Source organism: Dendropsophus ebraccatus, chromosome 10 (genome assembly GCF_027789765.1).
Source record: "Dendropsophus ebraccatus isolate aDenEbr1 chromosome 10, aDenEbr1.pat, whole genome shotgun sequence".
In the NCBI taxonomy this organism is placed as follows: domain Eukaryota; kingdom Metazoa; phylum Chordata; class Amphibia; order Anura; family Hylidae; genus Dendropsophus; species Dendropsophus ebraccatus.
The window spans coordinates 93,337,332-93,409,420 of NC_091463.1; the positions used below are offsets into that span (position 1 = coordinate 93,337,332).

At 45.3% G+C, this 72,089-nt stretch overlaps 1 protein-coding gene across 3 annotated transcripts; it reads left to right on the forward strand.

Annotated features, from left to right (window-relative positions):
- The first annotated feature begins 24,307 nt into the window (after positions 1-24,307).
- BRD2 (bromodomain containing 2) lies at positions 24,308-34,692 on the forward strand. 3 transcript variants are annotated; one of them, XM_069944303.1, is made up of 13 exons: positions 24,308-24,619; positions 24,719-25,487; positions 27,268-27,568; positions 28,881-29,018; positions 29,563-29,707; positions 29,804-30,012; positions 30,103-30,468; positions 30,571-30,699; positions 30,809-31,015; positions 31,813-32,048; positions 32,176-32,480; positions 32,845-32,994; positions 33,449-34,692. In XM_069944303.1, the coding sequence occupies exons 2-13, from the start codon at positions 25,456-25,458 to the stop codon at positions 33,580-33,582; spliced, it is 2,352 nt and encodes a 783-aa protein (XP_069800404.1). In that variant the 5' UTR covers positions 24,308-24,619; positions 24,719-25,455; the 3' UTR covers positions 33,583-34,692. The 3 variants fall into 3 exon arrangements, with proteins under 3 accessions (XP_069800404.1, XP_069800403.1, XP_069800406.1); XM_069944302.1 differs by having other exon boundaries at positions 24,310-24,619; positions 30,100-30,468; XM_069944305.1 differs by lacking the exons at positions 24,308-24,619; positions 24,719-25,487 and adding an exon at positions 28,203-28,301 and having other exon boundaries at positions 27,481-27,568; positions 30,100-30,468.
- The last annotated feature ends 37,397 nt before the right edge of the window (positions 34,693-72,089 follow it).

Consider the following 72,089-nt stretch of genomic DNA (forward strand, 5'->3'; position numbering starts at 1 on the left):
TACGACATAGGATGGACGGGTTACCCCATAGTGTGTATTATAAATAAATAACAAGCAAACAGAACAAAATTGCTCATCTCTTACCCGTGTTCTTGTGTTGTGTCTGGTTGGACAGCTCTTACCTCTTTACGTTACATTCTCTTGGCCTTGGACGTACTGCCCTCTCCTGGCAATCACAAATTACACTGCATCCCATGTTCACTGCTTAATCTCGACGTTACGCTGCAGTAATACAATACTAGTGTAGAGAGTAAATGTATACTGTAAATGAAGATGCTGTTAAACACACACAATAAATTCACTTAAAGGGGTATTCCCATCTCAACTAACATAGTTAAAGGGAATGTGTCGTCTATTTTTTTACTATATTTTTTCTTATTTCACTTTTTGTACATTGTTACGGGGGCGGCCATTTTTCCTGGCCTGTTCTTAACAGCATTTAGTGACATGCTTTACAGCAAGCCTCGTGGACATAGACGACAATATAGATTGTCTGTCCCCTTGAGAAAATTGTGAAACTTTACTGAGCGTGCTCTGTGACCTGTGGAGGTCATCCTACAGGGAGCTGCTATTGTCTCCTCTATCTACTGGTGTCACATGACGCTGCAATGCTGTACAGATCCCTTTACAGTAGCCGTCTCTCATTACCACAGGCATAACAGGAAGTCTCAGCTTAGTTTTGGCTCCAGTGGTGAGAATGAGAACTGCAAGATATCAGGATTATTTTAGAATATAAATTTTAAAAAAAGTGAAAAATTTAAAGTGTCACTGTCGTGAATTTTTTTTTTGCAGAAATCAATAGTCCAGGCGATTTTAAGAAACTTTGTAATTGGGTTTATTATCCGAAAAATGCATTTTTATCATGAAAAAGCAGTTTGAAGCTCTCCCCCCTGTCTTCATTGTTCTCCTATGGAGAGAGCTAAAGAAAAGACCAAAACAGGACAACAAAGAGTTAATCTACAAATCCCTCACCCGTTATCTGTTCTGACCATCACCAGTGACCTGTCAGAGCTCGGATTACAGCTGTCACCCAGCTCCGTGCCTGTAATCCTCTGTTATCTGCTTTCTGCTGCCGGCTAACTCCCTCCTTCCTCCTCCCCCCTCCCCTCTCTCTAGAACAGACAGGGTACGTCTCCTGCAACAAGTCACAATTTTCAGATTTTTCAGAGTGGATGAAAAAGAGGAAGGAGGGGGGGACCTGGGAAAAGGCTTTTTACATGCAGATAATGGCAGATTTGGCTAATAAACCCAATTACAAAGTTTCTTAAAATCGCCTGGACTATTGATTTCTGCAAAAAAAAAAAATACGACAGTGACTCTTTAAGTCATCAAAAAATCTTGAAAAAAATCATAAAAAAAATAACTTTTAGTTTAGTTTTTGTGGGACAAATAGACCTTTTTAATGACATCCTTCATTTTATCATAAAACATACAAAAGAGGAAAAAAAAAACATTTTTGAGCCAAAGTTATAAAAAAAATATCTGCAATTCTGCACCTCTTAAGGGATTTGGGGCCTACATTGTTAACTAACTTTAAACTAACTAAAAAATTTAAACTTTTTAGATAAAAAAAAAAGATTGTTAACCGCCATTTCTGACTATTCTGACTTCTATGACCTCATCATTTTTTTTGTCTATGGAGACATATGAGGGGTTATATTTTGCACTATGGTCTGTAGGTTCTAATGGCCCCGCACTTGGGTGGATGGGACATTTTATTTGATTTGTATTCTAGTTTATCTGACAGATGATATCACCAAAAATATGCAATTCTGGCATTTGGTATAATTTTTTTGTTTACGTCAATCACCCTGCAGGATCAATAATGCTTTATTATAATAATTCAGACAATTCCGCACACGGCGATATATAACGTTTTGAGGGGGGGGGTATTTGGAAAAGGGGGGTGATTTAAACTTGTAACTGGGAAGGGTTTTTGTATTTTTAAAAACTTTTTTTTGTACACTTTTTGAGTCCCCCTAGAGGGCTATAATATGTAGTCATTAGATTGCCCATACTGATCAATGGTATGCTTCTTGATAGCATTGATCAGTTACATTGGCGTTCTGCAGTCTGCCTGAAGCAAACTCAATCAGCAGAGAGACCGAGACGGCCATGGAAGGTAAGTATAACCCTCTGGTAGTCACAGCAACCAATCTGCACACCCTTTTTTTTATTGCTGTGAGGGGTGCCTTTCAGGGCCCTGACAGGTCCAGCACCTGTCAAGTCAAGTTACATTGTGCATATTGTGAACAATATTGATTGCGGCATGCACAGGTTTAAATTCCCGGGATCGGACTGAAGTCTGTTCCTGGTAGCGATTAGCAAACAATTAACGATAATTTAGATCTAAATGAACGATCAATGACAAACGATTTTTCAATCGTAGCCTGCAATTACATGAAAACATTTAAATTCGAACAATATGATTTTCCGCGTGATAATCATCCCGTGTAATAGGGCCCCAACAATCTGTTTGAGATTATAAGGCGCAAAGTGTAAATTACGCATTTGCATATGTTCGCAAGTTTGAATATGTTTGAAAATGATCATTATAACCATTCCGATCATCCAACAAATTGTTTGTGATCGGCGAACACGAACAATTAGCGTCATGTTTGTACAAACATTTGAACATTTTCAAATATGTTCGCTCATCACTAGTAGTAATGCTAATAAAAGGATTTTAGAAGTATCTGAACTCTTTCCAGTTTAGTGTATTTCCTTCCGATAATTCATAAGCCATGTAATGACTAGCCAAATAATTAAAAAGTTATTACAAGGTTACAACTTATTATCTATTCCCCAGGATAGATGATAAGTGTCTGATAAGTGGAAGTCCAACCTCTGGTATCCTGACCAATCACATGCACGGGAGGTCCCTTGTGTGAATAGAGCAGCAGTTGATCATGAGCGCATGCTTATGCTCCATTCACATACTGTAGGACTGCATTAGCTGCAGCTCCATTTAGGGCCCTATTCCATGGGAAGATTATCGTTCGGATAATCGTTAACGATCTTAAACTACTGCTATTGCGAACAACCTGAAAACGTTTACCCAATTACATGGAACGATGATCGTTACTTATGATCGTTCTCGCGGTCGTCTTGTCGGTATTGCGTTCGTCTCTACTGCGAACGACGTCTTATTCCATGCGAACAATGTGTGAATGAGAAACGATAAAAATAGGTCCAGGTCTCATTAAGCGATCAACGATTTCTCCTTTGTCGTTTAATCATTAAAGCGTAACTATAAAATATTTTGACCTTTCAGTTTTAGTTAGCTTAGGTCATGATAAGAATTTTTGCAATATACATTGATAACCTAAAATGAACAGTTTTTTAGATGCATGAAGCCAAAAGTCCCCTTATAGCCCTCTCTGGCTGTGGCTTATTTCTGCATTCCTGCTGGACACGCCCCCTCCCTGGAGATCCGTCCTGAGTGTACGGACTGTGACAGGAGGATCAGATAACAGCCCTGACACAGAGAGAAACATAAACAAATCCTCCTCCCCTCCTAGCAGCACGTCCTCCCCCCTCCCCTCACAGAGGTCACTAAGCAGAGCTGAGGGGGTTGTGTGTGAGGAGCAGTGCAGGGGAAGAGCTGGATGGAGGGACAAGTGTTTCCAGTGCTTCACCCAGGAGGGACATGCCACCATGACTCCAATGTACTGCATGAGGGAGCAGGGCCGTCTTAACAGTATTTTGGGCCCCTGGGCAGAGGTGCGAATTGGCCCCCCCCCAACCGCCACCATCAAATCCCCCACATCTTTGCATATAGTGCCCCCCATAGTAGCCAATCCCCCCATAGTAGCCAATCCCCCCCATATAGTGCCCCCCATAGTAGCCAATCCCCCCATATAGTGCCCCCCATAGTAGCCAGTGCCCACATAGTAGCCAGTGCCCCCCATAGTAGTCAGTGCCCCTCATAGTAGCCAGTGCCCCCCATAGTAGCCAGTGCCCCCCATAGTAGCCAGTGCCCCCCATAGTAGCCAGTGTCCACATAGTAGCCAGTGCCCCCCATAGTAGCCAGTGTCCACATAGTAGCCAGTGCCCCCCACAGTAGCCAGTGGCCCCCATAGTAGCCAGTGGCCCCCATAGTAGCCAGTGGCCCCCATAGTAGCCAGTGGCCCCCATAGTAGCCAGTGGCCCCCACAGTAGCCAGTGGCCCCCACAGTAGCCAGTGGCCCCCATAGTAGCCAGTGCCCCCATAGTAGCCAGTGCTCCCCATAGTAGCCAGTGCTCCCCATAGTAGCCAGTGCCCCCCATAGTAGCCAGTCCCCCCCATAGTAGCCAGTGCCCCCCAAAACAACAAACCAGTTACTCACCCGTCCGGCGGCCCCAGCAGCTGATGTCTCCCGTCATCCTCCGGCACAGGCAGCGGGGTACAGAGAGACTGCCTGTGCCGGAAGTGACCTGCTGCACGACACATCCAGGACACAGGCAGCGTCTCTGTACCCCGCTGCCTGTGCCGGAGGATGACGGGAGTGCGCTGCCGGGAAAGGAGCTGCTGGGGCCACCGGACGGGTGAGTTCCTGGACTGCCTGCCCCTTCTATCGCCGCTTAGCTGAGCCGATCAGAAGCCCAGGAAAGTGCTGCTCATTGCACTTTCCTGGGCTTCTGATCGGCTGTCAGCTGAGAAGCGATAGAAGGGGTGGGCGGAGGGGGTGGCTCAGGGCCGCTCACTATGCATATGCATAGTGAGCGGCAATAGAGGGGGCGGGCGGGACGGCTTCCTCGCGGTGCTCAGCCCTGCTTGGGAGCCGTCTTTGCTTTATAGGACGCACTTAGTTTTATAAGTGCGTCTTATAAAGCTAAAAATACAGGTGACAGAGGGCAGGGGCCCCCTAGGACGCATGGGCCCCCGGGCAGCGGCCTACCCTGCCCAATGGATAAGACGGCCCTGTGAGGGAGAGTGGGTGAGTCACTGAGGGGAGGACTACAAGTCCCAGCACAACACAGCTGTAGTCCTTCCATAGTACATATAACATTCACTATCAGATGTCTGCAGCAGGTGCCACCACCACCATGGCTGACATTATCCTACAGTGTTATGAGAGCAGATGACTGTATCTAATCCCACTGTGTGTGATACCATCTGCTGGGGCTCTGTATCTAATCTTACATTGTGATACTGTATGTTGGGGCTGTATCTAATCCTGCTATGTGTGATACATCTGCTAAGGTGCTGGTCAGTGTATGGAGGGACCCAGCCAGAGAGATGAGGTATAGGCCACGCCCACTTTCTCTCAGCCAGAAGAAAAATTCATTTATTCCTCTGAGCCAAACAGCTGGTGATATCTCAGCGAGCGCACACACTATCAATGCAGTTTAGGGCTCTTTTTAAAGGGTAACTGTTAGGATCCGGACAGCAGGACAAGACAAGACAGTGAGCCCTAAGCTCAGCCCCGCCCACTGTCTTCTACCTACTTGCCACAATCCGCCCTAAGATGGCGGCGAGCAACTGGGCGGCAGTCCCTGCACTGGCTAGGTGGGACACAAAGACAAGACAGACAGACAAAACACAATAAAGAATAGTCGACAGTCCGGGTCACAACAATCAGGCAGCACAGTACAAAATCACAATCCTATAATCAGAGTCAACAAACAAGCGATATGGTCAGGAGCAGGCAGCTAGCAAGGATAGTCAGAACACAAAGCAGTAGTCAGGAGATGCAAAGAAACAGAATCCACAAGCAGGCAGAGACTAAGTCAATAACCAGCAATGATATCCAAGACTGAGGTAGTTATATAGGAGACCAGGGCTCTGATCCAGAACATAATTGGACCATCCCCCTGATCTCCAAGCACAGACAGCTGAGAACAAAACAGATCCACTGGCAGGAAGACCTGTCAGTCACAGCAGAACCAAAACACAGATTAACCATGACATGGCCAGACAGAACTCAGCAGGTGAAGTCGGGTGTGTCTCCCAACCCAGGTGAGCAATAAACCAGAGTTCACACACAGCAAAACAAAAAACAGAAACAGGATATAAGAAAATTAGTGCCATCTCGGCCGAACAGCACGAGCAGAGGGACGCATAATGCTCTGCAGAGATACCATCCTGACAGTAACACATGGGCTTTTTATATGAGGAATTTCATTTTTTGGCTACTGAAATTATATTTACGCTTTAACTGCTATTCAACCGAACGAATATCCCTTCGTTCCGAACGATTTAACGACTATACAAACGATAATAGTCCCGTGGAATAGGGCCCTTAGTAGGTCCTCCACAGATCCGACACTTAGGGTACTTTTACACGTCCCCATATGGGCCCACGCAAGAGTACAGATCAACAATATTGGCACTCATTTGCAGAAGGCATGATCAGTCATGCTGCCAGGCCACATGAACAAACCCTGCATCATTCGTGCGGCCATTCTAATATGTGTTCTAATAAGCAGCACAAAAGATGTGATCGGCAGAGGTTTGGGTATTTTCTTCATCTGTGGCAGATTGCTGACACTTATATACAGTCTGATTATCAGCCGAAGGAGCGTTTTTTAGCAACCCTCCTATCTGATAATCGCCAGTGTAAAAGACACATAGCTGATAGGTTGCAGTCTTGGAATAACTCATTCAGTATGTAGCTAGTCTTCGTGTAGCATATAAATTATAAAGATAAACTGTTCTACTCTAAGTTCCTATACTCTGCTACACTAATTTTAATACTGAAGTCAAAATCCACAGACAAATCTTTACAAAGACTTCCTATGCTATGCCAGGAAACTTGTACAACACATACACATACACCACAGCTAAGATAAAGTTACCACTCAGAGCCTTCAGACTTTACACAACCCCCCTCCAGTGTAAAATGTCATTTACATGTCTAATCTCATTTAGCTATGCTAATAGTCACACCAGAATACCTCTCCCCCCCCCCCCCGTAAACAATAGCAAATTCCACTAAGTGGCCACTGGTAACAGACAAAATCCCCAACAAACCAGCATTAACCTTCAAAAACGCCCTGACCTTCAGCAGTTCCCCAATTCCTATACTGTGACTCTGTCCTTGAGGAGAATCTAACCTCTGCAACTTTAACCCCTTCATGACAAAGCCTGCTAAGGGCAGGGTGTATCAACAGCTTAGGGCCCTATTCCACATTAACGATAATCGGCCGGATCGGGCCCATTTGGCCGATTATCGTTCTGTGAAATAGAGAGAACGATCAGCCGATGATCGTGTCATCGGCTGATCGTTCATTTAGGGCCAGACCTAAAATCGATCTAGCAGATCGCCGCTCGTTTACATCGTTGATCGTGCCCTCCTCGGCCCATGGAATAGGACCCTTAGTCATGGCAGCCATAAATCCCTAGTAAAGGCCTAGGACTGTAATGACAAGAGATTATCTCAGGGAAAAATTCTCTCACGATCAAGTAAAAACAAGTAAGCTGGCACTATCTTCCCATCTATGTCATGCAAAAGTTCACTTAAAGTTAAAGTTAGCTTAAAGTGTCACTGTCCTTTACATTTTTTTTTTTTTTTTTTGCAGAAATCAATAGTACAGACGATTTTAAGAAACTTTGTAACTGGGTTTATTAGCGAAAAATGCTATCATGAAAAAGCAGTTTGAAGCTCTCCCCCCTGTCTTCATGGTTCTCTTATGGAGAGGGGAGGGGTGGAGGGAGGTGAGGCACCAAAACAGGACAACAAAGAGTTAATTTACAGCTACATCACTGGGCTATCTCCTCTGAGTCAGCACTGACCTCTCTATAGAGGCTTTCACACAGGTCCTGCTGTGTAATCCTTTGTTCTCTGCTCTCTGCTGGTGACTAATCTCCCTCCTCCCCCCTTCCCCTCTCCATAGCTTACACAGGGCTCGACTGATGTGAGAGAGTCGAGATTTCCTGATAACGAGCAGTGAATGAGAGGAGGGGGGGGGGGGGGTGAGCTGGGGAAAGTCTTTTTGAATGCAGATAATGGCATATTTGCCTAATAAACCCAATTATAAAGTTTCTTAAAAACGCTTGGATTATTGATTTCTGCAAAAAAAAATTAAAAATAAATAAAACGACAGTGACACTTTAATGTCCGCAACATAGAGCTGCTGGTGTGGTGTCTGATTTGGCAATGTAAGCTGGTGGTGTTCAGCAATGTGTATAAAGACGTTCAAAAAGCGCACAAGCCAGTGAGAAAAAGAGGGAAAAAAAAGGTCCAAGCAGCACTCACCAAAAATATTTTTTTCTTGCAATCTTTATTGTAGCATATCAGGAATTTTTCATTGGGGCAGGAAGAGACAGATAGGACGCTGTGCACACAGGCTACAGTCTGTTTTGCGAGAACAAATAATCTGCCTACTGCTATATATCATCAAACTTAGATGTCTGTTTTTTGTACTGTTGACATAACCCTCCTAGACGACCTCATCTTAAAATCTAATTCTTTTAGGTCAGACTGGGCTTCCATCGTTTAACCATGTGCAGTACATCTATATCTATCTAGAACATGAATCAATTGGTACTCATTACTCATTAAAGGGGTACTCCGGCGCTGATAAAAAAAACAAGCAGACAAACAATCAATCATAAACATAGTTTTTACACTTACCATCCCTCCTGAGTCTGTCTCAGTTTGAATTTCCGCTGTTTGCAAGTCCCTGAAGCTCCAGTTGGTGGCTTCATTTTTTCTTTACTTCCTGGTTTGGGCTTTCCCATGATGCACTTTGTTTCCTGTCATGTCTAACTGACTCAGTAAAACTTTTAGATGGCTAACAGCTTGCTCAGCCAATCAGAGCTGAGCAACCTGAGTCATCTAACAAGGGGAGGCTGGCTCGACAAGGCTTAGACCCACCTCCCTCTTGATTACATCATTGTCACAAAATGGCTTTCTTGGGTCAACAGTCATAAGGTAAGAATGGTTCGGTATCAGCTGATACCTCTGTTCATTTGAAGTGCTGGTGTGCTACGGAGCAGCCCCGAATGTCCTGTGTGTTTTTATCAAACACTAAATAAAGAAGATCACTACTTATGGTTAGTGCCCTCTCCTACTTTCTTCGTTTTGCTGGATTACTCTGCACTAGAGATGAGCGAACCGGGTTCGGGTTCGAGTCCATCTGAACCCGAACGTTCGGCATTTGATTAGCGGGGGCTGCTGAACTTGGATAAAGCCCTAAGGTTGTCTGGAAAACATGGATACAGCCAATGACTATATCCATGTTTTCCACATAACCTTAGGGCTTTATCCAACTTCAGCAGCCACCGCTAATCAAATGCCGAAAGTTCAGGTTTGGATGGACTCGAGCATGCACCAGGTTCGCTCATCTCTAATTTGCACTCATTGCTCTCAGGAAAGTAAGCACCACCTAGTGACGCAATACACTGTGCATCCTATATTCAGTGTTTTGTGTACAACCCTGTGCCATATATGAAGTAGTGCTGGTGCCTGTTTCTCTTTGCGGATTGAATAACTTTGTAATGTGTTTCAATTACTGTGAGAAAGCTTTTCGCTGGAGTACCCCTTTAATATATGCCAATGTTGAACTTTATATCCTAAAATTTGTATGAATCAATAATAGTTACACATTAAAGTGGTTGAATCATCGTCACAAGTCTCTGAAAATGCAGACATTCCGCAAGGTCCAAGGCTCTTATCTTCCTTACCTCAAACAGCTTCTGTAACCACACGCTTAGAATCATTCTCCCTGACAACCACAACCACAACGTAGACATATTACTCCCTTCTGATAGTACATTTGTATTAATAAATGTTTTAAAAAATGACATAAGCCTCGTTATACAGAGTACATAAGGAGATCCCAAAACAAAACGTACTCAGGCACAACATACATTTGTAATTTGGTACATAAATAGTAACCAAAGTCTCACTTAGAGAGCCCTATCATAGCATCACTAGTACCCACACAGAAGTATGTGTAGTATTCAGTATGGCTATATCACAAAAGATAGTGGTGAGCCAGTATACTACCGAGACTCAACCCATCACAGATAGAGTCTACAATGTAAGCAGACTCTTGCAAATAGTTTCACTAGGCAGGTATTCATCCCCAACATGTCTTTTGCATGTTATTTGCAAAATGATCATTCATATTGTAAGGGCCCGTTCACACTAGGGAATCGGTGTAGAAAATTCCGCTCGGAACCCCCGCCTACGGACTCCCGTCTGCTATCTCTTCCAATTGGAGGCCTCGCACGCCTCTGCTCAAAGATTTGACATAGCAATTCTTTGTGTAAAAAGGCGTGAAGAGCGGAGGCGGAAGGCCCCCCATTGAAAGAGATAGCAGGCGAGATTCGGTGCAGAGTCTGTGGGCGTGGGTTCCGAGCGGAATTTCAGCACAGATTCCGTAGTGTGAACAGGCCCTTAGACTGAAAACTAGAGATAAGTGAAAACGTAAGTTTGGGTTCACTAAACATTTGACTTCCAGTGGCTGAAGAAGATGGATTGTGTTTTTCAGGAAGCCCTAGGCATGCATCCATCTTCTGATGATTGGGTGATGGTTACCATTCAGCAGGTTTAAAAATCATTATCCGCCAACCGCGCATCTCTCCGTGTAATAGGAGGTGCGCAGTTGGCAGATAGAAAATAATAAAGTAATACTTACCTGTCCACACTCCCCGTGTCCACCTAGCTTTTCCCTACTGACCCGAGCCACTGCTGAAACATCTGAGGCGGTCTCTAAAATGACAGGCCGCCCAGCCAATCACTGGCCACGGCACTGTCCCATCTGGTCCTGTGATTGGCTGAGCAGAGATGGTTCAGCGGCAGCTGTGCTGAGCTGGGAGAAGCCAGGAGGACACCGGGGAACATAAGCAGGTAAGTATTACTTTATTATTTTCTGCATATGCAGCAGGGGAAGGAATGGACATCACTCACGTGTTAATAGCCGTGTAATAGGCTCTGTGAGCGGTCACCAATCTAGCAGATCGGCACTCGCTTACAGCTACTGTCGGGCCATGTAATACGGCCCTTACCGAAAGATCTGATTGTCTATCTCTCTTCCCAAAACATGATGGAAATGCTAATTGACGAAAGGTTTAGCCTTAGCCATTGAATTGCATATTAGTTACAAGTTTACCTTTAAAAAGAATTGCTAAAAAGTATCAAGTAGTCAATTAGAGGTTTCTTTGTACTTAACCATGTGGGGGATTTGTTTCTATATCAAGTCTGATTGTAAAAAAAGACTAAAATGCTGACCACTTCCCCAGATCCTAAGAGCAACAATGTAATTTACATTATTTACACCAATGGGATCAAGTGACTCCCAAATGTAAACAAGGCCGTTTTTGCATGGCATTATTTTGGTACATCAGTATTTGTAGGCCAAAACCAGAAAACTATCATTTGAAGAGCTCTGAGTTTTGGACCCGTAAGGGATAGGCTCACACATAGTTTTCTTCACTGAGTTTTCAAAATACGAAATAAAAAAAAAGAGGGTGAATTCACACACAGTTTTGTTATATAAATTTATGCTACTGCTTTATTGGTTTGATTGACATGTATTTTTATATTACAAATGTTATATGTTATATGCCAATCAGCATTCTGTAATCAAAAACCACACTATATCAAACCATGCTATACTACAACCAGTAGTATTTTTACTTTCCAATTACACTGAAAACCCAATTAACAAAGTAGGAATTTTTCCAATGACTTTTACCACTACAATTCCCATCATGCCTGGGCAGCCGAAGCTTTAGCTTCGGCTGCCCAGTCATGATGGGAATTGTAGTTTTGCAACAGCTGGAGGGACGAAGGTTCCACATCCCTGAACTAGACAATGAATCCCCCACCCTAGACAGAAACTAAATATTCCTATACCCAATATCGTCAACAACTGTTGGCTGAACCTTCTTCAATAGAGTCAGGAGGCCTCCATACACCTTATACCGTAGGCTGAATCCAAAGGCAGTGGCAGATTGGGGCAACTTTACTATTAGGTCTATGAACAGCTTCTGTTTTGTATGGTTTTTCAGCTTGTGCTGTGCACACTGTGGGGCCAGATCAGCATTCATCTCATTAACATCAGAGGCCGAATAACAATGAAAGGCATGTCTCTGTTACAAAGCTGAATGAGCAAACACAGGATTACACCAATGACAGTGGGAGACGGAAAAAGCTGAGAAACACCCCCTAACACACACACACACACACACATTGACCACTGCTCAATACAGTTCACAATACTTCCATATACAGTGGCTTGCAAAAGTATTCACTTTCAGTGGCATTTTTTGCGTTTTGTCACCTCACCACCTGAAATTAAAATAATAGGACAAAATCACAGAAAAATTTAGTGTGCCGAACTATTCACCCCCTGAAGTCAGTACTATGTAGAGCCACCTATTGCTGCAATTTGCTTTGGACCAGGATCTTGAAGCTTGCCATATCTTGTTAATGGATTTTTGGCCCAATTCTCAAGGCAAAAGTGCTCCAGCCCCTTCAAGATAGATGGTTTCCACTAGCGAACAGCAATCTTCAAGACTGACCACAGATTCTCAAATGGATTAAAGTCTGGGTTGTGACTAGGCCATCCTAATACATTTACACGTTTCCTCTTACACCATCTGAGTGTTGCTTTAGCTTTGGGCCATTGTCCCGATGGAAGGTGAACATCCATCCCAAACTAAATCATTGACAGACCCAAACAGGTTTTGCTCAAAAATATATCCCTGGATTTAGCACCATCCATCTTCCCCTCGACTTGAACCAGTTTCCCAGTCCCTTCTGCTAAAAAACATCAGCTGCCACCACCACCAGGTTTCACTACGGGGATGGTGTTCTTGAGGTGGTGAGCATTTCCCTAGGTGTCCAAAAAGTTACATTTTGGTCTCATCTGACCAGACCACCTTCTTATTTTAAGTTTGCCAAAGGCTTTTTCTTTGGCCACTCATTTGGTCATATGGACAGATACTCCAGTCTCTGCTTGGGAACGCTGCAGCGGTCCTTGCCCGGTCTGAGAGTTTTGATGGTTGCCCTCTCTTGGTAGGTTTGTAGTGGTACCATGCTCTTTTCAATTGATGATAATGGATTTGATGGTGCTTCGGATGATCAGAGATTTGCATATTTTTTTGTAACCCAACCCTGACTTGTACCTTTCAACAGCTTTGTCCCTGGCTTGTTTTGGTCTCCTTGTCTTCATAGTGTTGATTTGGCCAGTGGTGCCTCTTGCTTAATGGTGTTGCAGCCTCTAGGCGCTTTCAGAAAAGGTATATACAGTAGTATATACTGACCATGTGACACTTTGATTGCACATGGGTGGACCTCGTTCACTAAACACGTGACTTCTGAAGGAAGTTGGATGCACCAGAAGGCAGGTAAGTAGGCACAGAGATGTGCGAGTTAAAGTTGATTATTATTTTCATGCACCCCCTGCCTGCCGTTTTTAAAGCGTAACTAGAAAATATTTTGACCATTCAGTTTAAGTTAGCTTAGGTCCACCATCACTCCAATGTACTGCATGAGGGAGAGTGGGTGAGTCACTGAGGGGAGGACTACAAGTCCCAGCACAACACAGCTGTAGTGCTTCCATAGTACATATAACATTCCCTATCAGATGTCTGCAGCAGGTGCCGCCACCTCCGAGCAGATGACTGTATCTAATCCCACTGTGTGTGATACCATCTGCTGGGGCTCTGTATCTAATCTTACATTGTGATACCATCTGCTGGGGCTCTATCTGATCCCACTGTGTGTGATACATCTGCTAAGGTGCTGGTCAGAGAATGGAGGGACCCAGCCAGGGAGATGAGTGATAGGCCACGCCCACTTTCATGCAGCGAGAAGAAAAATTCATTTACTCCTCTAAGCCAAACAACTGGTGATATCTCAGCGAGCGCACACACTATCAACGCAGCTTAGGGCTCTTTTTAAAGGGTAACACATGGGCTTTTTATTTGAGAAATTTCCTTTTTTGGCTACTGAAATTATAGTTACGCTTTAAATTTGGTAAGACTTCTCCTTTAAAAGAGGTTTTCCAGTAGTATTTACAAAAATTATATATAGAGGGTACTCACCTCTGAATTTACTGCGGCTCCAATAACATAACCTTACATTGTGCATGTGACCCTGCAGCGTTACAGTCACATGTAAGGCATGCAGTAAAGACTGTTGGAGCCAGTTACTCTGCATGTTGCAGCCAATTTATGCAGCGTCATTGCAGCACTTCTGACACAGAGGCAATTTTTTACCCAGCCTGTATACAATATTTAGGCTATGTTCACACACACTGTCTTTTTTTGGCATTATTACGAGGCAACTATCTTGCCTGAGCTATTTTTACAGCATCTGTAAATATGCTTTATAACAAACCCCATGGACCATAGGACAGAATGTGAAGGACCTGTCCTATTCAGAGGAAAAGGGCTTCTAGGTGTGCTCTGGGTGACCTTCATAGAGGTCATTATACAGTGAGGGGAATACTGTGTTGTGAGCAGCAGCTATTGTGTGTAACTGTTACCTATATACGGGTGTTACTTTTTACTGTACTCCTGTCTGTATCGATAAGAAGGACGCTGCTAGGAAACTATCTGTACAAAACTGAATGTCCCAGTTTAGTTTTTGTAAGTATAGCATAGACGTTTTTATCCCTAGCGTTTTTGTGGAAAAAATGCCAATATGCATATATACATGACCAGTGCTGTCACTAGGCATTAAGATTCGGGGCCAGTGCCCCTGATAGGAAGGTCACTGCCCTGAAACTTTTGCCTACCAAAATGCATAGAAGCAGGGAGGGATAGTTAGGAGAGCACACACAGCCCACTCCTAACTCTTGTCCCGCTGGGGGGAAGGGGGGGCCTGTGTCAGCACACTCCGGGACCAGCTCTGATGGCACCCCCTGCTGCTCTTGGGTGCTGTGCTCTGCCTCATTTCCCTGCTTTCCGCTGCCCCCAGACACCTAAGGGCTGCGGCCTTTAAGGTCACTCTGGCCCTTTAAAATCACCATCATTGAAACAGATGCGCCACATGCGGGCACGTCATCTACAACAGATCTCCAATGGCTAATGTCATTTCCTAGGCACCCCAAAAATGATCCAGGAGGGAAATGAGATGAGTTAGCAAGGTCAGGCTTTGGGGAAAAAAAACCCGCTGATGGGGAGCGACATAAGTATAAGTATGTCTTTTCTTTTTTTACTCCTCACCACTCCGCACCGGGAGTGAGTATTCTGTTTGAGAGTGGCGCACAGGGAGGCGAGTGAGGGGGGTGGGGGTGCACTGCACATTGGGGGTTATTCTGTATAGGAACATGGCACTGAAAGGGGGGGGGTATTCTATATGGGAATGCTGCACAGCAGGAGGTATTCTATATAGGAATCCTGCACGGCAGAGGGGGGTTATTCTATATGTGCTCTGCTGCACAAGGGGGATATACTAAATGGGGTGTGGTTCAAGGGGGGGTATTTACTATACAGGGTCATAGAAGGGGCCTATACTATACGGAGGCCCAGTCGAGGCCTATACTCTATGCCAGTGCTTCCCAACCTTTTCCACCTCGGGGCACACCTTGGAAAAAAAAATTTCCTCGCGGCACCCCTACTAAATAATGTTTTACAAAGTAAGAAAACCGTCATGCAGTGACTCACAGGTGACGTCTTCTTTGATCTGAGGAGTCACTTTCCCTTTTCCTCTCCATCCGCCATGATGATTTCTTTCAGCTACTTTTCATCTCTTCAGAACCTGCGAGACAAACAATTTAGGCTCCGCACATTTCTAGCAACTTCCTTCCCTTTCTCCCTCCTGTCGGCTCCCAAAGGAACTGCGCTGTTTGGTGTTATGTGCAGTAAAGCGAGTAGGAATGTGGGATGCCCCCTGTATGTAGGATACCCTGCTGTGCCCCCATGAGCTAATAATGCTCCCAGAGGTGCCCCCATATACTAATAATGCCCCCAGAGTTGCCCCCATGAACTAATAATGCCCCCAGAGGTGCCCCCATGAACTAATAATGCCCCCAGAGGTGCCCCCATATACTAATAATGTCCCAGGGGTGGGCTCCATATACTAATAATGCCCCCAGAGGTGCCCCCATATACTAATAATGTCCCAGGGGTGGGCTCCATATACTAATAATGCCCCCAGAGGTGCCCCCATATACTAATAATGCCCCCAGAGGTGCCCCCATATACTAATAATGCCCCCAGAGGTGCCCCCATATACTAATAATGCCCCCAGAGGTGCCCCCATATACTAATAATGTCCCAGGGGTGGGCTCCATATACTAATAATGCCCCCAGAGGTGCCCCCATATACTAATAATGCCCCCAGAGGTGCCCCCATGAGCTAATAATGCCCCTAGAGGTGCCCCCATATACTAATAGTGCCCCCATATACTAATAATGCCCCCAGAGGTGCCCCCATATACTAATAATGCCCCCAGAGGTGCCCCCCATGAACTAATAATGCCCCCTGCTCTGCCCCTTAAAAAAAAACAAACATCCTACTCACCTAATCCGTGCTGTGGCTGCAGACAGCAGCTCTCCTCCTCCTCTTCGGGCTCCATCTTGCGAGCCGCGGGGTCGGGACGTCTGGCAGGCGTGATGACGTCACATCATCACGCCTGCCGGAGAGGTCACGTCCCGGCCTCCCATAGGCTGCTGGCATGAAGTGACGGTGGCCTATGGGAGTGAATATAGGAGCAAGATGGCGACACTTCCTGCTCCTATATTCTGCTTACTTTAATGTTCATGAACATGAAAGTGATCCGTGCATCCCGATAAGCTGCGCGGCCGCAGCTTCTCGGGATGTTAAAGAGACAGCGCTTATTTCCCACCGGGATCCCGCGGCACCCCTGGCGGGTTCTCCCGGCACATCAGTGTGCCACGGCCCCCACGGTTGGGAAACGCTGCTCTATGCAAGCAAAGCCTGGGTGGGGGGGCTACACTATATGTGAGCACAGGTAGGGCATATGGAGAGGGGACCTGACTACTGGAGCAAAGAGCCTTAAATTTTTCTCTGGCAGATTCTGAAGAGAAGAGTCATGGCTTGGGCTGAATGGAAAAGAGAAAAAAAGCGAGCACTCTGATCAGAGAAGACGTCACCTGTGAGTCACTGGATATAAGTCACTGTTTCAAATACCTGTATGACCATCTGTTAAAAATACAAACAAAAAACTAAAAATATAAACACATGCATGCGTGTGTAACTTTTATCAACTCAGGGGCCCCATGTCCCAGATGTTTTAGGACCCTAGCAAGGCCCCTGGACATGGCATTTTTTTTCTGGTGTTTTTACCTCCCTATGGAAATGTTCACACACCATTTTTAGTAAAATAACAACCAACATTTTAATTTAAAGGGTACCTATCATTTCGAGTGGGCGTTAGGATTACGCCGCAAAAACTTTTTTTTCACCGTCCTTTCACCGTAATTTACACATTCCATATTAAATGGAACTTTATAATAGCCACACCCAAAAGGGTGTTAAAAAGCGGCCATGCCGAACCTAACCTAGAATAATAAAGCACCACACCACCCTGTTAAATAACCCCATAAGTCCCACTCCGTTGCGAGTATTTGACACAAAAGGGGCCACCCTGTTGTTTCCCTATTTATGTTCCAAGTCTAACTCAAGGTGCAAGTATTGCAACATGACAAGGGCTTGCCAAGGCAGGAAGGCATCCATCCACCCACAGACAGCCGTTTTAGGGTATTTGCCCCTCATCAGTGTGGAGCAGGATTCTGGCTAGTTGGGGCAATGACAAATCAACCAACAAAACACAGCAATCACTGAGCTCAAGGAGATCAGTGAAAAAATTCCAATGAAGTACTCAATCAAGAGTCTCCACTGATGCACCCCAAAATTTAAATATGCAAAAAAGGAGTCTGTGGAGCCTCCCTGATAGATAACTTCTTAAGTCCCACTCGTTTGGGAGTGTTGGAACATAAATAGGGAAACAACAGGGTGGCCCCTTTTGTGTCAAAGTCTAACTCAAGGTGCGAGTATTGCGATCATGACAAGGGCTTGCCAGGGTGGTGTGGTGCTCTCCCCATTTGGAGGCACCCCATGGCAAAGGAATATCTAGGAATATGTGGCTATTCCTGTGTTTTGAGACTCGCAACCAAGGACTCCTTTTTTGAATATTTACATTTTTGGGGGCATTAGTGGAGACTCTTGATTGAGTACTTCATTGGTATTTTTTCACTGATCTCCTTCAGTGATTGCTGTGTTTTGTTGGTTGATTTGTCATTGCCCCAACTAGCCAGAATCCTGCTCCACACTGACGAGGGGCAAATCCCCCAAAACGGCTGTCTGTGGGTGGATGGATGCCTGCCTTGGCAAGCCCTTGTCATTTCGCAATACTCGCACCTTGAGTTAGACTGACTCAAAAGGGGCCACCTTGTTGTTTCCCTATTTATGTTCCAATACTCACAACTGAGTGGGACTTAAGGGGTTATCTATCAGGGTGGTGTGGTGCTCTCCTCATCTGGAGGCACCCTGTTGCAACAGGCTAGGAATATCTGGATATTCCGTGTTTTGAGACTCGCAACCGAGGCTCCACGGACTCCTTTTTTGCATATATCTTGTGACTGTTTTATTAAAATGTAGCATTGCCATAATGAATTTATCTAAGTAAAAAGTTGCAGAAAAAGCAGCAGAAATGCCAAAATTGCGCAAGCATATTCACCTGGTAGTGACCAGACATAAGCCTGCACTTGTTTGTGCGACTTTTTAAAAAGTCGCAAATGATAAATTGGGCACTAATCCCAAATTATGGACACTTTTGGGTGAATACTCAAAACAGACAGATTAAAAAAAAAAGTTGCATCCAAAAGATATTCACCCATCAAATGCTGGTTCATAAATAGAACTTAGATCAAAAATGGGTGAAAAATCCAACTATTCATCTAAAATAAGGCGCAAAGCCCTTGACATGTTCCCCCCTAGTCCTGGGTCCACCAACAGTTAAATATAAGTTAAATACCACCTCAATTTGGAGTTAAAATAATGACTGTATTTTGCAAAAGCAGTTGGTAAATATTATGCTGCCTTTACACAGAACGATTATCGTGCGAATTCGCACTATAAAGATCGAATTCGAACGATAATCGCACATGTAAACCAGGGCCGGACTGGCACTGAAAAGCAGCCCTGGCACACAAACCCCACCAGCCCACATATAAATCTTCCCGCACCCATTGCACCAACTGTGCAATGGAAAAATATAACATTTTTCAGATACCAGGTGTACGCAGGTGCTGAAGAGTAATATCACCCAGCAGACTATAGAGAGTACAGCAGCCATCAGATGCAGAATATAGAACAATAACTTAGAATCTGTCTGCTCTCCTGTCATCTGCCATTCATAATAGTAAAGGTATTTTTGCCCTGAAAACTATTCAGCCCATTCTTCAGGAAAAACAGCACCTTAACATCTTATAGTACTGAAATAATTCAGGGGCATCTTTCCTTCCTGCCTCCGTATTGTGCTGTTCCCCTGTTATTCCTCCTGGAAATCTATATACTCCCATTATTTATAGTGTGCACCTCCTCACCAAACTGTAGGGACAGAGAAGGTGATGCACCATAAAGGATGGCGGGAGTATACAATGAACAAGTATAATCCCACACATGGTACCATCATACTGACCACATCCAGTACACACAGACCAACTGTATATGAGGGTTAAATGATAACACCACACCATTACCAGATATTACCACCACATAATATGTTACCATTATAGTCTTACTAAATAAAACAAAAGGTAATATTACCAATAACACTATACAGGGAGCAAATAATGCTGCCATGCCATGACCACACATCACCACCACATAATGACTTATACCATCATACTGTGTATAAAACCCTTTCTGTAGACCATTTATACCTCCATACATTGAGCACAGTACAGCACAGTTACAGTACATTCAGTGACTCACAAGTGACTGGCGTGTTCCTCTTTTGCTGTCTTCCCCACTTGGACCAGGCCATCATGATGATTTCTTCTGGTCACGATTAATCTCCCCAGAATCTGTCAGACACACATTTTAGGCTCTGACATTTTATAACACTACCTACCCACCTCTATACAAGCTACCCATCTGAAGTGCCCCAAATGCTAATAATGCCCACCTCTCTAGCCCATGCAGTATTAGTTCCCTTAACAGTACCCCTTATTACTAACCCCATATAGAAGTTACCCCATAATAGTGCCCCTGCACAGTAGTTATCAAATAGTGTTCCTGCACAGTAGTTACCCCATTATTTCCCCCATGCTGCGGGTAATCCTATAAGTGTCCAAAATAGTAGTAATTCCCCAATGGTGCACCATATAGATTTTCAATCCCCTCCTAAGCGCCCAATATAGTAGCTAACTCCTCCCAGTAATGCCTCATATACTAGTCCCCCCCCCCAATAGTAGCCATCCCCCCAGTAGTGTCCCATATAGTATCTATTACCCCATAGTGCCCCGTTTAGTATCCAATCCCTCACATAGGGGCCCGTATTATATCCAATCGCTCGATAGTGTCCCATATAGTATCCAATTTCCCCAATAGTGACCTATGTTGTAGACAATCCCCCAATAATGTCCCGTATAGTATCCAATTCCCCCAATAGTTCCCTCATAGTAGCCAATCCCCCAAAAGTGCCCCACATAGTAGCCAATCCCCCAATAGTAATATTGCCTGATATAGTGGCCAATCCACCCCCACCCCCCCATATTCAGGGCTGTGGAGCCGGAGTCGTGGAGTCAGATTCGGAGCTAGTTTTGGCTGGAGTCGGAGTTGCATTCGGAGCTAGTTTTGGCTGGAGTCGGAGTCGGAAAAAAAATGTACCGACTCCGACTCCGGCTTTAAAAAAAATCTTTACAAAAATTAGAATTGAGTTTTGATATAAATTTTATAAGTTTTGCTCATCAATATATTTTATGAGCAACATTCTAATAGGTCACTGAGCTATTGTTTCTGAGCTGGAAGAGTCCATTGTGTGGGGGGAGATCTGTGTTGGTCTCTCCCTGAATGCTGGATGACTGTATATGAGCAGCTGTGTAATATGAAGATATCCTGTGTAATATAGAGGAGGAGAAGACATAAGTAGTGTAGCAGTAACCTATGTCCTCAGTGTGGTGTTTTCTCTCTGGGAGAAGATTGTGTGTTTTCCTTCAGTGTTCTATGGCTGCAGCAAGCTGTGTGTGTGTGTGTTTGTGTATGCTATGGCTGCAGCAGGCTGTTTGTATGAGTGTGTGTGTGTGTTATGGCTGCAGCAGGTTGTGTGTGTGAGTGTGTGTGCTATGGCTGCAGCAGGCTGTGTGTATGAGTGTGTGTGTGTGTGTGTGTGTGTGTGTGTGTGTGTGTGTGTGTGCGCGCAATATGGCTGCAGAAGGCTCTGTGTGTGTGCTATTGCGTGCCCCCACAGTGCTCCTCAACATCACTATGTGTGACCCCTCTATATCACTATGGCTGACCCCTCTGTATCACAGGGATCTGGCATTGTTAGCACTGTATCTTTGTGTATGGTGAATATTAGTTAGAAACATAGAAGACTGTCAGCAGGAAAAGGCCACCTGCTCCATCTAGTCTAGTTGTGAGTTGTTCAGGACATGGAGGCTGGAGACTGGCTGCATCCACTGCACACACAGGAGAAGCTGCTTTATATCTTTCCTTATTCCCTCAGAAGTCACCCCAGGATCCTGTAGGACATTAGGGAGAAGCTGCTGAGCCAGTGTGAGTCCCCTGGTATCTGACTGGCCATTTATGAAGGAGCAGGAGTCGGGAGTCGATCCTGATAAGATTCAGGAGTCGGAGTTGGTAGTCGGAGCTGCGGCTTACCGACTCCACAGCCCTGCACATAGTCCCCCACATAGTAGCCAATCCCCCAATAGTAATATTGCCCCATATAGTGGCCAATCCACCCCCTTAATAGTCCCCCATATAGTAGCCAATCCCCCAATAGTATTATTGCCCCATATAGTGGCCAATCCACCTTCCCAAATAGTCCCCCATATAGTAGTCACCCAATAGTATTATTGCCCCATATAGTGGCCAATCCAACCCCCCATAGTCCCCCACATAGTAGCCAATCCCCCAATAGTATTATTGGCCCATATAGTGGCCAATCCATCCCCTTAATAGTCCCCCACTTAGTAGCCAATCCTCCAATAGTATTATTGCCCCATATAGTGGCCAATCCAACCCCCCATAGTCCCCCACATAGTAGCCAATCCCCCAATAGTATTATTGCTCCATATAGTGGCCAATCCACCCCTTAATAGTCCCCCACATAGTAGCCAATCCTCCAATAGTATTATTGCCCCATATAGTGGCCAATCCAACCCCCCATAGTCCCCCACATAGTAGCCAATCCCCCAATAGTATTATTGCTCCATATAGTGGCCAATCCACCCCTTAATAGTCCCCCATATAGTAGCCAATCCCCCAATAGTATTATTGCCCCATATAGTTGCCAATCCACCTTCCCAAATAGTCCCCCATATAGTAGTCACCCAATAGTATTATTGCCCCATATAGTGGCCAATCCAACCCCCCATAGTAGCCAATCCCCCAATAGTATTATTGCCCCATATAGTGGCCAATCCACCCCCTTAATAGTCCCCCATATAGTAGCCAATCACCCAATAGTATTATTGCCCCATATAGTGGCCAATCCACCTTCCCAAATAGTCCTCCATATAGTAGTCACCCAATAGTATTATTGCCCCATATAGTGGCCAATCCAACCCCCCCATAGTCCCCCACATAGTAGCCAATCCCCCAATAGTATTATTGCCCCATATAGTGGCCACTCCACCCCCTTAATAGTCCCCCACATAGTAGCCAATCCCCCAATAGTATTATTGCCCCATATAGCGCAGAGGAGAAGGTGGCCCTCTCAGTTTGGCGGCAGCCCTCAGCCGCCAATTAGTGGCCGGGGGCTGTGGTGGCTGGCAGGTAATCTAGCCAGTGGCCACAACATTTTTTCAGTCCGGGTGGCCCCCGGAGTGGCAATCTGGGCAGCCCAGAGGGCATTTGCCCGGCATGCCAGATTGCCAGTCCGGGCCTGATGTAAACGCTGCGAACGATCAAACGAGGAATGAGAAATCGTTCATTTTGATCTTACAACATGTTCTAAAATCGTCGTTCGCAAAAAAATTTGCATATTGTTCTGTGTAAACAGTTGTTCAACGATTTTTTCTATATGCGAGATAGGCTTAAGCGATCGCAAAACGAATTTTCCGTACGATATATCGTACCGTCTAAACGCTGACCGTTATGAAAAAAAAATCGATACTCCGACATCGTTAATCGTACGATCGGGCCAATAATCGTTCCGTGTAAACGCAGCATTAAGCATGTCAATTATTTGGACGGTTGTAATCAATTATGGCCGTTATTCTATACAGTGTGTGTAATGCCGGTCAATTTCCCATTGACTTCAATGGAGCGCATTATTATATTGAGAATACAGATGTATTTCTACCTCAAAATTACAGCCGTATTTTTCTTCATTTTACAGTGTGTGAACATAACCTCAATGTGTATTTTTTAGATCTTGTCTCTCTTATATATATATATATATATATATATATATATATATATATACACACATATCTGTGCTCTTAGCTCAGAGGGGTGTAACGTACATTTTTTTTGTTGCCTAGGACCTTCAGAATTGTAAAGGGCTGCGGAATATGTTGGCGCTATATATTATTATTTTCGATTTGGTACAGGGTTTGATCCCCCGGTAGTATCGATCAGTACGGTGCTTTATCTACGGGGAGAAAAAAAAATGGAGACGAGTTCTAGTGTGTACACTTTGGTGGTGATCTCAGGATGACACGCTTCACAGAATATAGCAGCCGTAGTCTGAGGCAAGCGAGACGCAACTCTCTGCAGGGAGGGGGGAGCAGACAAATCCACAAATTTACACCATGGAGTTTCTCAATATTGCATTATGCAATGGCTGGAGGGAGACTGGTGGAGCTGTCACATGTAGGGGGTCAGAGAACAGGCAGCCCTCCATAACAAACCATAGTACAGGAGGAGGCTGTGAGGCAGACATCGCTGGTTCTTATTTTTCCTGTCACATTCACCTCATGTAACAACAACTACACGACGTCGTGTACATGGGCAGCTGCTATCACAGTGTGTGAGGGGGGACATGACGCTGAGATCACTGACCCTCCCTTTCCCGCCATGTAGGTGACGATTTACTTTCTTTCTGCATTAGGGGAAATGACTAGAACAACGAGCGTCCGCCATCTTAGGGCAATGACTATGCACATATCAGGCGAAGAAAGGGAGGTGTGGAGAGAGAAAGGGGGAGGAAATAAGAAAGCAGCCGCCAGTAGGTGGCGGAAGGGATCTAGCATCCGGGGGCCGGGGCGTCCCAGGAGCTGCGGGAGAGCGGCGGCAGGGGGAGAGGAGAGCTAGAGGAGGAGGATGGAGATGCACAGCGTTGCTGCCTCAGCTCCTGACAACAAAATGGCGGCGGATCTAAGCAGGCGGGGGCGGCGTGTGCCTGCGGGGACCGGGTACGACATTCCGGCGGCGGAAAGTGGTGGAAACCGGCTCGTTTTAACAAGCGGACCTCGGTTCATCCGGACACCGGACTTATTTTCGCCAAAAAGCTTCGGTTACCGTCGAAAACCGTCGAGTTGCGCTGTGTGGACCCCGAGGGTGACTTGACGTAAATGGACCCATATCGGTGTACGGTAAGCGTTTATCTATCGCTTTATGCCGTGTCGTGTTTGTTTTAAGCCTTTTTAGTGAGTTTATTTAGGATTTTGTGTAATTGGTGGCTTCTTTTACAGATTTATGGATATTCTGTGAACTTATCGTTACGAGGATGTGAAATTTGATGCGTGACGCCGAGCGGAGAGCTTTATATTTCGTCTGGGGAAATAAACGTGTGGCGACAAAATGGCGGTTACTCCATTGTGCGGCGAAGAGCATTACAACTGCGCAACAAGATGGCGCCGTCTCCTTCAAGCTGCCAGAAGGAGAAAACAACGGCCACGTCGCGTGATGTGGGGAGCCCGCCCCGTCTGAGCTCCGCTGCCTAGTAACAGCCAATGGTGGTCGTCGGGGCCGCCGAGTTCTGCCTGGTTCCAGCCAATGCGAGACGAGGTTTTCTTGGGTGACGTGGAAGCCGCGCTGAGTCACTTGTCCTGGAGTCCTACGATGGAAAGGGCGCGTCCTCCTATGCTGCTGCAGTGGTTGTGCTCCAAGCGGCCACTTGGGGCAGTCAAACAGCGTGAGACCCGACAGCCAATAGGAAAAGGCTTTGAGTGGAGTGGGCGTGTAACATTGTAATTGACGTAAGCGTCGGCGAATGGAAGGGATGGAACTCTTCAAGGGGTTGGCCTTGTTCAACCAATAGCGAGCGGCGGCTGTATTTATATAAGACCGGCCTCAGCCTTCGAGGCGCCATTTCGCTGAAGCGGAGAACCGGAGCTGGAAGGGGCAAAGCCTGAAGTGGTTTTAGCCAAAGAGATCGCTTACGCCCTCAGCCGGAGAGCGGGCGTCTACACAATCCGTATCCATCCGCATGGAGGCAGCCCTTAACCCAGCGTTTAAAAGGTACATGTTACGGATGGACCTGTGTAGTACCGGACAGAACCTAAATTGTTGTATAAATCCGTATTTTTCCAGAAATCGCAGCTTGCCCGCAGTCCCCCCCCCCCCTTCCCGGGCCTTGCTTCCATAGAGATGGCGTCTCCCCCCTCCCCCTACCAACACCGATCCATCGGGCCGTTACGCTGCCTCCGGCCTTAACGATTTATACAGCGCTCTCACCTCCCGGATCGGTGACTCGGTACCGATCCGTATTGTCTGCCGGGGATATGCGGTTTTGCTATTTTCTGGATGATTTTTTAGCTTCGCCCTCCTAACTGCGGCGCCGCCATTTTCTTCCGGCTGCCCAGACCTCTACCTCCCGGGGGAGGGGACGCTGCGTATCCCGGCAACGGGGGAATCCGGCTACGGATCCCTGTTATACCGGTGGTGGTTGTCTGGGCTTATTTAATGAAGTGCGTTTTTTTATCCGCGTATTTAGCGTCACACTGGGTCATGTTTATTATGTCTGGTCCCTGCACCGGTCCCCCCCCGCAGCGCAGAATGGATCATTCCTGGCATCTCTATACATTGTAACGGCTTCTGTGTGGTGTTTGTTTACGGCAGTGCTGTATTCATTGTACACTGGAGCTCAGCCTCCCAGGCCTTGTTATTGGATGTGGCTGTAGTGAGGGCAGCTTTAAGGTTTATGCTTTTTCTTTGTTAGTATTGAGGCAGTTAGTGTGATGTCACAGTCTCTGTATATACATCAGGCACCCACTGTTTACACTCCGCTGTGGTGTGTTGTGAGGGTGTCTCCCATAGAGAGGAAGCGGATGCATTGTCTGTATAGTCGGTGACTAGCTGCGCCTCAGATATCTAAGGCTTGTTTGTATGCAGAGACTTGAGATCACAGGGTGTGATGTCACCACCTCCTGTATACTGTGTGTATATAATATTAATATATATATATATATATATATATATATATATATATACTGTGATGTTTAGGAGGCGCTGTCTGGCAGGGTGGATGAGTCAACACTTCCCCGATACGGAGACTGACTCAGCGCTGACGTCTGGTCACGTTATTTCTGCTCAGCGTTAGAAAGTTATTGCTGGTGCCTGTGTTTATATAGCGCCAGCCTAGTCCACAGCGATGTATAGAGACTGTCATTACATCAGTCCTGATGAGGCGCACGTTCAGAATTTTTTGGGGGTCCCACATGAAAATGGGGAAACATAAAGCTCTTGGGGGGATTTAAACCCAGAACCCACCATGCTATACGAGTATATGTGGATGCATTTATTATCCTATTCCACAGCCCTGTATAAAGACTGTTTGTATATACCGGGCATGGGGAACCTTGGCCCTCCAGCTGTTGCAAAACTATAATTCCCATCATGCTGAAGCTTCGTCTGTCCATGCATGATGGTAATTGTAGTTTTGCCACAGCTGGAGGTCCAAGGTTCCCCATCCTGGTATATACATTCAGCTTTGTGTACAGTATAGCTGCATTACCACATAGATGGTGCGGTAACCCCCCTCCCCTACACCTCGCAGCGGTTTCCTGGTATGTAGACGGCTGACCTGAAATGTTACTGTTCAGGTTGTGGCGAGTCTGCCGTAACCATAGCGGAGGAGCCTGTCTATTGTTTAGGGTGGTGACGTCGGTGTATGGCGGTCAGGCTCTTGTTACATTGTTTCCCATCTCTGTGTGACAGATCTGTATTTTTGCTGCCTCCTATTGCTACGTGATAGTAGGTCGTAACACGTGACTTACGGGAGACTCTCTGCCGTCCGCAGGCCACCGCTGGATATAAACCATGCTATAATGGGACAGTCTGTGGAGGGAACACCAGGAAAACGCATCAGAAAGCCTTCCCTTCTATACGAGGACTTTGAGGGACCCACCATGACGTCCGGCGTTTTCAGTCACAGCCCCCAAGTCAATCCCCCTCCTCCAGAAGTCAGCAACCCCAAGAAGCCTGGGCGCTCCACCAACCAGCTGCAATACCTACACAAGGTGGTCATGAAGTCTCTGTGGAAGCACCAGTTCTCTTGGCCGTTCCGCCAGCCGGTGGATGCCGTAAAGCTTGGTTTGCCGGTACGTTTATGGGGCTTTAGGGCTTTCTTGCTGGGGGGCGGTCAATGGCAGCTGCTGTTTGTGTTTTTCATTATTACGTCCCTGACAAACTCCAACCCATCTGTGCTATGAGGTATTATTGACACGACCTGGTGACAGCTCTGGTTTGTGGACACACAAGGCATCCTCTGGTGCCATGGGGCACAGGAACCCTATAATGTTGCATCTTTTTTTTTTTTTTTTTTAAACTCTTTTATTTGTATAATCAGGTGTGAACACCATAAAGTGGCAACACCGCCAACACCATGTACAATAAAAATACGTTAGACGGCTTGAGTACATATGAGTGATACAAAAAAAAATGCATAGGCATATAACAATGAGAGCTGAGACCATGTAAGACAGTAATATAAAGTGTATGTTGTTGCATCTCTGTGTATAAGGAGAGCTCCTCCATACTTCCCTCCTGCCCTGCACTTCCACTGACTCTTCCCATTCGGCCCCCCCTACAGCCGTACAGATGTCGACACGTGCGCTGCATAGTCGTAAGCTTCATATAATATAGTCACGTCCCTATAATTTTGTGAATTTGGTTGATTTTTATTATTTTCTTTACTTTTGTGAAATGCAAATTTCCAATTGATACATTTTGCAGATCCATGAATATGTACAGGACCCCACAACTGTGACAAAGTATATAAAGCTACACATACTGAGATGTCTTGGATTAGAAGTATGAAGGTACATTAATCGGGTAGGTGTCCTATTATTTAGCTTATAGAGTACAGTCATATTCTCCCTACATCACCATCTTGTCACTCTCCCACGGTTGGCAAGTCTTGTGTATCCCTAGAAATCTTGGCAGTATGTATACTCCAATGGGGCGAGCGGGATGCCGCAGTGCTGGCCGGGAGCCTGTGCTGCCACCCACGTGGTGCATAATAGCCTCTTATAAGCCGACAGGTGTTGGTTTACTCCACTGGATAGAGATCAGAACAGTGAGCTCGGTGACTGGTAATCCTACACATGGTCTCTGGGACCTCCTAATACTTCATACACTGGTATTGTTTGATACAGGACAGTCCTATAGGTTCAGTCCTCAAAATATCCCAGAGCTGTCATCAGGTGTGTGGTACACAGGAGCAGTCATCTTGCAGTGTCTCAGTTTAGGAGTTGGTTTTAATGGTTTTTAATATGCAAATGTCTTGGAACCTGACTTTCTTTGCTTGCCAACGTTAAGCGTCAGATATTTATGGCTTTACTACATTGAATGACGCCGGGGCTTACCATGACTCTCTTTACCCCGCTCTGTGGCTCTTGGCTGCTCTTACAGGATTATCACAAAATCATTAAGCAACCTATGGATATGGGCACCATCAAGAGGCGGCTCGAAAACAACTACTACTGGAGCGCGCTGGAGTGTATGCAGGACTTCAACACTATGTTCACTAACTGCTATATTTATAACAAGGTACGTGAGTGATTTGTTATAAGGCTGGTAACTGATAAGCTTAATAAAGGTGGGTATTCTGCCCCCCAAATCAGTATGATGGCTACAAGACCTGTCCTGAACATGGGTCATAGTGATCTGAGGATTCCTTTGTGTTAAATAACACTCAGGCTAATGCACAACTGTGTTCATATTGCAAACAAAGGCCATTCATATGGCAGTATTTGTCAGTATGGGCACCAGTGTTTGTAAGCCAAACCTAGGAGATGGTGCTAATCTAATTACTAGAGGTGAGCAAAGTTGCAGAAAGTGGCCGAACCCAAACAAGTTGGCGCAGCCATTGTTCGGTTTAGTCTGTAGGATGGGTTATAGATATCCTGGGACAGGATCTCTACTTAGTAAATTTGCATTTCTAGGTTTTCGATCCATGCCTTGCTTCATCGTGTAAATACTAACGTCAAATACTGCTGTGAGATGGTGGCCTAATGGAGACTGTCAGGGTTGTGTGTGTGGTTTATTCATTTATAAGTAACTTATGTTTTTTGCTCTGTTGTGTGCTTTACAGCCTACAGATGACATTGTGCTAATGGCCCAAAGCCTGGAGAAGATGTTCTTACAGAAGGTGGCACAGATGCCCCAAGAAGAGCAGGAGATCCCAAATACCGCTACTAAGACCAAGCATGTGAAATCGCCAAGCAACAAACCACCAGGTAAATGACGTCAAGGCTTCATGTGACTATTTTATTTTAATTTTTTTGGGTGACTCGTACAATTGAAGCAATTCTGACTTGCTCTTGTCTTATCAGTCATTACAGGTGGAATTGCAACCGCACACCAAGTGCCAGCCGTGTCCTCCATGTCTCAGTCTACACTATACCCAAGTTCTCCTGAAGTGCCCACGACAGTCATTAATCTACCGCACCCTGCAGTCCTATCTAATCCTATGCTGAAGTCTATGGCCTCTGCTCAGACCATGCTGCCAGTGGTTCCAGCAGCCACACAACCGCTTGCAAAGGTAAGCCTTGGCCTGGCAGAAGAGCGGCCTTAGTTACTCGTCTGGTAGCTTGCTTGGACCGTAGCTAAAGTTGTTTCTTCTCCACAGAAGAAAGGTGTGAAAAGAAAAGCGGACACTACAACGCCAACCACCACATCGATTATTGCCACCAGCGGAGATTCCTCTCCTTTAACTCCATCGGAGAACAAACCAGCTAAGATCCCCGCTCGAAGGGAAAGCGGTCGGCCCATCAAGCCGCCTCGAAAGGACCTGCCGGACTCTCAGCAGCATCAGACGTCTAAGAAAGGCAAGCTATCCGAGCAGCTGAAATACTGCAATGGAATACTGAAAGAACTGCTGTCCAAGAAACACGCCGCCTATGCTTGGCCTTTTTACAAACCTGTGGATGCCTCCGCTCTGGGACTGCACGATTATCACGAAATCATTAAACATCCCATGGATCTCAGCACCATCAAGGTGGGTTGAGGGACAGACTTGGCCACGGCCTATTGTGCGGAAGCGACTGTATACCGTTCCCTCTTGTTACATTTATATTCACTGATGGTTCTTCTTGTACAGAAAAAAATGGAAAATAGAGAATTCCATGACGCTCAAGAGTTTGCTGCAGACGTGAGGCTTATGTTCTCAAACTGCTACAAGTATAACCCCCCAGATCACGACGTCGTGGCCATGGCGAGGAAGCTGCAGGTGAGAACGACCTGTTCGATTTTCCACATTGTTGGTGTTTTTTGTGATCTGTCGAAAAGCTGTTTTTTAGACCTTGTATTTAAACTAATCTGTATTTTCTTCTGTCCAGGATGTGTTTGAATTCAGTTATGCTAAAATGCCGGATGAGCCGATAGTAGTTACTCCCCCTCCTACGTCAACACAGTTGCCTCCCTCCGACTCCAAATCTTCATCGGATTCCTCCAGCGAGAGCAGCAGTGACAGCTCGGACGAGAGCGAGAGCTCTGACGACTCTGAGGAGGAGAGGGCGAACAGACTGGCAGAACTTCAGGAGCAGGTGAGCCGCCGGGGGTTGCTCCTAGTGGGGTCGGCATATAGTTCTTGATTGAAGATTTGCTGTAGGATGAGGACAGATGGGGAACCTTCGGCCCTTCAGGTGTTGGAAACGTACAATACCCATTGGCTTTGGCTGTCCAGGCCTTAAAGGAATTGTAGTTTTGCCAAAAGTTTCCAATCCCTGCTATAGAGCTTACATGGTAGATTTAGAAGGTAATACTTTCTCAAGTTGGTAAAAGCATGGCGTACGCTAGCCGAGACACTTTCCAGGCTCTACAAACACAAAAACGTCCTTATGTTTTAGTGAGTGGATTTATCTGGTTACATTAGACCGGTGTGATGTGACGCTCTTGATGAGCAGCTTTTCTAAGAAGCCGTCTTGTACATAGCGTACCAGGCACAGCTCTAGACCTTTTTAAGCTTGAGAAAAGTCCATATTGAAAGGACCGAAATGTTGCTGCTATTTTATTAGTTGAATAAATCACATTGAGTTCACTTGAGGGTTTTGGAGTGCTGCAACTTTTTGACAATACTAGGCACATCTCTATACATTTAGTAACGCTCTGCCTTGTATCACACACTTACATTTGCTTGAATGTAGTGAGCTTAATACCAGACCCAGCTGCTGATGAAAGTATGGAGGGCTGTCTGGGGAAACGCTTCTGTCATTATCAAACTTACAGAATGGGAAAACTCCCTTTAACGTTACCAGTTGGGCATGAATCCAGTCTGATTGTGGTTAAGCCAATGGTTGAAGTTCCAGTCCAGTCATTTTAACACTTTTTTTCCTATTTTCAGCTCCGAGCAGTACACGAGCAGCTGGCTGCTCTATCACAGGGCCCAATTTCCAAGCCGAAGAAGAAGCGAGAAAAGAAGGAAAAAAAGAAAAAGAAGAAATCTGAGAAGAAGAAAGTGAAGGATGATGATGAATGGAGATGCGGCAAAGCGCGACCATCACAGAACAAAAAGTCCTCCAAGAAATCCTCGTCTGGTGGGACCACCTCCACAACCAGCATGACTTCTCTGATTTCAAAGTAAGTTTGAGTCAGGCTGCTTGTTACCTTTTTTATTTATTTTATTTTTTTTATTCGATGCATTTGCTTGTTTCACAATGTTCTGATTGGTTTTATGCCTAAAAAAATAATTCTTATGTTTCTTTAGGAGCTCCAAGAAATCATCAAAATCATTACCTCCGCCTCCACCCGTCATGTACGACTCTGAAGAAGAGGAGGAAAGCAAACCCATGACGTACGATGAGAAGCGGCAGCTGAGTCTGGACATCAACAAACTACCTGGAGAGAAGCTGGGACGTGTAGTGCACATCATTCAGTCCCGGGAACCCTCGCTACGAGATTCCAACCCTGAGGAAATTGAAATTGACTTTGAGACTCTAAAACCTTCTACTCTTCGGGAGCTTGAGAGATACGTGATGTCTTGTCTAAGAAAGAAGCCAAGGAAGCCCTACAGTAAGTCTTTTACTATACTTCTGGGAGTAACTAGAACTATAGTCTGTGATGGGTATAGTGATGCCCATATTACAGTGCAGGGCCAAGGTACAGGGGGCTGTTCACTTAGTGGGTGCCCCAATAAATTCTGAGCAAATCTACATTGTTGTATGAATCCAATTAAATCTTAGTCTTGTCTTAATTTCCATGCAGTTTGGGAGTGGAGCTGCTTAAAAACTAAAATTATTTGTGGATTTGTTACTTATAGGATTAATGGGACAGTATTTCCTAAGCATTGTCGTGCAGCCGTCCCCATAGATGTGAATGGGGTTTGGTATTCTGGTTCCCTGTTTATAACGCATGTTCTTCTTTGTACCCTCCTCAGCTCCCCCTAACTCTGTGCTCTCTGCAGCACTGAAGAAGCCGATGGGGAAAACAAAAGAAGAGATTGCCCTGGAGAAGAAGAGAGAGCTGGAGAAGAGACTACAGGATGTCAGCGGGCAACTAAACTCCACCAAAAAGCCACCCAAGAAAGGTGAGTGCCTGAAAGTTATAACCAGGGGAGGGCAAAGTTCGATTTCTTCACTTGCTGTAAAGATCCTGTTAGGACTATTGTCCCTGCAGCATTGGTCCCTCATACCAGTTATATAGCTGCTGAGATGTTGCTGTACATCAGTTGTCACTGTGCTTGTATGGCGGCTTTTCCTTTTGGTTTGACAGATTCATAGAGAAGTTTTGAGCGGACCTGTTAAGCTGTTTAGGTTTAGTGCAACGTTCTCCAAACCCGAACGCTCAGCTTTTGATTTCCTGTGGCTGCCGCCCTATGGAGTCCTGGAGAACTTGCTTCTAACTTCAGCCACCAGTATTCAAATGCTTCAGTCGTGCTCTTCTCTAGTCATATGTAGTTTGGTCTCAAAATTTGTACCATTGTATTGTGTTTTAGTTAATTTCCATTGTATTAACTCTGTTTTTTTTTTTTCACTCTGCAGCCCATGAAAAGGTGGAATCGGCGCAGCCGGTGTCTGTCTCCCGTCTCAGTGCTTCCAGCTCCAGCTCGGACTCTGACAGTAGCAGCAGCTCCACTTCCAGCTCCTCAGATACAAGTGACTCAGATTCTGGTTGAGGGGTGCGGGCTTATTACGTGACTTTTCACTGGAACAGGGAAGGAAGGCTGGGAAGGTTAATGCTTTGTATGTGGTTCTATAAAGGATCTGCAGGAACAGAACCCTTGCGAACCAAACTCGACACCCGTTTGGGGGATAAACAAACTTGAGGCCTTTGGATGTTTTGAAGTCCCTGCCTTTCTTTTTTTCCCCACGGCAAGTGGTGCACATAAACACAGCTGGGGGAATACCTGGAGCATGAGGCGTCACCCTTAATATCTGACTCCTACAAGGGCATAGAGCATTATTGAGGGTGGTTGGGCAAGTGATAGAATGATGCAGTGTCCTTATTTTATTCTGTTTACAAGTTCAGATGGAACGCACAGACACCTGGAAGAAGTGGAGTCCTTGCTCTGACTTGTCTCCGCACTGGGACAGCTGACTCTTCTAGTGTTTTCTCTGTTTTTATTTTATTGTGTCACTTGGGAAGGTTACTCAGCTGGAGTATTCGCTCGGGGCTGCGAGTATTACTGACGTGCGCTCCGTCGGAGGAATTTTAGCACAGCAAAGAGGGCTGCTCGAGGGTCCAGAAAAATTGCCTTCAAAATGTCTTACAAGCCTAAGGCACTGGGATAAGATTTCATAGCCAACCCTTCAGCCCTCTGATGCATGCAACGTATTAGGCGACGGCGAGCTCTGTCTCCGGACATGGTCAACTTGTATCCAGACCCATCTACAGAAGTCTTGTATAGCCTTTTCATGTTTGTGTTCAGTTTTTTCCCCCCTTTTTTGTATTTATTTTAAGAGAAGGAAGTAACTTTCTTTTTTGTTTTATAATGTAAAATAATTACAGAGGGTCCCTGTTGATACAGGGGCCGGTGTAGATGTAAGATTTTATAAGCTCTGTATATATCTATATATAAATATAAATATATTACAAGTTGCACAAGCGGCATGTTTCTCAATGTAAAGGGTGACTTTATTTTTTACCTGGAAACGTTTTTATTTTCTTCCTATTGACTGTTTTTGTTTGTCGCCATGTTTGACGTCTTTACTATTCGTCTCTCTTGTATCTGTTCAAACCCTTTAGTTTGGGAACATGTAAATAAAGAAAAAAAAATATACTTCCAGATATGTGTGATCATTGGGAATGGGATGTTTTCTGGGGCAATCCACACAAGCTTCCTCTCCACTAATAAAACCTTTTAGCCTGGTTTCAAACAAGTGTAATATGGGAGCAAGTCCAGTCCTGTCTTATTACCTGAATGTACATTTGTCAATCTGGATTAGAACCATAGTGTCATAGGAGAAGGGATTTTTGATGCTCTGTGTTCAGGTAGTTTCAGGATCTGCAGCTTGTATGTATCATGCTTCTCTGAAACCAGTCTTAAAGAGAACCAATCATGGATGATGATCAAAAAAATTTTTTTCCCCTAATTGGATGTATTTCATTATTTTATTAATATTTGTAAATTGATTATTTTTTTGGTTGCGTTTTTAAAATATTTACTTTTTACTTTCCTGTCTCGCGCCGGCTCTTTTTAAAAGAGCCGGCGCGAGACAGGAAGCTCCCGTCATGCAGAGCGGCAAGGCCGGGCGCCGCCATCTTAATGACGTCACTTGCGTTCCACCACTGGAACACAAGAGACTAAATCAAGATGGCGGCGCCCGACCATGCTACAGCGGACCAGAGGATCAGGTTAAGTATAAGATACAGACTGCAAAGGCAGTCTGTGTCTTCATAAATAGACAAAATGAAGATACAGACTGCCTTTGCAGTCTGTATCTTATACTTTACCTGATCGTCTTGTTCGGTGGAGGAAGGCCGGGCGCCACCATCTTGATTATGTCACTTGAGTTCCAGCGGTGGAACGCAAGTAGCGTAATCAAGATGGCGGCGCCGGCCTTACTGCACCGAACAAGACGATCAGGTAAAGTATAAGATACAGACTGCAAAGGCAGTCTGTATCTTTCCGAAGTCTATTTATGAAGATACAGACTGCTTTTGCAGTCTGTATCTAATACTTTACCTGCTCCTTTGTTCCGGTGCAGTAATGGCGGCCGCCGCCATCTTGTTGACGTCACGCTGGAACGCACGTGACGTCATCAAGATGGCGGCGGCCGGCATTACTGCACCGGAACAAAGGAGCAGGTAAAGTATTAGATACAGACTGCAAATGCAGTCTGTATCTTCATAAATAGACTTCGTAAAGATACAGACTGCCTTTGCAGTCTGTATCTTATACTTTACCTGCTCCTTTGTTCCGGTGCAGCTGCCATCTTGATGACGTCAAGTGCGTTCCAGCGTGACGTCATCAAGATGGCGGCGCCCAGCATTACTTCACAGAAGAGGAAGAATTAGGTAAAGAATAAGATACAGACTGCAAAGGCAGTCTGTATCTTCATAGATAGACTTAGGGAGAGAGAATCTTTGATAATAGGGATAGTGAATTTTAGGTGATTGGTTCTCTTTAAGGCCGCATTCACACACTGCTATGAACGGATTCTGCTTGTTGGCAGGTCATTAGCAACATCCTTTTAATATACACTGGTCCTCCACAATATTTTTTTTGTGAATCCACACTTGGAGCATACCTTTCATTTTGAAAAACTTGACATGTCATACAGACCTATAAAATGTTTTAAGGGTCTAATTCTTATCTGGCCAGGAGAAGTCTGCACTGTGTGTTTTCCTCCAACACTATCACAATTCCCAATGCAAGTCTGTGGGGCTGTCCAGGCCTTGTGGCAAGAGGAGTGTGTAGTGTTTTTCATCGCTGTTTTTACTGATAAGGCTGGGTTCACACTACTTTTTTGCAAAAAACAGATGGAAAAAACGGGTGCAATTGAGTGCATCTGTTTTCCCATTGACTTCAAGTATAAAAAAAAAAAAGATCAAAACCGATCCGTTTTTGTTTTTTTGACGGACACAAACGTATCTGATTTGATACTTTTTTTTTTTTTTATATATATATATATATATAATGGAAGTCAATGGAAAAACTGAACAAAATTGCATGTTTTTTGCAAAAATGGATTGCAAAAACGTGTGAACGCAGCCTTAGCCATCTGAACGAAACTGAATAAATTTGACATTTGACTGATAAGTAAGCTGTTTTAGGGTAGCTTCATGTAATGGATCTGCAGCAGATTTCATACTGTGAAATCTGCAGATCTATTCCCAGTTATTTTCTATCAGAATACATACTCGCAGCAGAATTGACGTCCCGCTGCAAGTATGCAAGTTAGGGAAGCACTTTGTTAGCTCAGCATTTGGCTCATCAGCCGGCTGCCTTTAAACTCTGTGCAGCTCAACTCCAGGTGTTGGGAAAAGCTGGATCCAGTCCTGGGGAAATTGGGAGGGGTTTCCCAGGACTCGATCCAGCTGTTCCGGAGCAGAGCGGCACAGGCTTTAAAGGCAGCCATCTGATCAGCTAACTGAGTGCTTCCCTTATACTGTAACTTCTCTCATGTCTAGTATTAGTCTAACTGTACTGTTCAGACTTGGCATTTTATGGTCAGGTGAAATCCTGCAAACTCAATACATGAGGTGTTAGAGATACATGTCAAAGTATACAAACAACCTGTGACCTTGTGTTTTGAATCTCTGACTGTACAATTTATAATAAATTTAGAAAACTGGATGCTTATAGCATCACATCAGTGGGGGCCAGTCACATTGGACTTGTGGTGTACATTGGGAGGACTTCCTGACACCTCTGATGCCCAGAGGTTCTTGTGTGTAAGGGTATGTTCACACTGCAGAAATCTTCCCAAGGATTCTGCTGCTTGGCCCTGCATGCTTCTGCTTCACTGCATTCTATGGGACAAGCGGAACTAAAAGTGTCTGTAGGGGGGGGGCAATGACTAAATCCGTGGAGAGTTCTCTGTGTGATTTCCGTAGTGTGGACAATACCCTAACACTGCACACAGCTTAAAGGGGCTATCCAGCGCTACAAAAACATGGCCACTTTCATTCGGAGACAGCACTACTCTTGTCTCCAATTCAGGTTTAGTTTGCAATTAAGCTAAAATCTGAAAGATGTCAGATAATCTGTGTGTGTAAAGGGACCCTTAGGGGCAAACCCAACCCAAACTGGAGACCAGAGTGGTGCTGTCTGAAAGAAAGTGGCCATGTTTTGTAGCGCTGAATAACCCCCTTAAGAAGGAAAACCTTTATATACACTCTGTGACTATACCTGCCTGTAGAGGGGAAAAAGGAAACTCTTTTTGTTGGGATTGTGCTGAAAGTTCCCTAATACAGGGAAAGACCTTTGGGCCGCTGCTATTCCATCACACCTGAAAGCTTTGGCTGTCCAAACATGATGGGAGCTGGAGGGCCAAAGGTTCCTCTTCCCTGTCCTGATGCATACACCGCATACACCACAGACACCAAACAGTTAATATCCCAGTCTGTATTAGAATAAAATAACTGCTGCCCACTAAGGCTAAAACATAAAAAGTTTACTCTATCACCCTCGCTGGCACTGCGATCAGCCCCCGTCCCTTAGGGTGCCTTCACACCTACCGGATCCACAGCGGATCTCACTTCTGCGGATTCGGTATCAATTCACCCCTATGATAGCACATATTTGCAGCGGGATTAACATCCCGGTGTGAATATGTGCTGTAACTCCCTGGTGCCCGCAGCCCCGCCGTCGCATCAGCCCACCCCCAGCCCGCCGCCGAGAGCATACAGTACCTGCTCGGCGGCGAGCCGGAGATGGGCTGATGGGGGGATGCGACGGCGGGGCTGCGGGCACCAGGCAGCTAAAGCACATATTCACACCGGGATGTTAATCCCGCTGCGAATATGTGCTATCATAGGGGTGAATTGATACCGGATCCGCAGCGGTTTTCGCTTCAAATCCGCAGAAGTGAGATCCGCTGTGGATCCGGTAGGTGTGAAGGCACCCTTAAAGGGGTTATCCAGCATTAGGAAAACATGACCACTTTCTTACAGAGAGCTCTCGTTTCCAATTCAGGTGTGATTTGCAATCAAGCTCCACTCACTTCAATGGAACTGAATTACAAATCCTGCATCCAAACTTGGAGACAAGAGCGATGCAAGCTCTGCATTATATTCATTCATATTTATTGATACATTATTGTATAATAATCTGAAAAAACTTCAATAAAATATTGTGGAAAAAAAAAAAAGCGGTGCTGTCTGTGGAAGAAAGTGGCCATGTTTTCCTAATGCTAGAGAACCCCCTTTAAATTGGACCTGTCAGCAGCTTTTTGCTGACCCCAATATGGCTTTCTTACCCTAAGGCCCCCTTCACACTGTCCATTTTTCTTACCAGGAATTTCTGACAGGATTTCCCGACCCATAGGATTGCATTAATCACTGACACCCTTCAGGGAAATTATTAGAGATGAGCGAACCTCGAGCATGCAGGAGTCCATCCGAACCCGATTATTCGGCATTTGATTAGCTGGGGCTGCTAAGGTTGTCTGGAAAACATGGATATAGTCATTGGCTGTATCCATGATTTCCACATAGCCTTAGGGCTTTGTCCAACTTTAGCAGCCACCGCTAATCAAATGCCAAACGATCGGGTTCGGATGGACTCCAGCATGCTCGAAGTTTGCTCATCTCTAGAAATTATAGAACCTGACCTACTTTCTTTAGGATTTCTTCAACGGATGCCCCCATAGAAGTCTACCAGAGCTCAGGAAATCCTGTAAGGGTGGGTTCACACTACAGAACCTGAGCGGAGTATTTCCGACTGATTCCGTAGCTCGTATCCGTTCACGGCCGCGCACCTTTCTGCTGGCTCCATAGACACCATTCTATTGGTGGGTGGGCAGATTCCGCATTTTTCCAAAAGAATTGACATGTCTATTCTTTCCGCGGAATCCGCCCGCCCATAGAATGGTGTCTATGGCACGGGCAGAGAGGTGCGTGGCCGTGAACGAGTACGAGCTTTGGAATCCGTTGGGAATCCCCTGCTCAGGTTCTGTAGTGTGAACCCACCCTCAAAACTGCCACGGATGTGTGACGGGGGCCGGAATCAGGATCTATTACTCTTATTTCACTCCATTGCTCCAGCACTTACAGGTTTTATGCAAAATACTGCTACATTTATCCCCTTTTGTCAAAACTATCGCCCCTATATGCCTGCTCCTATATGTAGGTCACCACTCTGAACATCTTTTGGGCTCCTGTCATTCCCATGGGCTTTATCTGCTAATTTTCAGAGGACTCCTCAAGCTTATATCTCAGCGCTGGAGCAACAGATTGCAAATAATAGTTGTATATCTTCCATTTAAGATGCCACATTGTACACTCCCTTTACTATAGTCATCAGAAAGCAGCTGGCATGTCCCCTTTAAGGGGGTTGTTCACCAAAAATATTTTTTCTTTCAGATCAACTGGTGCCTGAGATTTGTAATCTCCCGTCTTCCATTACTTATCAGCTGCTGTATGTCCTGCAGGAAGTGGTGTATTCTTTCCAGTCTGACACAGTGCTCTCTGCTGCCACCTCTGGCCATGTCAGGAACTGTCCAGAGCAGGAGAGGTTTTCTATGGGGATTTGCTACAAATGTGGCAGCAGAGAGCACTGTGTCCGACTGGAAAGAATACACCACTTCCTGCAGGACAAACAGCAGCTGATAAGTACTGGAAGGCTGGAGGTTTTTTTTTTAGTAGAAGTAAATAATAAATCTCTGGCACCAGTGGATTTGAAAGAAATATTTTTTTGTGAACTACCCCTTTAAGACTTGTTTACACAAGCTGATGCTCAGCAAGTGGGGGCGAACACAGTAATCCGTCCTTGTAAAAGGGGCCGGTGATCTAACAAACCAGGAAACGCTTATTCATCGGCTGACTGCATCTTTAGTGCGGGTAATGAAATCATTGCTGTGATGTAACTAATAGATCACGTGACTCATCGAATCTTGTAAAGAAGCCTCGATCTCACTGATGGAGTCGACAAATTATAATTATAATTATAATATAAAGAAAGTTATTGTACGTAAACTGCTCATCATGTCGCCTCTTTAGTAGCCAAATATAATCGAAACATCCTCTAAGAGCCGATCAGCTGTTTGGCAACAGAATTTCCCAGTGTAAGGCTGCATTCACACGCTTCGTGTTCCGCACGAAACACGGATGAGGAATGCCTGTAACGGACTATCCCCCTCCCAGTGATGGACTATCCCTCCGATCTGTGATGAGATGCTGGGAGTGGGGGAACTGTACAGATATGCGCCGCGCTGTAATGACAGTGCCGCCACGGACATCCCAATAGAAGTCTATGGAGAGCACAAAATATGCAGAGAATAGGCAATCCGCAAAACCATACGTATCACGGATCCGGTTTTTGTGACATCACCAACATCTAATGACATCATTTTTGCCATCCCCCTTTTTTTTCACTACACCTTTTTTTGCGGATCCGCAAAAAACGTATTAAAAAAACGGAACACAATACGGATGCAAAATGGAGGATTTTTTGCGGATTGCGCATGAAACAGAGGTAGTGGCGTAGCTACAATGAAGGCAGAGAAGGCGACTGCTATGGGGCCCCTGCAGGAAGGGGGCCCGAGAAAGCCTGCCCTGCCTTCATGGTAGGTACCCTGCTCCCCCAGGGGTCCAGAGAGGAAGAGCGACCCCCACTGCACTGTTCAGCCCCCTCACTGTAGTGCCGGGTGAGCGGGCTGAACAGAGGAGCAGGACCTGCCAGACGGAACAGGAGAGGGATAGTAATGGGTTGGACCCCCTTTTTCCTTCAGAACTGCCTCAATTCTTCGTGGCATAGATACAACAAGGTGCTGGAAGCTTCCTCAGAGATTTTGGTCCATATTGACATGATGGCATCACACAGTTGCCGCAGATTTGTCGGCTGCACATCCATGATGCGAATCTCCCGTTCCACCACATCCCAAAGATGCTCTATTGGATTGAGATCTGGTGACTGTGGAGGCCATTGGAGTACAGTGACCTCATTGTCATGTTCAAGAAACCAGTCTGAGATGATTCTAGCTTTATGACATGGCGCATTATCCTGCTGAAAGTAGCCATCAGATGTTGGGTACATTGTGGTCATAAAGGGATGGACATGGTCAGCAACAATACTCAGGTAGGCTGTGGCGTTGCAACGATGCTCAATTGGTACAAAGGGGCCCAAAGAGTGCCAAGAAAATATTCCCCACACCATGACACCACCACCACCAGCCTGAACCGTTGATACAAGGCAGGATGGATCCATGCTTTCATGTTGTTGACGCTAAATTCTGACCCTACCATCCGAATGTCGCAGCAGAAATCGAGACTCATCAGACCAGGCAACGTTTTTCCAATCTTCTACTGTCCAATTACGATGAGCTTGTGCAAATTGTAGCCTCAGTTTCCTGTTCTTAGCTGAAAGGAGTGGCCCCCGGTGTGGTCTTCTGCTGCTGTAGCCCATCTGCCTCAGAGTTGGAGGTACTGTGCGTTCAGAGATGCTCTTCTGCCTACCTTGGTTGTAACGGTTGGCTATTTGAGTCACTGTTGCCTTTCTATCAGCTGGAACCAGTCTGCCCATTCTCCTCTGACCTCTGGCATCAACAAGGCATTTCCGCCCACAGAACTGCCGCTCACTGGATGTTTTTTCTTTTTCGGACCATTCTCTGTAAACCCTAGAGATGGTTGTGCGTGAAAATCCCAGTAGATCAGCAGTTTCTGAAATACTCAGACCAGCCCTTCTGGCACCAACAACCATGCCACGTTCAAAGGCCCTCAAATCACCTTTCTTCCCCATACTGATGCTCGGTTTGAACTGCAGGAGATTGTCTTGACCATGTCTACATGCCTGAATGCACTGAGTTGCCGCCATGTGATTGGCTGATTAGAAATTAAGTGGTAACGTGCAGTTGGACAGGTGTACCTAATAAAGTGGCCGGCGAGTGTATATGTGTGTTTGTGTATGTCAGTAGTGTCTCAAGTGATTGACAGGTTTGCTCCCAAAGATGTTCTGCAGCAGCTTCTATTAATGCTGGGCTCTAATAAAAGACCCCACCACTAATATCTGCAGCATTTTCTTTTATTTCTAGTTCAGTATTTCTTATTACACTGAGATGATTTCCCTGTGTACAGTCTATTCATGGTGTATACATCAGCACTAGTGTAATCACATTACAGCGTATATATGTGTGTATGTCAGTGGCGTATCTGTATATACGTTAATGGTGCCTCTGTGTGTATATATATGTGCGTCATTGTGTGTGTTTGACGGGGGAGGGCGTACAGGATTCATGGGGCCCCGTACAGTTTTTTGCTATGGGGCCCCATGAATCCTAGCTACGCCCCTGCATAGAAGATCTAGATTTTCATACAGGAAAATATGCTGATGTGTGAATGAGGCCTAAGGTGTTGGCTTTTTTTCACTGAATCGGTGGCGATGCTTAAATGAATGACAGCTGAGCTGCAGTAACCATGTCCGGCCACTACACCAAAGGACACACTACACCTGCGGCCCTCCAGCTGCTGCAGAACTACAATTCCCATCATGCCTGGACAGCTGAAGCTTTGCTCTACATCAATGCCAATATTAGTGACCAGCATATCCAGGAGTTACAGTGGTATCAAAAGGCGAAATGGAGAACGTCTGTGGTTCTTGCAGTCTGAGAAGCAGGATGGACAGCTCCTCACTTATTGTCTGCAGCCTCCTTTATTATCATCTGTGTCACAGCGCCCCCTACTGTTACACACAGGACAGAAGTAACACTTGTCACCCAGGGCCGTCTTACCCATTGGGCATGGTAGGCGGCTGCCCGGGGGCCCTTGCGTCCTAGGGGCCCTCTAGGACGCAAGGGTCCCCGGGCAGCCGCCTACCATGCTCAATGGGTAAGACGGCCCTGCGCGCCCCCCCTTCTCTTGCGACCGCAAGCACTTTTTTGCTTGCGGTCGCAAGAGGAAATCCGGCCCCGGCTGATGCGTCCTCTCCTCTTCTGCCCCCGGCTGATGCGTCGCTCCCTGGGGGATTCTCAGGGAGCGCACACATCCGGAAGCTCAGTGTGCGCCCAGGCCGGGACTTCCGGTACAGGAAGCCCCAGCGACGCGCACTGAGGTTCCTGATGTGTGCGCTCCCTGAGAATCCCCCAGGGAGCGACGCATCAGCCGGGGGCAGAAGAGGAGAGGAAGCAGCGACGGGGGAGCGCTGGTAGGTGAGTTGGGTGTTTTTTTTTTTTATCTGCTGTGCAGGGGGGAGCCATCTATAAGGAGAGAATACGGGGGAGCCATCTATAAAGGGAGAATACGGGGGAGCCATCTATAGGGGGGGGGATACAGGGGGGAGCCATCTATAGGGGGGGTTACAGGGGGGAGCCATCTATAGGGGGGGTTACAGGGGGGAGCCATCTATAAGGGGGGAATACGGGGGAGCCATCTATAAGGGGGATACAGGGGGGAGCCATCTTTAGGGGGGGGATACAGGGGGATCCATCTATAGGGGGGAATACGGGGGAGCCATCTATAAAGGGGGGATACAGGGGGGAGCCAACTATAGGGGGGATACAGGGGGGAGCCATCTATAGGGGGGATACAGGGGGAGCCATCTATAAGGGTGGAATACGGGGGAGCCATCTATAAAGGGGGATACAGGGGGGAGCCATCTATAGGGGGGATACAGGGGGGAGCCATCTATAGGGGGGATACAGGGGGAGCCATCTATAGGGGGGATACAGGGGGAGCCATCTATAGGGGGGATACAGGGGGGAGCCATCTATAGGGGGGATACAGGGGGGGAGCCATCTATACGAGAGGGGGGGGATACAGGGGTGAGCCATCTATACGAGGGGGGGGATACAGGGGGGAGCCATCTATATGAGGGGGGGATACAGGGGGGAGCCATCTATAGGGGGGATACAGGGGGGAGCTATCTATACAAGGGGGGGGGGGCGATACAGGGGGGAGCCATCTATACGAGGGGGGATACAGGGGGGAGCCATCTATAAGGGGGGAATACGGGGGAGCCATCTATAGGGGGGGATACAGGGGGGAGCCATCTATAAGGGGGGAATATAGGGGGGAGCCATCTATACGGGGGGGGGGATACAGGGGGGAGCCATCTATAAGGGGGTAATACAGGGGGGAGCCATCTATAAGGGGGTAATACAGGGGGAGCCATCTATAGGGGGGGATACAGGGGGAGCCATCTATAAGGGGAGGATACAGGGGGGAGCCATCTATAAGGGGGTAATACAGGGGGGGCCATCTATAAGGGGGTAATACAGGGGGGAGCCATCTATAAGGGGGTAATACAGGGGGAGCCATCTATATGGGGGAATACAGGGGGAGCCATCTATACGGGGGGATACAGGGGGAGCCATCTATAAGGGGGGGATACAGGGGGAAGCCATCTATAAGGGGGTAATACAGGGGGAGCCATCTATACGGGGGGGATACAGGGGGAGCCATCTATACGGGGGGATACAGGGGGAGCCATCTATAAGGGGGGATACAGGGGGAGCCATCTATAAGGGGGGGGATACAGGGGGGAGCCATCTATAAGGGGGGGATACAGGGGGGAGCCATCTATAAGGGGGTAATACAGGGGGAGCTATCTATAAGGGGCCAATACAGATGTGCAGTGTGTAGAGAGATGAGGATGGTAACAGAGTGTGGAGCCTAATATGTCTGTCTGGCAGATTCTGTGGATTCGTGGCTCTGAGAAGTTCTTATAACGGCCCAGGGCAAATGGAAAAGAAGATGAAAAGGGAAGAACTCCGATCAGAGAAAACGTCCCATGTGAGTCACTTGATGTATCTGCACTGTAATGTATATGGTGTACAGAACCTGTGTAGAGCTGGGTACCTCTATATGACTGGATGAGGTGATAGTGATCTGTGTACAGTGGATTAGTCAGTAGCAGCGGTGGTGTTAGTCAGTATGCGGTGGTAATATTTGTTGCTTGTTATCTGGCATGTATATAGAGAAGGGCAAAACAACATGTCACATATATACAGAGGAGCAACAACATGACTATTATATTATATATGAACCATGTTGTTTCCCTGTATTCTGTATACAGGGAAACAACATGGTTCTCATATATAATAGTCATGTTGTTGCCCCTCTGTATATATGAGACATGTTGCACTGGTGTGACAATAAACCCTGCAGATTGCTGTTGGAAGTGCTGTCTCCATTGCGTTTTTTGGATACTTTGAAGCCAACCTGGTCTGATCTGGTGAGGCGGCACGCAGGGTTATTTTTTGTTTTTGCGCTGCTGAAAGACTGTGTTGTGAATTAAAGTTTATGTTAACAATAATTTGTATTTTTTATTGTAAATAATTGTACTGGCTAGGGGCGGGGTTGCAAAGATGGGGGGGTTTTGATGGTGGTGGCCGCGGGGGGGGGGGCCCAATTCGCACCTCTGCCCAGGGGCCCATAATGCTGTTAAGACGGCCCTGTTGTCACCCTGTTTCCTTTAAATGAGTTTTGCTCCTAGGAAGTGGTGTCTGTACCGCATGATCATCAAACGCCAATTGCTGGACTGAATGGTATGTTCTAATGCAGGCTGTCCATACATGATGGGAGTTGTAATTTTGAAACAGCTGGAGAGCCAAGGTTCCCTACCCCTATTCTAATCTAAGGTATACGCTGTGGATTCCATACAAGAAAACCTGCTCCCAATACTGTGGATTAGATGTAGTGTTTAGCGAACTGTTCGGAAGTTCAAGTTCGCCAACGTTTTGCCAAACCCAAGCGCTCAGCATTTGACTTTGTTAGATGCCATCCTAGTCTGCCAGGAAGACATGATGAGAGTTAGATGCCATCCTAGTCTGCCAGGAAGACATGATGAGAGTTAGATGCCATCCTAGTCTGCCAGGAAGACATGATGAAAGTTAGATGCCATCCTAGTCTGCCAGGAAGACATGATGAGAGTTAGATGCCATCCTAGTCTGCCAGGAAGACATGATGAGAGTTAGATGCCATCCTAGTCTGCCAGGAAGACATGAATACAACCTATGACCTATGGCTGTATCCGTGTTTTCCAGGACTCTCTAAGGAGGTGGAACTTTTCCAGATGCTGATACTCAAATGCTGAGCACTCAGATTTGGCAAAGCATGGGCGAACTTGAACTATTGCTGCTAGATACATTGCAGATTTTATGATTGTCCAATGTTGCAATGAAGTATAAAGTGAGAATTAAAGGGAAACTTAACAGCAAATTAGAAGCCTCTAACCCTCTGTTATGTTTCCTTAGGGCCAGTGGTGCTGAGGAAGAAGGTCATTTTCTTACCATCATGCTCAGCCCCATTTTCCTGCAGTCCCTTGTTTTATTATGATGTTATTTATGTGGTTTGGTGCACTGGGGGTGGGGCTACAGCTCCTACATGCCCCACCCCTTTTAATGAATATTCATCCATCGCTCTGCAGAGCGGCCGGAGTGACATCACTGCAGGCTCCGCCTCAATATTCATGAAGAGAGGCAGATGGTGCCAGAGAGCTGTAGCCCCACCCCCAGTGCACCAAACTGCATAAATAACATCATAATAAAACAGAGCACTGCAGGAAAATAGTGCTGAGGATGAAGATAAAAGAAATTACCTCCATCCTCAGTGTCTCCAGCCCTATAGGAACATAACAGCAGGGCAGAGTCTTGTAACCTGCTTCCCTTTAAAAGATGTGAATATCCAGATTACATACTGTGTCTTCATATCCTTTAAAATGATACCACCGTCCAAGCCCTTATATACTAATCACCACAAGTACTTCAGACCATATATTTAATATGTCCTTGGCCGTGAAGTGTAAAGGGGATACATATTGGGGGAGATTTATCAAACATGGTGTAAAGTGAAACTGTCTCAGTTGCCCCTAGCAACCAATCAGATTCCACCTTTCATTCCTCACAGACTCTTTGGAAAATGAAAGGTGGAATCTGATTGGTTGCTAGGGGCAACTGAGACAGTTTCACTTTACACCATGTTTGATAAATCTCCCTCATAATGCTTAAAATTGTGACTTCTCATAAATATTGGGGAAGATAGATGGCGCTGTCTAACAGCAGGAATGTCCTGTGTCGCTCATAGCAACCAATCACAGCTCAGCTTTTATTTTACTTGAGCTCATGAATATTTGAAAGCTGAGCTGTGATTGGTTGCTATGGGCAACACAGGACATTCCTGCTGTATAACTGAGGGATAAATCCGGCTTTTGTTTAGTGGGTTTCTGGTGCTGATACTTAAAGGGGTAGTGCGGCGGTAAAAAATTATTCACAGACTAACACACATTACAAAGTTATACAATTTTGTAATGTATGTTATGTCTGTGAATGGCCCCCTTCCCGTGTCCCACCACCCCCACCCGTGTACCCGGAAGTGTGGTGCGCTATACTTACCTGTCACGTGCTGACACCCGTCTCCGATATTCAGCGAGTGACGTCTTCTTCGGGCGGACGGCGAACAGCTCCGACTGTCCCGAATGCCGGCCGCCCTCTGCAGCGTCATCGGCTGAGCACAGTTGTGACGCGGCGGAGGGGGGACGGGCGGCAGCGACTCGGCCGTCCGTCCAAAGATGGCGTTTGGCACAAGATGGTGGACGGCCCTCGACACGCATCAGGTAATGTATAATGCACCACACTTTCGGGTACACGGGTGGGAGTGGGGGGACACGGGGAAGGGGGCGATTCACAGACATAACATATATTACAAAGTTGTATAACTTTGTAATGTGTGTTATTCTGTGAATAATTTCTGAGCACCGCACTACCCCTTTAATAAAGTGGAAGAAAAGTCAGAATACTCATTGCCTTGCTGTGGTGGAGTGTGGCCTGTAGGCCTATAGTGGAGAGGAGCCTGAGGTGGAGTGCGGCCTGTGGTGGAGAGGAGCCTGTAGGCCTGCAGTGGAGTGGAGCCTGCGGTGGGGTGCAGCCTGCGGTGGAAAGAAGCCTGAGGTGGAGTGCGGCCTGCGGCCTGCGGTGGAGTGGGACCTCCTGTGGAGTGTGGCCTGTGGTGGAGAGGAGCCTGAGGTGGAGTGCGGCCTGCGGTGGAGAGGAGCCTGAGGTGGAGTGCGGCCTGCGGTGGAGAGGAGCCTGAGGTGGAGTGCGGCCTGCGGTGGAGAGGAGCCTGAGGTGGAGTGGGGCCTCCTGTGGAGTGTGGCCTGTGGTGGAGAGGAGCCTGAGGTGGAGTGGGGTCTCCTGTGGAGTGTGGCCTGTGGTGGAGAGGAGCCTGAGGTGGAGTAGAACAGACATGACTGAGGTGAGTGCTCCTTCCCCTCCATTCACTCTGATGTGTTGAGAGGGATTTATCAATATACAATGACTCCATTGCTACATATGTAAGATAATTGTCTAATTGTCTACACATGACACAGCTGACGTAGATGACCCTGTGACCTCGGGTGTTATAGGTCAGTTCACACTAGCGTATACAAAAGCATTCCTGCACCCGTATAATGGTCACAAGGCCCGGCCTGACCACAAGTCTGATGGCCTGGACTGATCACACATATTAGCCGGTGGGGTTTTCTTAGAAACAGATGTAGGTGCCATAGGCGTCTTGATTGTCCTTTGCGCAGGTTTAGTCATCTTATGCAGTGTTCAGACTTATAGGAGTTCTCACAATAATCTATTACATGTTCCTTGTTACTCGAAGCCCACTGCTTTAAAGGGATTATCCAGGATGAGAAGCACAGATACTTTCTTGCAAAAACTGCACCACCCCTGTCCTCAGGATGTGTGTGGTATTACACTGGGCTCCATTCACAGCAATGGAACTGAGCTGCAATACTGCACCCAAACTGAGGATAAGAGGGGCACTGTTTCTGGAGGGAAGCGGCCATGTATTTTTAGGTGTGAATAACCCTTTTAACTTTGAGAAACGAGAAGATAAATCCAGTCTGTAATGGTTAGGGCACAGGGTTTTTATTTTGTGCTGAGTGTCTTTATGACTGCAATAATGGACTTTGGCAGCAATACGTCACAAGGAAACAAAAATATAGTGTGGACGTGCCCTATACAGGTGTCTACTTTCACATGAATGAGCAATGAGATCATCCTTGGGCTCTGTACACACTCTAGGTCATAGATGTCAAATCTGCCGCCCTCCAGCTGCTGCAAAACTACAATCCCCAGCATGCCTGGACAGTCAAAGCTATTCACGATGGGCAGTGTAGTATTGTAGCAGCTGGCAGGCCGCAGGTTGGGCACCCGTGCTCCTGGAGTATACACAGGGAATATATCCTATAAAATATACAGAAATATATAGGGAAATATTTTTGTATTTGATCCTTTTACTTGTGTTTATGTGTCACAAATTTAGCCACTTTTTTGCCTCCACATTGGTTGAGTTATTTTATAGAAACTTCTCATGAATCCTGCAGTGACATTTCCAGACATATTTGAATCATGAAATAAAACTGCAGTGGTGCCTTGGATTACGAGTATAATTCGTTCCGGGACGGTGCTTGTTATCCAAATCCACTCTTATACCAAAGCAAATTTTCCCATAAGAAATCATTGAAATGCAGACAATTGGTTCCACATCCCAAATATAATGATTTATTATTCTGAATAACATGTAAAACAGATGAGACAAACATTCAGAAACATCCGAATCTGTGATATTATAAGTTACTGTACATGGAGAGGATGGGAAACACAAGGGCTGACAGAGACTACAGGGGGCATGAAGGAATGAGCAGGACAGATGTGGGCACAGTATATAGCAGCACTCTCTGTCCGGGGAGAGAGGGGTTACAGCTATGCAGAGATTACCTCCACAGTCCTGTCCCCTGATGTAAGCCCCAGCCTGAAGTGGATCTGCTATGATTTGGAAGGTGAGGGAGACTTCCTGGGTCAGAGTACAGGGCTGTAGACCCCGCTATGCAGACATAGACTATTGTTTCTTTCTGTAAAAATGTGTGATTAGTGGTTTAAAAAAGGGAAGTGATGATTTTTTTGTGCAAAGAGGATATGAGAGCTCCTCCTCCCTGACACTTGTAGCTTATTTAGAAGAATATAGGATGAAGGATAATCACACTGTCGCCCCAGAAGGCAGCGATAGTACAGGCTTTAGTTGGCTATGATGTTGCATGATGGGATTTATAGCATAGAGGGAGAATCATGTAGATGGAGTGTGATCAGCAGCAGACAGGGGGCAAAACTGCAGGGAGGTGACTACAGATAAGAAGAGAAGAGCAGAGCATGATCGGCAGGAGGGGAGCAGGGGTGGGAGCTGTGTATCATCTGGAGAGGGTACAATATGGTGTGGGGCATGAAGGGGGAAAACTATCTATGTCATTTGTGTAGAAGCTTGAAAAAGATGGGATGTGTGCAGGAAAAGTGAGAAGCCTTAGGCTAGTATTACACAGGCCGATGGGGGCCCAATAATAAATGTAGACGAGCGCCGATCTGCTAGATCGGCGCTCATTTACTGGGCCTATTACACGGCCCGATTATCGTTTAACGAGGGCTGCAGGAACAACGTTACCGATGTCCTTGCAGCCCTTGTTTAAACTTAATACATTACCTGTCCAGGCTGCAGGGCTCCTCTTGTTCTGTACTTCTCCCCGGGTCCCGCGCGCTGCAGCTTCAGAGCGGCCTGTCTCAGCTGACAGGCTGCTCACCTAATCACAGGCCGCAGTGGTCCCAGCCAGTGATTGCTGAGCGGCCTGTCAGCTGAGACTGGAGTGCGTGGACCTGGTGAGAAGCACAGAGGAAGAAGAGCCCTGCAGCCTGGATAGGTATGTATTCCTCTTTGCATATCGTCAGCGTCGGCTGCGCACCGATATTACACATAGTGGTGCGTGGTCGGCGCCCCAACGATTATAGGTCAGAACCTATATCAACGGTCAGCCGATGACAACGATCATCGGCTGATCGCTGTCTTTATTACACAGAACGATAATCGGTCGGATAGGGCCGATTCGGCCGATTATCATTCTGTGTTATAGTACCCTTAGATGTTTGACTCTGCAAGAAGATACTTATTACTGGAAGCATTTTTTTAAGGAATTCTGAGCCAGACGCCCCCTGTAGTCACTGGATGAAACTGCACTGTTATCACTTAGATGGTCTGCAGCACCTGTGGTAGAGTTGGTATCTACAACTATATGGGAACTGCATGGGAACAATGTTGGGCTGTGTATAGGGTGTTTTATTTATTAACAGTATGGAGGTAATACTCAGTCACTATGTGGTGATAATAGGTCAGAAAATATTACATTACTGGAAGAGTAGTAGATGCTTACAACAAACTTCCAGCAGATGTGGTTGGTAACTGAATGTAAATACAGCTATCCTAAGATAATAAAGGAAATAATATAAAGATGCACTAGATGGACAGGGGGATTTGCTGCTGACAACCTTCTATGCCTGTACTATTCCTGTACTATATTCTCTGGTGCCTATAGTTTTCACACTAGGATTTTTTTTTCACAGATTTAGTAATAAAGGATATTGTTGCTGGAACACATTCCATGTTCTGTTGAACAAACCTTATAATCATTGTGCATATGGAGTCCGTACTGCAGATCCATATTGCAACTTGTCTTCAGCCATATAGCTCTGTTATTGGAATTATTACCGCCTCCTAATTATTACTTCTCTTTGCATCAGCCTGTTGGTATCAGAATTAGATGCAGTGCTGCCCTCCAGTGGTGGCTTTTAGTAACACAGCTATGGCTGTGATGTCAGAATTAGATGCAGCGCTGCCCTCCAGTGGTGGCTTTTAGTAACACAGCTATGGCTGTGATGTCAGAATTAGATGCAGTGCTGCCCTCCAGTGGTGACTTTTAGGAACACAGCCATGGCTGTAGTGTCAGAATTAGAAGCAGCGCTGCCCTCCAGTGGTGGCTTTTAGTAACACAGTTATGGCTGTGATGTCAGAATTAGAAGCAGCGCTGCCCTCCAGTGGTGGCTTTTAGTAACACAGCTATGGCTGTGATGTCAGAATTAGATGCAGTGCTGCCCTCCAGTGGTGACTTTTAGTAACACAGCTATGGCTGTAGTGTCAGAATTAGATGCAGTGCTGCCCTCCAGTGGTGACTTTTAGTAACACAGCTATGGCTGTGATGTCAGAATTAGATGCAGTGCTGCCCTCCAGTGGTGACTTTTAGTAACACAGCTATGGCTGTGATGTCAGAATTAGATGCAGTGCTGCCCTCCAGTGGTGACTTTCAGTAACACAGCTATGGCTGTAGTGTCAGAATTAGATGTAGTGGTGGCTTTTAATAACACAGCTGTCTCCTGCCTTAAACATTTATTTATATAGTGAGAAACAGTTTATGTGACTTATGTGTCTACTTTCACACTGCATCTTGCATTGTACATTTGGTATATGCATTGTGGTGTTTAATGTATACATCTGATGGATGCCACATAGTGGCACATAGGCTCCCATTTAACCCCTTCCCAACCCCATATAAAATGTTTCTTTTATGGTGGTTAATTTTTGTGGGCAAAGTTTTATTTTATTTTAATTTTTTTCACCCTTTATTTTACTATATTATGAATCTAGGAAAACCATATTCATAGGGCAAAATTAAAAGAAGAATCCAATGACTGTGTTTCTGACATCCAAACTACAGTTTAGAAAGATCAAACATCTCTCTTCATATAGCGCATAGTTTAAGAGAAATAGAGAACATTAAACAGTAGTGATCCTGACTTACTAAAACGGTCTAAAACGGTCTTATTCTTAGACATTATATTACATGCTGTTACAAATATGGCACAACTATAGTCTTAAAGGGGTTATCCTGGAAGCAGATAAGGTCTTACTTGCTCTCTTTGGTGCTCCTGGTGTTATCTTGTTCTCACGTCTCCCCAACACATGTCGTCACTGGTATGCTGGGGACCGAGGGGAACTAAGGTCGGGCCGGCTATATGGGGGATTGGTGCAGCTACCTGCTGCCCGGGGGAAAGGGTTGGTGTGGTCCGGTGGCTGTTGGTGGGAAGGTTGATGTGAGCTGGTGGTTGTAGGGGGGGTGGTTAAGGGTGATGCTCTGTCAGTGGCTGCTGTACCATTTAGGCGGACTACACTTTGCTGAGAAAGGCCCACCTGCCGCACGGGCCCTGTAGCAGCTGCTTGGTAGCTACACCAGTGTCTCCAGGTCAGGTGTGGTTTGTAATTAAGCTCCATTCACTTCAATGGAAAACCTGCACCCAAATTGGAGACGAGTGGTGCTGTATCTGGAAGAAAGTGGCCATGTTTTGTAAGGGTGGTTTCAAACTGCGTTTTTGCAATCCGTTTAATGGATCCGTTTTTTTGTAACGGTCAAAAAAGTAGTGTCAACAGTACTTTATTGTGCGTAAAAAAAAAAAACGCATCCGTTTTGATCGTTTTTTTTTTTTTATAATGGAAGTCAATGGAAAAACGGATCAAAAACGGATGCACACAAATGCATCCGTTTTTTGCAAAAAACGGATCAGTTAAAACGGATGCTAAAAAAGCAGTGTGAACCTAGCCTAACACTGGAAAACCCCTTTAAGCTGATCCACTCCTTTCCTGGTCATGTCAGATAGGGGTTTAGTGATTAGCAAAAAGCTGATGATGAATAAGTCATAATAGTTCACAAACCCAGGGAAGCTTTGTAGCATCTTTCAAGAGGAAGGTCTCACCCAGTTTGTAATTGCCTGGACCCTCGCTTGGTCCATAGAAAATATCTCCAGGAAGTAACCCTTGCAAGTTTTGCAAATAACTCGCATAAAAGTTTCATGAACATGTAAGAAGGCCAATCAGAGGAATATATAAGAATATCATCAACATAAACCACCATAGATTTTCCAATATACTCTGTTAGTAACTAGATAGTGGGTGGATTGCGGACACCAGACGGCATGACTAGGCCACCATAATGCCTTCGGGGGTACTAAAAGATGTATTTTCATTCATTACCTTTCTTTATATGGATTAAATTAGTCTCCTCTCAAATCCAATGATGAACCATTAAGATCCCAGTATTTGATTGAACAGAAATAAGGGGTACCAGATACCAATTCTTTACTATGATTTTATTGATGGTATACTGGATACACAGTATATGAAAGCAGTCTTTTTTGCTAGAGAAAAAAAAAAAAGAAACAGTCCACAAACACGACCAAGACCAATATGAATAGACCTTTCATGTTAGGACATGGTCATTGGTTACAACATCTTTTTTGATTCTTTGGGAAATACCTGCTTCCATAGATGACCTTCCCCATCCAATGTAGTATACTAACTTTTTGGTGTACAGGATTAGGGTAGGTTCACACTACGGAATTCTCGCGGATAAACTCCATGGAATTCCGTCGCCTGTACGCGCTCGCGGCCGCGCGCCTTTCCGCCGGCTACATAGACACCATTCTATGGGCCGGCTGACTTCGCATTCCGCCAAAAGAATTGTCACGTCAATTCTTTCGGCGGATAGCGGAATCAGCCAGCCCATAGCATGGTGTCTATGGAGCCGGCGGAAAGGTGCGCGACCGTGAGCGTGTACAGCCGGCGGAATTCCATGGAGTTTATCCGCGAGAATTCCGTAGTGTGAACCCACCCTTAGAAGAATGTGGTCTGAGCTTGGCTTATGGTTTACAGCTCTCCCCAAAAAAAAAAGTTTTCCCTCACCATGAAGTAGCAGGTGCCACAGCCAAGGCTTGAGACTGGTAAAACTCCTGATACAGCAGTCTTTCTGCCAGATCTTTTACCGCATCAGGTCAACCAATGCCTGCCTAGGGTCCATGGTGAAAAGAGTAATGTTTGGTCCTGTTATTTTGTCAGCATAGGGGTAAGAACACGCAGCACTATCCTCCACCTGTCCCTGTCCGCTTAGAGGATCTGCTCTAGATAGTAGTCCCCAACTGGGTAATGATCCATTCCGACTATGTGAAAGGAAGGGGGAAATTCAGATCACAAGCAAGGACACAGCACAGCCGTAACATCCAGCAAACAACATGTGTGTGACAAAGAAGACTAATGATTTTTTTGTTACATCACATCCAGAACATTTTTTACAAAAAGTTATCAAAAAGTCACATAGACCCAAGTGAGCCCTCAAACAGCCCCAATTTTACTGCCCAAATAATTTTTTCTCAGTTTTGCAGCATATTTTTATAGAAAAATGAAGCGTGTCATTACAAAGTACAATCGGTGTTGCAAAAAATTAGACCTCAAAAGACACGAGAAGGAAAAAAAAAATGTAACTTGGTCATTATAGTGTTAAGTTTCATGCATTATCTACTTTGGTTTACCCAGTTTATCGTGTGCCCCTTCTATTTGCCGATGAACGAACCTACGTAAAATTTGCGTTTGGGAGTTTTGCTTCTAACTACTATTTCCCTTCGTGTGCTGTTATGCTGCCACCTAGTGGAGTGCTATGGGTTTGCAGTTGTTGCATGTGTGCATAGACCCAAACTCTTTATAACTGTTTTCTATGGGGTGTACAGTTAATCTCCAATAATTAAATGTACAGGTACTGTGTGATTCCGCTAAGAAGGCTGGGGTATTGAATTTTATATCCTCTCACGTTATTGCTATGTTATTCTTGCAGGAGACACACATGGAAAGAGACAAAATACACATCTAGGAGTACTCAGATGTCAGCTAAAAAAATACAAACATATAACATCGCTCTCCTGTGTGCTGCAGTCCTAAAACCACCAAAAATCCATTTGTTTTATGTGACTGTAATTCTTTTTAATGTGCTTTCACTGCCTTCTGATTGCAAAAGCTGTTGTATTCAATATATATATATATATATATATATATATATATATATATATATTATGAACGGAAGATGGTAATGTGAATTGGAAGGCCAGGTCAGGGGTGATGACATGATGACATTACCCAGGGGGTTTGACTGAAGTTCAGAGACAACATCCAGAGGAAGCAGGGGGTGGAGGGATGAGCCAAGGAGCTGGAGACAATACACTGTGAAGTTCTTTAATTTTAATCTTCCTGTCAGGGGTAAATCATGCAAAAGCCACTCTACTTTTTCCAGTTATGCCCCTTATGTTAGTATTTTAGTGCGTAGGTCTGTACCTTTCCACTATTTCATGTCACAATTTGATGCTGATGGCTGGTATAGTCACTTGTACTGCAAACGCTATACTGTAGAGTATTGCTCAGTCCATGAATAGTGTCAAAGAGACGGGTTCTATTGTTCTCTGGGCCCTAACACAGCCCTAATACACCTAACTGTGTGCAAAGTAGCAAGCATACAGTACAGTGAGGCAATGTGATGCTGGGACCCAGAGAACAATCGGCTGATCAGCATGCGTTCACACCTACCACATCTGCAGCAGATATCACGTTGCAAGTTCCGCATTGAAATCAGCTGTGATATGCGGTACAGTTATTCCCTATGGCCTCTGCATTCTTGCAGCCGATTGAAGCTGCACTGTCTTATTAACTAATCTGCCGGTGTTTGAAGAAGCTTATACATTACCTGCCTGCTTCTCCAACTCCCGGGTCACTGACGTCCTACTTAGCCAATCCGTGCACTGTCCCGCTGTAACGCATGGATTGGCTCAAACACCTGTCAGGTCTAAATGCCCAGTCTCTTCCTAGATGACTTCTGTGAGGGATTAAGTTTAAAAATGGGGTCACCGTTTGGTGGTTACCACTATACTAGTATAACAGGGGCGATGCAAATGTACATACAAATGGCACCTTTCCCTTTCTGAGCTGTGCTGTGTGTCCAAACAGCAGTTTATGGTCACATATGGGGTACTGCCATATTCAGAAGAAGCTAGGTAACACATTTTGGGGTGATTCTGTGTTTCATGTGATAATTATAGATTGTGAACCAAAAATTTTTGGTAAAATTTTAATTTTATTTTTTCTGGCACAAGGCTAAAGACTTTTCTCAAACACCAGTGGGTACTTAGTGCTCAATATATTTAAAGATGAATCCATTGAGGGGTCAAGTTTCCAAAAATGAGGTCACTTCTGTTTTTTTTCTCTGTAGTACCAATGGGGGGGGGGAGGGTGATGGGGGATTTGCTGCAGATCCTGTACATATAAATGCACTCTTAAATTGAAAATTTGCAAAAAAGTTGAATTGAAAAAAAAGTATATCCACTTTGCTTTAATTCCCGTGAACCACCTTAACCCCTTGCCGCAATATGACGTTCCAGGAACATCATGCAAAGCAGGTAGTTCCCGCAAAATGATGTTCCCGGAACGTCATTCTCTCCCTGCCTCCCCCCTCTGTCCCTTACAACGATTGGGGAGCAGGAGGAGGCCACACAGCCTCCTTCCGCTGCCCCTGCCTGAAGGGGAGCCGCGCTCCCCCCCCGGGCAGTTAACCCCATAGGCACAGCGGTGCAGGTGATCGCAGTGTCTATAGAGCTACCGGAGGGAGATCTGCTCCCTTCGCCCCCCCCTTTCACGCTACTTCATGTGTCTGGGCTGCTATGGATGAGTATGATCAGGCCCCTGCACTGAGGCAGGGACCTGATCGTATGAATGAGCTGTCAGGTTCTGACAGCTCATTCATTCTATAATACATTACAGCAATGATCATGTGCTGTAATGTATTATATATACACACCTGTAAAAGTTAAAGCACACACAAATACATACATAAATAAATAAATAAATAAATGACATAAATAAATATACACATTCCCCATCCCCCTTTACAAATGATCCCCTATAAATGAGATACATATATTTGGTATCGCCACGTCCGTAATGACCCCGTCTATTAACCCATTACATTAATTATCCCGCCCAATTAACACTGCAAAATTTTTTTACAATTTTTTGTTAATCCCACCCCCTAAAAATATAGATAAAAGCTATCAAAAAGTCACATGTACCCAAAAGGTGTACCACTAAAAGCGTCAGCTTATGCCGCAAATAAAAAGTCCTCACATAACTCTATTGGCGAGAAAATAAAAATAATACTGCTCTTACAATCTGCGAGACACAAACAGTATTTATAAAATACCGTATTTTTCGCTTTATAAGACGCACTTTTTTTTCCTCCCAAAGTGGGAGGAAAAAGCAAGTGCTTCCTATAAAGCGAAGACCGCTCCCAAGCAGTGCCGAGCACCACAAGGAAGCCGTCTCGCCCACACCCTGTATTGCCGCTCACTATGCATATGCATAGTGAGCGGCCCTGAGCGACCCCCTCCGCCCGCCCAGCCCGCCCCTTCTATCGCCGCTCAGCTGACAGCCGATCAGAAGCCCGGGAAAGTGCTATGAGCTGCACTTTCCTGGGCTTCTGATCGGCTGTCAGCTAAGCCGATGGAGGGGGTGGGCTGGGCGGGCAGAGGGGATCGCTGTCCTACTCACCTGTCCGCCGATCCCGACAGCGCGCGCACTACGGTCTCCCGTCATCCTCAGGGCACAGGCAGCGGGGTACAGAGATGCTGCCTGTGTCCCGGAAGTGTTCTGCAGCCTCTGTCATTCGTGATAGAGGCTGCAGGACACTTCCGGCACAGGCAGCGTCTCTGTACCTCGCTGCCTGTGCCCTGAGGATGACGGGAGACCGGAGTGCTCTGGGGCCGCCGGACAGGTGAGTAACTGGTTTGTTGTTTTTATGGCCGTCAGGGGGCACTGGCTACTATGGGGGCACTGTATGGGGGCATTGGATACTATATGGGGGCATTGGATACTATGGGGGGCACTGGCTACTATGGGGGCACTATATGGGGGCATTGGCTACTATGTGGGGCACTATATGGGGGCATTGGCTACTATGTGGGCACTATATGGGGGCATTGGCTACTATGTGGGCACTATATGGGGGCATTGGCTACTATGTTGGGCACTATATGGGGGCATTGGCTACTATGTGGGGCACTATATGGGGGGATAGGCTACTATGTGGGCACTATATGGGGGCATTGGCTACTATGTGGGCACTGGCTACTATGTGGGGCACTATATGGGGGCATTGGCTACTATGTGGGGCACTATATGGGGGGATTGGCTACTATGTGGGCACTATATGGGGGATTGCCACCAATCACACTGCTGCTATCTCCAAACTGTGACAATGAGCAAAATATTTTTTTTCTATTTTTCTCCCCTAAAATCAGGGGTGCCTCTTATCAAAAGGCGCGTCCTATAAAGCGAAAAATACAGTAAATGCCATAAACTATAACAAAAGCTATATAACATGGATATCACTGTAATCGTACCGACCTGACGGATAACAATAACATGTCATATGTAACGTATAGTAACCGCTTTATAACGTGGATATCACTGTAATCGTACTGACCTGACAAAAAATGATAACGTATAGTAAACAGCGTACAAAAAAATGGTGAAAAACTGCTGCTAAATTGTTTTTTATTCATACTACCTGATAAAAAAAATGTAATAAAAAATTATTAGGGTGTCACATGTCCCCCAGAATGGTACCGATGGAAACGTCAACTTGTCCTACACAATTATTTTGGCTTAAATGGCTTAAAAGAAAACTGAAATGGAAAAAGGCCCCAAAATGCACCAGGTCTCTGTCATGTCTGTGGCCTGTGGTTGAGTCAGGTGACGCACTGCGGCCGCATATGGGGGATTTCTAGAAACACTGGAATAAGGGGAATGAACAGTGAGTGGTATTTCTCAGTGAGTATTTGCTGTGTTAGAGGAAAACATTTACTAAAATAGAATATCTGCCAAAATAATGAAAATTTTAAATTTCCCCTCCAACTTGCTTACATTTCTGTGAAACACCTAAAGGGTTGATACACTTCTGAAATGTTACTTTGAATACTTTGAGGGGTGCAGTTTTTAAAGTGGAGAGATTTATGGGGGTAACTAACATACAGGCCCCACAAATCCACTTCAGAACTGAACTGGTCCCTAATAAAGTCAGAGTTGAAATTTTCATAAATATTAGAAAAATCGCTGCAAAACATCATAACAAGTAAAAGGACGTTCACCAAATGATGTCACCATAAAAGTAGATAAGTTGTAGATGTTGCAGTAATAATTAGTTTATGTGACATGACTATTTTTTTTAGGAAAAGAGAATTTTGAATATAAAGAAATAAATTTTTCTAATTTTTTATTTTTTATTTTTAAACTGCTGAGTGTATTAACCAAAGTATACCACAAACATAAAGGGGAATATGTCACAAAAAACTATCTCAGAATAACCGCGATAGCTAAAAGCACCGCAGAGTTATAACTACATAAAGAGAGACAGGTCAGATTAGAAAAATAGGCCCTGGGCATTAAGGCCAAAACAGGCTGAAGAGTCAAGGGGTTAAGGGTTAACAAAGCTCTATAGACTGTTGTTAATTTTTAAAAAATTTTTAAATTAAGTGCTTTATGGGGGTTTCTTACATTCAGGCCTCTCAAAAATTACACTGGGGGAAGCTGTCTGTGTTAGTAGCACGGCAGCCATGGAGGAGTATAGCAGAGCGAGCGGGCATAACTGGCAATCACTGCTCTCTCTACTACACTGTGCCGTGGCTGCACGCTACTGACACAGACAGCTTCCCCCAGTGTAATTTTTATTCTAATGCTAATATGCATTACAGATATCAGGGGAGGCTCAGTATCTGCATGCAGCAGTGCTACCAATGTGTAATTGAGGCCAGGGCTTGTACAGCTCTGCAGTTTCCGACACAGCCCTTACTGCTGCTACTCATTTTCTTTAACCCCTTGCTTCTACAGCCTATTTTGTCCTTAATAACCAGATTATTTTTCATTTTTAGGTTTTCATTTTGAGGCGTAATTTTTTTGCACCACAATTTCTAATTTTTATTTGTATCATATTTGTTAATATTTTTAAAATATTTCTCTTCTTATAAATTACAATATAGAATATGTTTATTTATTTAATTTGTATAATGGGAAAGGAGGGTGAGTTAAAGAAGTTATATAGATTTGTATGTTACTTCTATTTAAAAATCTCTAGTCTCCCAGTACTTATCAGCTGCTGTATGTCCTGCAGGAAGTGGTGTCATCTTTCCAGTCTGACACAGTTCTCTCTGCTGCCACCTCTGTCCATGACAGGAACTGTCCAGAGCAGGAGAGGTTTTCTATGGGGATTTGCTACTGACATGGACAGACATTCTCCCAGCGGGATGTAAATCCCACTGCGAGTTTGTCTGCCATAGTGGGTATAGAGCACGGATCCGCAGCGGATCCGTTAGGTGTGAAACTACATTGCATAACATTGATCAGTGTAATCGGCGATTCCTCCATCGATCTTCCCAGTTCACTTTATAGACCCCCTGGGCAAAATGACGTGTTGGGAAGACATGATGCGGGAACTCCCTGCTTTTCATGAAGTCCCAGGACATGATTTTGTGGAAAGGGGTCAATAAAGTTATATTACAAAGTTATATAACTGTACTAAACGAATGCGGAAAAAACATTTTTATTCACTGATGGTGCAATGTGTGTTGTGTCCATTAGGTGGAGACATATCCCCTCCTAGTACATGTCATAGGTTCTGGTATGTTTGGTCTCTATAGGACACTGACACAAGTGCAGCCAGAAACTGTTCTACCCAAACAAACATTGTTGTGAAGCAAAGTCATGGACAAACCATTCCTGAGCGTGATAGGATTGTATTACTCACAGGACGCTTCTGCCTGATATTAAATAGAATGGATATTCTCTCATATGAAGACATTAAAAATCCCCAAAATCCGAAACTAGAGTACCAACAGGGAACATAATATAGAACATATATTTTTCGTTCCCCGTTCCTGCGCACATACCGTGTCACTTGCCCCCGGAACCTGCCAGATGGGAAATAGCCTAGTGACTGCAGTGGCGCCCTGCCTCGTCACTGACTGGCTGAGAGGGGGATCCATCAGCCAGATTCACAAGGGAGAGAGATGGAGAATGCCAATGGGAGTCCTGGAGTGGGACACAGCGCTGTATGGGTATGGGGAACAGTAAATATACGTTCTTTATTATGTTCCCCCCCACCCCCTGCCTAAACAAAAAAAATTCTCCTTTAAAGGAGAAGTCTAGCGAAAATGTTTATTAAAGTATTGTATTGCCCCAAAAGTTATACAAATCACCAATATACAGTTGTTACGGGAAATGCTTATAAAGTGCTTTTTTCCCTGCACTTACTACTGCATCAAGGCTTCACTTCCTGGATAACATGGTGATGTCACTTCCTGGATAACATGGGGATGTCACTTCCTGGATAACATGGTGAGGTCACTTCCTGGATAACATGGTGAGGTCACTTCCTGGATAACATGGTGATGTCACTTCCTGGATAACATGGTGAGGTCACTTCCTGGATAACATGGTGATGTCACTTCCTGGATAACATGGTGATGTCACTTCCTGGATAACATGGGGATGTCACTTCCTGGATAACATGGTGAGGTCACTTCCTGGATAACATTGTGAGGTCACTTCCTGGATAACATGGTGATGTCACTTCCTGGATAACATGGTGATGTCACTTCCTGGATAACATGGTGATGTCACTTCCTGGATAACATGGTGATGTCACGACCCGACTCCCAGAGCTGTGCGGGCTGTGGCTGCTGGAGAGGATGATGGCAGGAGGACACTGAGGGACACAGGGCACTGGAGGGACACTGAGCATCCCCCTGCCATCATCCTCTCCATCAGCCACAGCCTGCACAGCTCTGGGAGTCGGGTCGTGACATCACCATGTTATCCAGGAAGTGACATCACCATGTTATCCAGGAAGTGACATCACCATGTTATCCAGGAAGTGACATCACCATGTTATCCAGGAAGTGAAGCCTTGATGCAGTAGTAAGTGCAGGGAAAAAAGCCCTTTATAAGCAATTCCCATAATAAGTGTATATTGGGGATTTGTATAACTTTTGGGGGGTAATACAATACTTTAATAAGATTTTTTGCCGGACTTCTCCTTTAAGGCTGCTATCACACATGTAATTAAAAAAAAAAAATCAGCCACAGCTGTTTTTGAGCCAAAGCTAAGGGCCAGTTCACACTGAGTAAATTCGAGAGCTCTCCGCCATGGAATCCCGCCGGCCTCAGTGTCCCACAGTGGCTGTATGGGAGGGCTTGCGTGTCTCCGATCAAAGAATTGACATGTCAATTCCGTCAGCGGAGAGGGAAAGAAGGGAAGGCATGCGACCCCTCCCATACAGACACTGCGGGACACTGAGGCCCACGGGATTCTATGGCGGAGAGCTCCGCTGTGGAATTCTGCCGAATTTTCTCAGTGTGAACAGGCCCTTAGAGTGGATTCATAAGGAATGGGAAATATAAAGGAAGGAATTATATACTTCTACTCTGCACTGGATCCACTTCTGTTTTTGGCTCAAAACTGCAGTGGCAGGTTTCGAGAAAAAACGAAAAAGCTGCCGTGTGTGACAGCAGCCTAGAGGGGATTTATCAAGGCTTGTGTGCCAGTGTGTGTTTTAGATAGAGGTGTTCTTTCTGTGTAAAAAGGAGTGTGGTTTAAGCGTTTTTAGGCACATTAATCATATGAAAATTTTTAAAGTAGCATAATTTTTGCACATCCCCACTATCTCCATAGGTGGCATAAGAACCACATGACAACAAGAGGATTGCAAGAAATACAAAAATCATCATGTATCAGTTCATGATTTGCCAGAAATAGGCCTAAGGATCCATCCACACGTACAGGATCTGCAGCAGCTTAGAAGCTACAGATGTCAGTGTAACTAAATGATGGAACACAACATAAAACCTGTATGTGTGAATGGACCCTTAAAGGGTTTTTTCCAGCTAAAACGTACTCTTTCCAGTGGTTCCATAAGAGTAAATAGAGCTGAGGATCACATGACGTACCTGCGGCTGTATTCAAAACAGAGGAGCCGAGGGCCAATCTGGAGATTGCCAGGGTCGGACCCCTGTGACTTTTACTTTCTCCCTATCCTGTGGAGAACCACTTTAATGAGAATGCAATTTTTATTATTTTTTTTTTTAAAGCTATAAATAATAAATTTTGTGTTCAATTAAAAGTGAAAGAAAAACTTTCTGCATCATTTGGGGAGAATTTTTTTATGATGTTCATTATGTAGCAGAATTGACATGTTATCTTTACTATACTTGTAGTATTGCAGCATACTGTCAGATTAGTGATTTACTAGTACAGTTTGCCTATAGCAGAGGATCTAACATGGCACTGACGAAAGCTTTCAGAAGGCCTCTGTCTGTCTTGTGGTTATGTCACCAGAACTGCCCAGCACACACTGACACCTGGATGTCGGGACTAAAAGCAGATCCGAGATAGAATAGCAAAGTAGCTTTTTAACTATCAGCCACTGTATATAGACAGAATCTGGCACACGAACCCTTCACCCAACTTCTTTACTGCCACCAAAATGTACATTAAAGGGACAAATCTAACCTAACCCAAATCTAATCTAAAGGGACAAATAACTGTATTAGTTTTTGCTATAGGGCAGGGGTCCTCAACTGGCGGACCGCGGTCCGGCTGCCCGGGCCCCTGGTTAGACCTCCTAACCGCCCCGGATCCATTCCGTTCCGGGATAGTTAGGAGGTCCCGCTTCCCACCGCAATGCCTTCCGTCCCATAGGCGTACTGTCCTTAGGTTGCAGTACGCCTGTGGGGCTGAGGGCAGTGCCGGTCCGGCCCCCGGCTGATACGCGCTCTGTAGGGATGTCCCAGGGATTCCCCAGCAGAGCGCGCACCACAGACCTCAGTGTACGCCGTCAGCCTGCTCTACCGGAAGTACAGGCTGGCGGCGTACACTGAGGTCTGTGGTGCGTGCTCTGCTGGGGAATCCCCGGGACATCCCTACAGAGCGCGTATCAGCCGGGGGCCGGACCGACAGGAGAAGAGACAGGCGCGGTGGGGAACGAGGTGCTAAGCTAGTTGTGGGTTGTTTTTTTTTCTTCTCTGGGGGCCATCTATAAGGGGAGAGCGCACTGGGGGGCTATATACTCCTGGGGGGAGCTCACAGAAGGCTATATACTACAGCTGGAGAGCACGGGGGCTATATACTACTTGGGGGGCTATATACTACTGGGGGGAGCTCACAGGGGGTCTATATACTACTGGGGGGGCTATATACTACTGGGGGGAGCTCACAGGGGGCTATATACTACTGGGGGGAGCTCACAGGGGGCTATATACTACAGGGGGAGAGCACAGGGGGGCTATATACTACTGGGGGGACCTCACAGGGAGGGCTATATACCACTGGGGGGACCTCACAGGGGGGGCTATATACTGCTGGGGGGACCTCACAGGGGGGGGGGGCTATATACTACTGGGGGAGCACACAGGGGGGCTATATACTACTGGGGGGAGCTCACAGGGGGGCTATATACTACTGGGGGGAGCTCACAGGGGGCTATATACTACAGGGGGAGAGCACAGGGGGGCTATATACTACTGGGGGACCTCACAGGGGGGGCTATATACTACTTGGGGAGCTCACAGGGGGCTATATACTACAGAGGGAGAGCACAGGGGGCTATATACTACTGGGGGTAGCTCACAGGGGGCTATATACTACTGGGGGGAGCTCAAAGGGGGCTATATACTACAGGGGGAGAGCACAGGGGGGCTATATACTACTGGGGGGCACTCACAGGGGGCTATATACTACAGGGGGAGAGCACAGGGGGGCTATATACTGCTGGGGGAGCAACAGGGGGCTATACACTACTGGGGGAGAGCGCACAGGGGGGCTATAAACTACTGGGGGAGCAACAGGGGGGGTTATATACTACCAGGGCAGTCACCCCCTTTGTACCTAATAGCAAAGGGCTGTTGAGAGAGAAAAAAATGCAAGTTTTCCTGCTAATAAGCAGCAATTCTGTATGCAAATAGTTGAACATTTGTGAAAATTAACAAAACACGTTTCCTACTGATGTTCAGCTCGGACCTTCACCTGACCCCGGTAAGTGGACCCTCACTAAAAGTTGTTGAGTACCCCTGTTATAGGGAGTGAGACTCTTACTGATCTGCCAGCCATCACACACCCTAGCGTTATGCTGACAATTGTTGTAGTATAACTGAAACTGCAAACATCTTCTATGATGACACGTTGTGTACAACAATCTGTGCAGCTTGGAAGCTCTTTATGGAAGCGTTCAGTATAATATGAAGCTGTCAGAACCCAATGAATTATGTCTATATCAGGACCCGGAAAATCGCTTGTTTATATGCAGCACTATGTGTATACATGTGGGTATGAGGTTATATGTGAGTATGAGGTTACAAAATGCAGGAATAATAACATAAAAGACAAGAAGTTTTTACATGTATTAAATAACCCAGAAATAGCAAAAAATGCAGTAAAGTCCATTATATGCTATAAAGTGTAATGTCATCCCATAACATCAGTAGGAAAGGGTGCGGAAGGCCTTTGGAACTAGGAAAATGTTATGTAAAAAAGTTGTGATAGTTACAGTGAGGAGCTGTCTCTCTATAAAATAGCAGGCATATATACATAATCTTATATATAAAGTAACTAAATGTGGAAGTCAACTTATTAAAGGGAAACCGTCAGCTAGTAAAGATGTCCAAAACTGCTTACAGATCTATTCTAATTGTTAGAGGCGGCAATCACCTACAAAAGCACCTTTATTGCCACTCTGAGGTGTCACAGGGGCGTGGCATCTTTGCGAGGTGCCCTGGCCACACCTTCATGACACTTCAGAGTGGCAATAAAAAACATTAAGTGTGGGTTCACATGTACAGGATCTGCAGCAGATTTGAAACTATAGATTTTCTTTGAATCTGCAACATCAAATCTGCTGCAGATCCTCTACATGTGAACCCACACTCAAGGTGATTGCGACCTCCAACAACTACAATAAAGGTATGGAGGGTCTCTCTGCTGGTGGAAGCAGGAACATTTTCACTAGCTGACAGTTTCCCTTTTAGGGCCTTGTTCACACACAGTTAAAAACTGCAAAAAAACAAACGCTATTTGAATTTAAAATAACAGCCCTTTTTCCTTCTTCAGTGATTTCCATTGAAGTCTATGTAAACAAGGGCCGTCAAATTAATGTTTGTGTTATTAATTTGCAGCGGTTGTTGTGCTTATTCTAAGTTGTTCACACATAATACTTTCTTTTCACTGTCCTTTGTATTAAAATCAATGGGCCTTTCTATTAAAGACACATCCAAAAGGGCCGTCTTTTACTTTGTACTAGAATAATAGTTATTGCAGTACTGGCTGTTGGAACATGCTAAACCACGCCCGTTGTTTGGTACTCAAAACATCATCCGTTATGCTGAGCGTCAAATAATGGCCATAGAAAATCGTAGTGTGAACAGAGCCTATGGCTAGTTTAGTAAACTAGGAAAATCTGCAATGTGAAAAAGAAATAATAAAAAGAATTTTGATGGCCAGAAATGAGAAAGCAAAGAGAACTGAAGTAAAAATGGAGGATTTATTTGGAAAGAATTTAAGACGAATAACTGATAAATTGGTTATTAAAAATATTCGGGGACTTTCGCACAAATACACAATAATCAATCTTGTGTGGCTGTCATTAAATTCTCGTCAATAAGGCGCGTTAACCACCAGGTGGCGATAAAACATAATGTAAATAATGGGGTTAAACAAGTTGTGCGTTAAAGAGTTAAATATTTATCTATTTGTAATCTAATTGATCGTTCCATATTAAAATTAGGACTTGCCTTATAAAACATAGATTAACCCATCACAGACTCAATTATACAACAGTGACCCTGTAAAGAAAATCTATATTCTAGAATCATACCTCTTATTGTACTTCTCCTTTCAGTCTGAGGGTGGTGCTGTGGAGCTATTACAGCAGGAACAGAGCGCAGTTGTATTTAAAGTGGTCAGATTGAGAGCAACGTCTTCCGGCGACAGATGATGCGGGGAATTCTCACCTGTGATTGGTTAAAACTTTTGATTTTGTCCCTCGTTGAGTTGTAAACAGTTTTCTAGTCTGGAAATCCCTGTGGTTTTGTGAGTCCGTCCTCCCACATTCTCTGACATGTCTGCTTCCTGCTGTGTTACAGAAGTCAGCTGTGTTCTCAGTATGTGGACACACAAAGGTTTACATATTCAACTATAATAGATTATAAACTATGATATATTAGTATATATTTTTTTAATTCCTATGTGTTTTTTGCTGTTCCTCCTTCCCCCTATAGCAGGCACTTGACTTTAAAGGGAATGTGTCATCAGAAAATGACTATTGTATAAATAATGTTTGTATGTTAAACATATTTTTAAGAATTTTTTATTTTCTCTCTATATTATAAAATAATCCTGATATCTTGCAGTTCTCATTCTCACCACTGGGGCCAAAACTAAGCTGAGACTTCCTGTTGTGTCTGTGGTGATAAGAGGAGGCTGCTGTAAAGTGATCTGTACAGCATTGAAGCGACATGTGACACCAGTAGATAGAGGAGACAATAGCAGCTCCCTGCGGAATGACCTCTTCACAGGTCACAGAGCGCGCTCAGTAATGTTTCACATTTATCTCAAGGGGACAGACTCTGTCTATTGTCGTCCATCTCTTGCTGTAAAGCATGTCACTAAATGCTGTTAAAAAACAACTCCAGGTAATATGGCAGCCCCCCTAACAATGCACAAAAAGTGAAATAAAAAAAATAAAGTAAAAAAAATAGAAACAGATTAGAATAAAAGAGCAAGTTTTAGTATCCGGATCTAATCAGTAAAACATAATCTAGGCGGCTCTGGCGGCCATCAACACTTACACCTCTGGTTACAACATGGTCTATTCTCCTGTGTTGATAACTGTTTAAAACTCTAAATGCAAAAATAAAACACAAAAAAATGATGGTAATCTAATGTGTGCAGTTGATATTTCTTCTTTTATGATATTTTGTTCAACTGGCACCACCCTTAGGGCTCAGCCACACTAGCGTTTTTCCTTGTTTCTAATGGATCCGTCTATATTAATTAAACGGATGATCATAAACTGATAATCAGACTGATGCAAACGGAGTGCAAAATGTTCATCTTTTTTTAATGGTCCATTTGTATTTTGGCTTTAAAAAACTGACTTTTGTACATCAGTTTGCATCAGTCAGCATCCGTTTTTCTATCCGTTTATTTTTCTTCTTTGGTTTCCAGCTGCTTCTGCGCATGCTCAGTGCAAAAACGGATAAAAAAAACGGATGTGAACGGAAATACCTTCCATTTTAGATCCGTCCTCATTGACTACAATGTAAAAAGAAAAAGGAAGTGCACTTTCCGTTCGTGATCCGTTTTTTTAAGCGGAAAGAAAAATACTGCAAACACTATTTTATCTTCCGTTCAAAAAAACGGATCTTGAACGGATTGCATGCAAACGCAGCACACTAAAATATCATGGGAGTCTATGGGGATTTTAACGGATCCGACAATTTCCGTTTTGCTTACTCCAAAACAGAAAAGGTAGACGGAATGGTGCCGGATGGTCAAACGCTAATGTGAACGTAGCCTTAATGTTTCAATAGTTTTTATTAACAGGAGTTTTTCAATTTTTTTACACAAAACAAAAAGGGAGATAGTAAGACAAATCAGCTATTGCAAAGTTAGAATACAGTAAACCAAGTAAGCTTGGCGAGTTACATCATATAATGTACAAGATGCAGATATATAGTGATAACACAATTATCCTAGGCGGGCCGAGCTCTATGCAAGGTCATCAATGGTAAGCGATAGTATGGGTCGGCACTAGGATTGAAGTAAGAGGTGAGCCAAAAAACAAACAGCAACAGAAAGACATACGCTTTGGTAAGCCAACAAGGAACGAGAAAAGACATAAACAGCGGACAACACGATCACGACACACAGAAAGGACAACGGAGAAGACAACGAAGAAGTAGGAGCATGTTGCTCATATAATGAGGTGCAGGGCAAAGAAAAGGGTAAATAACACACCACTTTCCCAGGCCATCAAGCAAACAAAGTAGCATACAGAGAGTAGTGTTAAATATAACCATATAATATAAGCAATGCCATAGGTGAACCATAAGAGTAAAGTACCGCAAAGCTATAAAACAAATGAGTAGTTCCATAAAGCAGAGCAAACAAGGCATGAGAAAGGGCATAAACATTCAAACAACATGCAATATTCAAAACGCTAGAGCTACGACAGTCAGCTAAACTAGGTATCTGACCCTTAGGTAGCGAACCATAGGTGGGGCACTGAGTCCGAGATGAACCGAGGAGTAGGAGCTTAGTCAAGTGTTATATAAGTCCTTAGGGATAGACATTAGTCGTTATGGGAATCAGAATTGGAACAGTCCTCGCAGACCGAAATTGGAGCCATCAGAATCGCTGGGTGCTGGTGGGCCTGGGCCCGATGAGTCATGAGATACCAGCGTCAAGTTCCAGTCTTTAAACAATTGGAGTACAGATGTGGCATCTCTGATGATAAAGGGTTCGGATCCTTTAAGGACAGTGAGGCGAGCCGGATAGCCCCACTGATACGGAATGCCATTGGAGAGAAGCGTTGAAGTAACCTGGGCAAGCGATTTGTGCCATTGTAAAGTTTTTGGAGATAGGTCGGCGTAGACCGAAATGTTCTTAAATTTGCCAGAAGATGTACGCTGTCTGAGGGTGGATAGCAAAGCCCGCTTAACATGCAGGTGGCGAATGCGAACAATAGTATCTCTAGGGATACCTGGTTGTAAGTTGGCAGGTTTATTAATCCGCTTGCCCAGTCAATGGAGAGTTCTTCCTCATTACAATTCGGTAAGACATCTCTCAGAAGAGCAGTGGCGATTTTAGGTAAATCAGTCGGTAAAACCTCCTCAGATATGCCACGTAATTTGACATTGTGGTCTCTAGAGCGGTCATCTAATGCGGCCAGAGCGTTTTGCAGGTGTTGTGTTTCTGCTTCCAGAGACTGATGGGAGACCAGTAAGTGATTAAATTCAGTGATGACAGCAGAGAGACAGTCCTCAGCTAGTTGTATTCTGCATTCCAAAGATTGTACAGAAGTCTGTATGGCACTAGTGGTGCGTTCTAAGCCAGCCAGTATAGCATGGTAGAGCAATAGTAGTAGGTCTTTAAGAGAAGAGAATGTAAGCGGAGCATCAGAAACAGGTAGATGATCAAAGATGCTTTCTGGCGGTATAATATGAGGTAATGTCCCTGTATAGTGCCGTTGCTGCTCAGCACTATAATGCTGATGACAGGCAAGAGGAGAGGGTAATGCCTGATGAGCATATATGACATGGGGAGAACAAGGTTGTTCACTGTTAGCAAAGACAGACCTCTGTTGCTGGGTGTCAGAAACAGGCATTTTAAATGGGTCTCCGCTATGCTGTGGTGAAGAGGCAAAGCCATTAATAGAGGCAGACTTTGTTAGGTCGCAGAGAGCGGTCCCCTTGGTGTAGGGTTGTTTGCAGGATGGCACGCTCGTTGTATAGGAGGAAGAAGGGGCCAGAGGGGAAGCAGGAGAGGGGGAAAGATGTTGCTGCAGCGCTGAGCCAGAGCCCGCACGGAGCTCCGGGGAGTTCTCAGCTGCCTTCTTACCCCTCCGGTTGTTGTTCTCCATCAGGTGCAGTGACTTCCGGGCGGTATCCGTTTTGTGAGCTGGGCTGTTCGGCTTCTCTACTGATGATTTGGATGTCTGAGCGGTCTGCCACCCCACTCCAACATCTGCAGGAGAGTAGACCGGGAGGAGTGCTGCAGAGAGGCCAGCGCCATGTTGTTTAGCTGAAGCCGCG

Excerpts from the sequence above, each read along its gene's own strand:
- BRD2 (XM_069944302.1), top strand. The coding sequence starts at position 25,456 with ATGGAGGCAGCCCTTAACCCAGCGTTTAAAAG. Across the intron at positions 32,049-32,175 it reads ATGACTTCTCTGATTTCAAA|GAGCTCCAAGAAATCATCAA; the intron begins GTAAGTTTGAGT and ends ATGTTTCTTTAG. Across the intron at positions 32,995-33,448 it reads CAAAAAGCCACCCAAGAAAG|CCCATGAAAAGGTGGAATCG; the intron begins GTGAGTGCCTGA and ends TTCACTCTGCAG.